At 50.4% G+C, this 71,805-nt stretch overlaps 2 protein-coding genes across 2 annotated transcripts; one reads left to right on the top strand and one right to left on the bottom strand.

Moving 5' to 3' along the window:
- Positions 1–10,671: 10,671 nt before the first annotated feature.
- CNPY3 (canopy FGF signaling regulator 3) lies at positions 10,672–55,483 on the bottom strand. Its single transcript, XM_069236438.1, has 5 exons — positions 55,363–55,483; positions 53,587–53,683; positions 29,076–29,198; positions 19,047–19,164; positions 10,672–11,726 (listed from the first exon to the last, which is right to left on the bottom strand). The coding sequence occupies exons 1-5, from the start codon at positions 55,398–55,400 to the stop codon at positions 11,485–11,487; spliced, it is 618 nt and encodes a 205-aa protein (XP_069092539.1). The 5' UTR covers positions 55,401–55,483; the 3' UTR covers positions 10,672–11,484.
- On the top strand, positions 38,954–40,228 carry LOC138295206 (S-antigen protein-like). Its single transcript, XM_069233389.1, has 2 exons — positions 38,954–38,982; positions 39,178–40,228. Exons 1-2 carry the CDS (start codon positions 38,954–38,956, stop codon positions 40,226–40,228), a joined length of 1,080 nt encoding a protein of 359 aa, XP_069089490.1.
- Positions 55,484–71,805: the final 16,322 nt, after the last annotated feature.

A 71,805-nucleotide genomic window follows, 5' to 3' on the forward strand; every position in this document is an offset into this window, starting at 1 on the left:
CAGCCAAAGTCACTGGCTTCTTCCAAACGTCTTTAATAGGGTCCAAAAGAGCCTCATTGAAAGGAAGAAGAGGTTCTGCCACAGCTGATGCTGGATGCAGCACTTCAGTCAGGAGGTTGGTCTTCACCTCCGCAGCAGGAACTGGAAGGTCCAAAAAGTCTGCTGCTTTCCTCACTACAGCATGAAAAGAAGCAGCCTCCTCCGTATACGGGGAAGTGTCTAGGCCGCTTGAGGTATCCAAGCCTTGCAGGTCCCCTGAAGGCTCCATGATTTCTCCTTCCATCCAAGTGCTGCCTCTCATATTCTTGTTCTTCCAGCAGCCTTGGCTCCTGGAGCGGAGCCTGGACTCGAGCCCCGGCGTCGATAAGCCATCGGCCGACGCTGAAGATCTCTGACGCCGCCGACCCTCGGAGCCATCAGACGCAGGATCCCCGGTGCCACAGGTAATTTCAAGGTCGACTGGATCCGTGGTGAATCCAACAGCGCCGGGATGGTGGATGTCGTCGGCGTCACCGGTCTTCTGGGCGGCGCCAAAGGCATTGGCGCTGAAGAGGTACTTCCAGAAAGAAGAAAGGGCGATGGCGCCGATGAGTGTTCGAGGATCTTGAAGAAGACTCTCTACGATGATGCTTCTCCTTCCCCTTCTTAGAATGAACAAGAAACAACTTAGCCTCCCATTCTTTTAGGGCCTTAGGATTCATGCATTGGCACGAACCGCATGACTCGACTTCATGGTCGGAACTAAGGCAAAACACACGCAATTCTCATGTGGATCCGTTACTGACATGCGACCTCCACACTGTTTACAGGGTTTAAACCCAACTTCCTCGGTTGTGACAGTTACACCGGAGTGAAACTGTAGCTCCCTGGTAGCCTAGAAGAAAAAAAGTTACTCGAAGGCACGGAAAAAAGGGAACTGACGTCTGCACGTCGACGAGGGCTTCTTATTGCGTGGATGATGTCATACGGCTTTGCGTGGAGTCGGGCATTCTGCCGTCACTGTCGACGTGCAGAGCTAAAAGAAAATTTCCATTGAGGGCTGGCGCGTGGGGAAAATTCTTTAGGTGAGGAATCCACAGGTAGTTGTACCCATCAGAACTTTGCCATCTTGAATGCAGAGGTGTGAGAGTACAATGGAGACCTCGGAGTGGCCTGTGCCAGCAGGTGACGTAAGAGACCCCTCCTGATAGGCTCTTACCTGGTTAGGTAAGTCCTTGCCTCCCCACGCCAGACAGTAATCCTGTGTACTGCGTGAACTGCAGCTGCTAGGGCTTCTGTGCCCTTATGCAAGAATTCCTTTGTGCACAGCACAACCCATGTCCCCAGCACTCCGTCCTGCATTGCCCAACTCGCTGAGTTGGACTCTGATGTCGTGGGACCCTCTTTTGTTGTGCTGAGACGACTGCTGTGCCCAGATCTACTGAACGCCTGTTCAGGTGCTTCTGCGGGTGCTCTGGGAGTCTTCCCCCTGCTTCAGCAGGCACCAAATGTCAGCGTCACTGGTACTCTGGGACCCCTCTCATCCGGACGAGCGTGGCCCCTGGAACACAGGTGGTGGACCCATGTGACACAGACTGTCCAGTGGTCCAACTGTCCAAATTTGGAGGAGGTAAGTCCTTGCCTCCTCTCTCCAGACAGTAATCCTGTGCACCGCGTGAACTGCAGCTGCAAGGGCTTCTGTGCACATTTCCACAAAATCCTGCATGCACAGCCAAGCCTAGGTCCCCAGCACTCTGCCCTGCGATGCTCAGCTCCCCGAGTTGATCTCCGGTGTCGTGGGACCATCTTCTGCAGTGTTGAGATGACTGCCATGTTGAGACTTCTTGAACCCATGTTCAAGGACTTCTGCAGGTGCTTCCTGCTTGTGCGTGGACTCTCCACATTGCTGAGGGCCCCCTCTGTCTCCTCTGCCAAGGGGCGACCTCCTGGTCCTTCCTGGGCCCTGGCAGCACCCAAAATCCTCAACCGCGACTCTTGCAGCTAGCAAGGCTTGTTTGCAGTCTTTCTGCGTGGAAACAACTTTGCATCATCCAGCACACCGTGGGCCAGCTTCTGACCAAAGGAGAAGTTCCTGCCAACTTCCGTTGTTGCAGAATCTTCGGCTTCTTCCACCGGAAGCAACCCTTTTGCACCTTCATCTGGGGTTTAGTGGGCTCCTGCCCCCCCCTGGACACTTGCGTGACTCTTGGACTTGGTCCCCTTCCTTTGCAGGTCCTCAGGTCCAGGAATCCATCTTCAGTGCTTTACAGTCAGTTGTTGTCCTTGCAGAATCCCCTATCTCGACTTTACTGTCTTTCTGGGGTAGTAGGGTAACTTTACTCCTACTTTTGAGGGTCTTGGGGTGGCGTATTTTGGACACCCTTAGTGTTTTCTTACACTCCCAGCGACCCTCTACACACTACATTAGGCCGGGGGTCCATTCGTGGTTCGCATTCCACTTTTGGAGTATATGGTTTGTGGTGCCCCTCGGCCTATTGTCTCCTATTGCATTCTATTGTGTCCTACAGTGTTTGCACTACTTTTCTAACAGTTTTACTTACCTGATTTTGGTTTGTCTGTATATTTTACTTACCTCATAAGGGAGTATATCCTCTGAGATACTTTTGGCATATTGCCACTAAAATAAAGTACCTTTATTTTTAGTAACTCTGAGTATTGTGTTTTCTTACGATATAGTGCTATATGATATAAGTGGTATAGTAGGAGCTTTGCAGGTCTCCTAGTTCAGCCTAAGCTGCTCTGCTATAGCTACCTCTATCAGCCTATGCTGCTAGAACACTTCTATTCTACTGTAAGAGGCTGGCCTGGCTTGTAGTGGGTACCAAGGGGTACTTACACCTTGCACCAGGTCCAGTTATCCCTTATTAGTGTATAGGGAGTCTAGCAGCTTAGGCTGATAGAAAAGGTAGTTTAGCAGAGCAGCTTAGGCTGAACTAGGAGACGAGTGAAGCTCCTACAGTACCACTAGTGTCATATGCACAATATCATAAGAAAACACAATACACAGATATACTAAAAATAAAGGTACTTTATTTTTATGACAATATGCCAAAGTATCTCAGAGTGTACCCTCAGTATGAGGATAGCAAATATACACAAGATATATGTACACAATACCAAAATATGCAGTAATAGCAATAGAAAACAGTGCAAACAATGTATAGTCACAATAGAATGCAATGGGGGTACATAGGGATGGGGGCAACACAAACCATATACTCTAGAAGTGGAATGCGAACCACGAATGGACCCCAAACCTATGTGACCTTGTAGAGGGTCGCTGGGACTGTAAGAAAACAGTGAGGGTTAGGAAAATAGCCCACCCCAAGACCCTGAAAAGTGGGTGCAAAGTGCACCTAAGTTCCCCAAAGAGCACAGAAGTCGTGATAGGGAAATTCTGCAAGGAAGACCAACACCAGCAATGCAACAACGATGGATTTCCTGACGAGAGTACCTGTGGAACAAGGGGACCAAGTCCAAAAGTCACGATCAAGTCGGGAGGGGGCAGATGCCCAGGAAATGCCAGCTGTGGGTGCAAAGAAGCTGCTACCGGATGGTAGAAGCTGTGGATTCTGCAAGAACGACAAGGGCTAGAAATTTCCCCTTTGGAGGATGGATGTCCCACGTCGTGAAGAGTCGTGCAGAGGTGTTTCCGTGCAGAAAGACCGCAAACAAGCCTTGCTAGCTGCAAGGGTCGCGGTTAGGGTTTTTGGATGCTGCTGTGGCCCAGGAGGGACCAGGATGTCGCCAATTGCGTGAGGGGACAGAGGGGGTGCCCAGCAAGACAAGGAGCCCTCTCAGAAGCAAGCAGCACCCGCAGAAGTGCCGGAACAGGCACTACGAAGTGGAGTGAACCGGAGCTCACCCGAAGTCACAAAAGAGGGTCCCAAGACGCCGGAGGACAACTCAGGAGGTCGTGCACTGCAGGTTAGAGTGCCGGGGACCCAGGCTTGGCTGTGCACAAAGGAAATCCTGGAAGAGTGAACAGGAGCCGGAGTAGCTGCAAAACACACGGTTCCCAGGAATGCAGTCTGGCGAGGTGAGGCAAGGACTTACCTCCACCAAACTGGGACTGAAGAGTCACTGGACTGTGGGAGTCACTTGAACAGAGTTGCTGAGTTCAAGGGACCTCGCTCGTCGTGCTGAGAGGAGACCCAGAGGACCGGTGATGCAGTTCTTTGGTGCCTGCGGTTGCAGGGGGAAGATTCCGTCGACCCACAGGAGATTTCTTCGGAGCTTCTAGTGCAGAGAGGAGGCAGACTACCCCCACAGCATGCACCACCAGGAAAACAGTTGAGAAGGCGGCAGGATCAGCGTTACAAGGTCGCAGTAGTCGTCTTTGCTACTTTGTTGCAGTTTTGCAGGCTTCCAGCGCGGTCAGCAGTCGATTCCTTAGCAGAAGGTGAAGAGAGAGATGCAGAGGAACTCTGATGAGCTCTTGCATTCGTTATCTGAAGAATTCCCCAAAGCAGAGACCCTAAATAGCCAGAAAAGGAGGTTTGGCTACTTAGGAGAGAGGATAGGCTACTAACACCTGAAGGAGCCTATCAGAGGGAGTCTCTGACGTCACCTGCTGGCACTGGCCACTCAGAGCAGTCCAGTGTGCCAGCAGCACCTCTGTTTCCAAGATGGCAGAGGTCTGGAGCACACTGGAGAAGCTCTGGGCACCTCCCAGGGGAGGTGCAGGTCAGGGTAGTGGTCACTCCCCTTTCCTTTGTCCAGTTTCACGCCAGAGCAGGGCTGGGGGATCCCTGAACCGGTGTAGACTGGCTTATGCAGAAATGGGCACCATCTGTGCCCATGAAAGAATTTCCAGAGGCTGGGGAGGCTACTCCTCCCCAGCCCTAACACCTTTTTCCAAAGGGAGAGGGTGTAACACCCTCTCTCTGAGGAAGTTCTTTGTTCTGCCTTCCTGGGCCAAGCCTGGCTGGACCCCAGGAGGGCAGAAACCTGTCCGAGGGGTTGGCAGCAGCTGGAGTGAAACCCCAGGAAAGGTAGTTTGGCAGTACCCGGGTCTGTGCTAGAGACTCGGGGGGGTCATGGAATTGTCTCCCCAATGCCAGAATGGCATTGGGGTGACAATTCCATGATCTTAGACATGTTACATGGCCATGTTCGGAGTTACCATTGTGACGCTACACATATGTCGTGACATATGTATAGTGCGCGCGTGTAATGGTGTCCCCGCACTCACACAGTTCGGGGAATTTGCCCTGAACAATGTGGGGGCACCTTGGCTAGTGCCAGGGTGCCCACACACTAAGTAACTTAGCACCCAACCTTTACCAGGTAAAGGTTAGACATATAGGTGACTTATAAGTTACTTAAGTGCAGTGGTAAATGGCTGTGAAATAACGTGGACGTTATTTCACTCAGGCTGCAATGGCAGGCCTGTGTAAGAATTGTCAGAGCTCCCTATGGGTGGCAAAAGAAATGCTGCAGCCCATAGGGATCTCCTGGAACCCCAATACCCTGGGTACCTCAGTACCATATACTAGGGAATTATAAGGGTGTTCCAGTATGCCAATATGAATTGGTGAAATTGGTCACTAGCCTGTTAGTGACAATTTGTACAGAGAGAGCATAACCACTGAGGTTCTGGTTAGCAGAGCCTCAGTGAGACAGTTAGGCATCACACAGGGAACACATACATATAGGTCACAGACTTATGAGCACTGGGTTCCTGACTAGCAGGGTCCCAGTGACACATAAACATACTGAAAACATAGGGTTTTCACTATGAACACTGGGCCCTGGCTAGCAGGATCCCAGTGAGACAGTGAAAACACCCTGACATACACTCACAAACAGGCCAAAAGTGGGGGTAACAAGGCTAGAAAGAGGCTACTTTCTCACATCTACTAATAAGGGATAACTGGAGCTGGCACAAGGTGTAAGTACCTCAAGGTACCCACTATAAGCCAGGCCAGCTTCCTACACACCCCTCCCAGAACTTACCTCCAAGAAAATGCCCAAGAAAAATAACTGGACCGTGGACTGTCAAAAGGCCTTTGCCACCCTGAAACAAGCAATGTGCACAGCGCCAGTTTGAAAGCTCCAGATTACTCTAAGCAGTTCATTGTGCAGACAGATGTCTCTGAACATGGGATAGGAGCAGTCCTGTCCCAAACAAATGATGATGGCCTTGACCAACCTGTAGCTTTCATTAGCAGGAGGTTACTCCCCAGGGAGCAGCGTTGGAGTGCCATTGAGAGGGAGGCCTTTGCTGTGGTCTGGTCCCTGAAGAAGTTGAGACCGTACCTTTTTGGTACTCACTTCATAGTTCAAATTGACCACAGACCTCTCAGTTGGCTCATGCAAATAAAAGGAGAAAACCCTAAACTGTTGAGGTGGTCCATATCCCTACAGGGAATGGACTTTATAGTGGAACACAGACCTGGGACTGCCTATGCCAATGCAGATGGCCTTTCCAGGTTCTTCCACTTAGAAAATGAAGACTCTCTTGGGAAAGGTTAGTCTCATCCTCTTTCGTTTGGGGGAGGGGGGGGGGGGGGGGGGGGGAGGGAAGGTTGTGTAAGGAAATGCCTTCTTGGCATGGTTACCCCCTAACTTTTTGGCATTCCTGATGCTACGTTTTGACTGAAAGTGTGCTGGGACCCTGCTAACCAGGCCCCAGCACCTTTGTCTCCACAATTGGCACAACCCTGGCACTCAGGTAAGTCCCTTGTAACTGGTACCCCTAGTACCAAAGGCCCTGATGCCAGAGAAGGTCTATAAGGGCTGCAGCATGTCTTATGCCACCCTAGACACCCCTCACTCAGCACATACACACTACTTGCCAGCTTGTGTGTGCTGGAGGGGAGAAAATGACTAAGTCGCATTGGCACTCCCCTCAGGGTGCCATGCCAACCTCACACTGCCTGTGGCATAGGTAAGTCATCCCTCTAGCAGGCCTTACAGCCCTAAGGTAGGGTGCACTATACCACAGGTGAGGGCATACGCGCATGAGCACTATGCCCCTACAGTGTCTAAGCAAAACCTTAGACATTGTAAGTGCAGGGTAGCCATAAGAGTATATGGTCTTGGAGTTTGTCAAACACGAACTCCACAGTTCCATAATGGCTACACTGAAATCTGGGAAGTTTGGTATCAAACTCCTCAGCACAATAAATGCACACTGATGCCAGTGTGCAATTTATTGTAACATACACCCAGAGGGCATCTTAGAGATGCCCCCTGAATACCAATCCGACTTCTAGTGTAGGCTGACCAGTTTCTGCCAGCCTGCCACACACCAGACATGTTGCTGGCCACATGGGGAGAGTGCCTTTGTCACTCTGTGGCCAGGAACAAAGCATGTACTGGGTGGAGGTGCTTTTCACCTCCCCCTGCAGGAACTGTAACACCTGGCGGTGAGCCTCAAAGGCTCACCCCCTTTGTTACAGCACCACAGGGCATCCCAGCTAGTGGAGATGTCCGCCCCTCCGGCCACTGCCCCCACTTTTGGCTTCAAGGCTTGAGGAGATAATGAGAAAAACAAGGAGGGGTCACCCACCAGTCAGGACAGCCCCTAAGGTGTCCTGAGCTGAGGTGACCCCTGTCTTTAGGAATCCTCCATCTTTAACTTTGGAGGATTCCCCCAATAGGATTAGGGATGTGCCCTCCTCCCCACAGAGAGAAGGCACAAAGAGGGTGTAGCCACCCTCAAGGACAGTAGCTATTGGCTAAACACACCAATTCAGTATTTAGGGGCACCCCAGAAATTCAGATTCCTGCAACCTAAAGAAACAAGGACTGCTGACCTACAAGCCTGCAGAGAAGGAGGAAGACGACAACTACATTGGCCCCAGCCCTACCGGCCTGTCTCCAACTTCTAAAACCTGCACCAGTGACGCATCCAACAGGGACCAGCGACCTCTGAAGCCTCAGAGGACTGCCCTGGACTAAAGGACCAAGAAACTCCCGTGAACAGCAGCCCTGTTCAAAACCAGCTACTTCTTTGCAACAAAGAAGCAACTTCCAAAGACTGCACGTTTCCCGCTGGAAGCATGAGACTTCACACTCTGCACCAGACACACCCGGCTCGAGATCCAGAGAACAAACACCTCAGGGAGGACTCCCCGGCGACTGGGAGCCCATGAGTAACCAGAGATGACTCCCCTGAGCCCCCACAGCGACGCCTGCAGAAAGAATCCAGAGGCTCCCCCTGACCGCGACTGCCTGTAACAAGGGACCCGACGCCTGGAACCAACACTGCACCCGCAGTCCCCAGGACCTGAAGGAACCGAACCTCTGTACAGGAGTGACCCCCAGGTGACCCTCTGCCTTGCCCAGGTGGTGGCTGTCCCGAGAAGCCCCCCCTGTGCCCGCCTGCATCGCTAGAGTGACCCCCGGGTCCCTCCATTGTTTCCTACATGAAACCCAATGCCTGCTTTGCACACTGCACCCGGCCGCCCCTGTGCCGCTGAGGGTGTGTTTTGTGTGCCTACTTGTGTGTCCCCCCCAGTGCTCTACAAAACCCCCCTGGTCTGCCCCCCAAGGACGCAGGTACTTACCTGCTGGCAGACTGGAACCGGAGCACCCGTGTTCTCCATAGGCGCCTATGTTTTGGGCACCTAATTGACCTCTGCACCTGACCGGGCCCTGAGCTGCTGGTGTGGTAACTTTGGGGTTGCCGTGAACCCCCAACGGTGGGCTGCCTATGCCCCAAAACTGAGACTTGTAAGTGTTTTACTTAGCTCCTAATCTAACCTTTACTTACCTCCCCCAGGAACTGTTGATTTTTGCACTGTGTCCACTTTGAAAATAGCTTATTGCCATTTTTACAAAGACTGTATATGACATTGCTTTTATTCAAAGTTCCTAAAGTATCTAAGTGAAGTAACTTGCATTTAAAGTGTTTAATGTAAATCTTGAACCGGTGGTTCTTAAACTAAGAAAACATTTTTCAATATAAAAACCCATTGGGCTGGAGTAAGTCTTTTGAGTGTGTGATCCTCATTTATTGCCTGTGTGTGTACAACAAATGCTTAACACTACCCTCTGATAAGCCTACTGCTCGACCACACTACCACAAAATAGAGCATTAGAATTATCTCTTTTTGCCACTATCTTACCTCTAAAGGGAACCATTGGGCTCTGTCCACACTATCTCTTACTTTGAGATAGTATATACAGAGCCAACTTCCTACACCAGGTGCTTAGAGGTAAGTTACACAGTTTTCCCATAGGCTAACCTAGGGACGTCGCGGTTGGAGAATGCAGAAGCAGGACCGGACCAGTGGAACCCAGGGGCAGATTCCGGGTGAGGAGGACCTGCAAAAGAAGGGGACAGAGTCCAGTCCACGCAGGAGTGTCCAGGTGGGGCAGGAGGCAATGCCCACCATTCGGCAGCTGAAGATCTGGGTCGATGGTGATGGATGAAGACCAGCTGCAAGGTCCAGGAGCTGCCGAGGATCCCCTGAAGTCACCTAGGAGCTGTTCGTCAGGTCAGTGGTCAGGAGGACCACCAACAAGCACAGGAAAATGCAAGAGGAGCTGCTGGGCATTTTGCAGAGCTATGGAGGACCAGCAAAGTCCTGGCGACTTGATGCTTAGAGAGGAGTCCGGGCTGACCCTCAGAAGACAGGAGACCTAGCAGTCAGAGCCCAAACAAGCAACCCACTGGCAGCAGGCACAGAAAGTCGCAGTGAGGCCCAGGCAGCACACCTGAAGAGGAGTCCCACATCACTGGAGCAGCAGAGAGGAGACTGTCCCTGCAGAGGTAGAGTGCTGGGGGCCGGGGCTACTTGGAGCCTTAAGATCCCTTGGAGCAGCAGTCAACAAGCCTTGGTTGCTGCAACAGTCGTGGTGCACAGGGATTCTGTCCCAGTGGCAGAGGCAAGGGCTTACCATCTCCCACTTTGGATAGAAGGCAGAGCGGGCCCAGGGGATCCCTCAGAACCACCACCTGTGTTGCAGGAACTTTGCAGGTCCGGAGGACTGAAGATCCCACCAGCCGGACGTTGCAGCCTTAGGTGCCTGCGGATGCATGGGAGTGACTCCTTCAGTTCAAGGGAGATTCCTTCTTGCTTCTTTGGTGCAGCTGAGGTCTTGGCTACCCCAGGGGAGGCACAGCCGTGAAAATGTTGCAGAATGCTGACAGGAGCCTTGGAAACAATGTCGCAAGGAGAAGTCTTCTCAAATGTCGCAGTCTTGTTCGGTTCCTGTGTTGCCCAGCAGCAGTTCCGGAGGCCAGGAGGAGAAGAGGTCTTTACAGAGTGGCCCTGGTGGAGTCTTGCACAACGAATCTGGGGATCCATCCTCCAGGGAGCCCCTAAATAACACAAAAAGGGGGTTTTGGTCACTCTCTGGCTGTAGGACAGTACCATCTTTCTTGGCATGTTACCCCCAATTTTACTTGTGTGTCGGTATGTTTTTGCCTGTGTCACTGGGATCCTGCTGGTCAGGACCCGAGTGCTCATAGTTTGTGGCCTAAATGTGTTCCCTTGTGTGGTGCCTAACTGTTTCACTGAGGCTCTGCTAACCAGAACCTCAGTGTTTATGCTTTCTCTGCCTTTAAATTAGTCACTGTAGGCTAGTGACACAATTTAATTGGCACACTGGACCCCCATATAAGTCCCTAGTATATGAAACTAGGCACTTGCCCTATTAGAAAAAGTAGTGAAAAATTGGCTGAAAATTGAAGGAAGAAAACAGCCACAACCCAGCTTTCCTGACAAGGGGTTTATTATAAATTGTTGCAATATGCAATCATCTTAAAAATCCATCCTAGCGATTTCACATTTTGAAAAGGTACAAAGAGCAGAGAGTGACAGCGGGTTTAAGTTAAGCTCTGTAGACTGGGAGGCAAGGGGACTCCAAGGAGCAGGAACAGGTCAAGAAACGCTGCTTAGCATGAGAAAATGGAATAAGACTGCAGGGTCCAAGGAGTGTTGATAGAAAAACATGTCCATGCTCCTAATGCCCACTCAGGTACTTCGCCTCAGACCCCAGCCTTGCAACAGGGCCAGAAGAGCGTAACATAAAACATCAAGAGGCTGTTCCAGGACCTTAAGCCAAGTATCTTTTGTCTACATGTAGAGCTGGGACGCCAAGGAGAGAGGAAGTGTTCAGTGTACGCTACAGCACCCCACATCACACATAGCTGCAAGCTTGATCAGGAAAGAGCTCAGAAAGGCTTTGCAAGCTCAGAGGAGGACACTGTGGTCCCAAGAAACCTTCATGCACCAGTACAAAGCTCTGGGTGGCGAAGTTACCTTATTTCAAGAACAGCCGAACGGCATGGTTTTCACAGTTTGCTTTCGAGTCAAATACAGAAACCGGAAAGGCTTGTGCACGAAGCAGACAGCAGGGCAAGGCTCACTTTGCTTAGCACTTGGTCATTTCAGCTTTTCCCAAGAACGAAGCGTGCAGGAGGGCCCTCTGCCAGCTCTGCTGGACCCGCAAGGTGGTGCCAGAAACCAGACAGAGGTCTGTGAGGGGCCAGTGAACGGCGATCCAGTGAGCTCTGGGGCTGACAACTCAGAGCTCATCGCTGGGGCTGCGGGATAGCGGCATCTTCTCTTGAACCCCTTCCTTCTCCTCATCAGAGGTCGCAGAACCATCTTCGTCAAGGCTGGTCATCGCCTTCCTCCGCTTGCTCGTCTTCTCCTTTTGCTCCACATCTTTCTCCTCCTTCTCACTTTTCTTTTTCTTCTTCTTCTTCTTTTTTCCCACCGCGGCCGTGTCTCCTTTCCTTTCACTCCATTTCTCGTCCAGACACTCTGATGGAGACAAAAATCAAATGTGAGGTGAATGAACAACACGGGACAGGAGTGATGGAGAGAGGGTCAGGCGAGGGAAGGCAACGAGGGAAACGTGAAAAATGAAAAAAGAACAGGGGAGAGGGAAGTGGAAGGGCAAGTAGAAGCCGCTACGAGACTGCACTCACAAACAGAAGGATGTGAACTGTGCATGTGCCAAACGCCAGTTCTAATAGTTTTAATAAAGGCGGATTCCATCTGCACCTCATGCCATCGTCAGGCAACGCATTCAATCCACCGACCAATCAGATTCAGATTTGGCTACAGATCCACCCTCTAGGAGTGAATGGGGTTCTGCACACCCCAGATGCAGGGCTGCCCTCGCCTGCGGGGCCTTCTTAGCCTCCCAGCTGAGGCCGATACAGATGTCGATGGAACCCAGCTCAGCGTACGGAGCGTGGATGGAACACAGGAATGCCCAGGATGGGTTCGCATCTTTGTCCTCTGGCAGAACCCCATTTATGAAGATAAAAAGGTTGAGTACTTCTATTCTAGTAGCATGCGGGTGTGGGGGCATGCATGGAGCCCATACCTGTTCCCACACTGTTCATCTAGTGCTTTTCTCCTTAAAAGAGGTGATGCCCCAAGATCTATAGATGTTCCCACACTGTTTACCCACACATTCAATCCTATGAACTTGTGGGTGTTCATATCCCCTCCACACTGTTCATGGACATTCTATCTTATTAACATACAGGATAATCAGAGATTCCATACATACCCCCACACTGTCCATTCAGAAATTCTACCCTAGTGACTTGTGGGGGACATAGGGATTCATACTCGTCCGAACTTGTTCCTTCTTTCGAGACTTTTCCCATTGACATGTGGTGATGAAGCAATGAAGTCTTGCCTCTCACTGTTCATCCAGATATTCACTCATCTTAACATCCCTGCACTGTCCATCAGAGCCTCTGCTCTCATGGAAACATGGGAGATACCCTGGAATCTATATGTGTCCCCCCACACTTTACAAATTCCACACACAGCCTATTGTTCCATTCCTAGCAGTTAAGAACTCAATTCAACCCTCTGGCAATGACACCCAGCTTTGCAGAGGCATAACTGACCTAAAAATCTATCCTGGTGTACCCAAGAACAGGCTTAACACTCTCTCCCTAAAACACCACTCCTTTAAAACAACAGTCCTCTTCCACTCAGGTGATTTAGACATCCCCCCTCAATAACTGCACAAAACCAAGCCACAGAGTCACTGACAGCTTTGGGAAACGGGCTTTCTGCAATGGAAGGGGAGAATGCTCCATTCTTCAGTCACTCCAAGTAACCCACAATCTCTCAATCTTCAGCCTCACATTTTTCTACCACAGCGTTTGTAGAAAACTGGCCCTTGCTGAAGTTATCCCCCCCACACTTTAGCCTGATATTGATGCTGACGACCGTGTATGCTGGGATCCTGCTAACCAGGCCCCAGCACCGGTGCTCTTTCCCTAAAAATGTTTAAATAAATTCCACAATTGGCACACCTCTGGCACACAGATACGTCCCTTGTAAAAGGTACAAGTGGTACCAAGGGCTCTGTGACCAGGGAGGGTCCCTAAGGGCTGGAGCATGTGTTATGCCACCCTAAGGGACCCCTCACCTAACACATGCACACTGCCATTACAGACTGTGCATGTAATGTGGGGAGAAAAGGCGAAGGGGGGGGGGGCAAAATCGACATGGCATCCCCCTCAGGATGTCATACACACAAACCACTTCCTGTGGCATAGGTAAGTCACCCCTCTAGCAGGCCTTATAGCCCTAAAGCAAGGTGCACTATACCACAGGTGAGGGCATAGCTGCATAAGCAATATGCCCCTATAGTGTCTAAGTCCATTCTTAGGCATTGAAGGTACAGTGTGGCCATATTGAGTATATGGTCTGGGAGTTTGTCATTACAAACTCCACAGCTTCATAATGGCTTCACTGGAGACTGGTGTAGTGAGTTGGCTCTGTATGTACTATTTCAAAGTAAGAAATAGCATGCACAGAGTCCAAGGGTTCCCCTTAGAGGTAGGAAAGTGGCAAAAAGAGATAATTTTAATGCTCTATTTTGTGGTAGTGTGGTCGAGCAGTAGGCTTATCAGAGGGTAGTGTTAAGCATTTGTTGTACACACACAGGCAATAAATGAGGAACACACACTCAGAGACAATTCCAGGCCAATAGGTTTTCATATAGAAAAATTTATTTTCTTAGTTTATTTTAAGAACCACAGGTTCAAGATTTACAATCAATACTTCAAAGGAAAGGTACTTCACTTAGGTATCACAGGAACTTTGAATCAGCAAAATAGCATGTACAGTTTTGGCAAAAATGGCAATAAACTATTTTAAAACTAGACAGTGCAAATTTCAACAGTTCCTGGGGGAGGTAAGTATGTTAGTTTTGCAGGTAAGTAAACCACCTACAGGGTTCAAAGTTGGGTCCAAGGCAGCCCACCATTGGGGGTTCAGGGGGGTGAGGGGTGCGGGGGGGGACACAAGTCAGCACAGAAAGTACACCCTCAGCGGCACGGGGCGGCTGGGTGCAGAGTGCAAAAAGGCGTCGGGTTTGCAATAGGTTTCAATGGGAGACCCAGGGGTCTCTTCAGCGAAGCAGGCAGGCAAGGGGGGGGGGGGGGAGCTCCTCGGGGTAGCTACCACCTGGGCAAGGGAGAGAACCACCTGGGGGTCACTCCTGCACTGGAGGTCGGATCCTTCAGGTCCTGGGGGCTGCGGGTGCAGTGTCTTTACCAGGCATCTGGTTCTTGGAAGCAGGCAGTCGTGGTCAGGGGGAGCCTCTGGATTCCCTCTGCAGGCGTCGCTGGTCGGGGGATCAGGGGGGTCAACTCTGGCTACTCACAGGGTCGCAGTCGAGTCCTCCCTGTAGTGTTGTTTCTCTGCAGGTCGAGCCGGGGGCGTCGGGTGCAGAGTGGAAAGCCTCACACTTCTGGCATTACGTTGTTTCTTTCTTGCAAGTTTTGGTTTCTTTGGAACAAGGCCGCTGTCCTCAGGAGTTCTTGGTCCTTTTAGATGCAGGGTAGTCCTCTGAGGCTTCAGAGGTCGCTGGACCCTGGGGAGCGCGTCACTGTTGCAGTTTCTCTTAAAGTGGGGAGACAGGCCAGTAGGGCTGGGGCCAAAGCAGTTGGTGTCTCCGTCTTCTCTGCAGGGCTTCAGGTCAGCAGTCCTTCTTCGTCTTAGGTTGCAGGAATCTGTTTTCCTAGGTTCTGGGGGCCCCTAAATATTCAATCTAGGAGTGTGTTTAGGTCTGGGGGGTTAGTAGCCAATGGCTACTAGCCCTGAGGGTGGCTACACCCTCTTTGTGCCTCCTCCCTGAGGGGAGGTGGCACATCCCTAATCCTATTGGGGGAATCCTCCATCTGCTCACCGCCAGGTGTTACAGCTCCTGCAGGGGGAGGTGAGAAGCACCTCCACCCAGTACAGGCTTTGTTACTAGCCACAGAGTGACAAAGGCACTCTCCCCATGTGGCCAGCAACATGTCTGGTGTGTGGCAGGCTGGCAAAACTAGTCAGCCCACACTGGAAGTCGGGTATTTTCAGGGGGCATCTCTAAGATGTCCTCTGGGGTGTATTTCACAATAAAATGTACACTGGCATCAGTGTGCATTTATTGTGCTGAGAAGTTTGATACCAAACTTCACAGTTTTCAGTGTAGCCATTATGGTGCTGTGGAGTTCGTGTATGACAGACTCCCAGACCATATACTCTTATGGCTACCCTGCACTTACAATGTCTAAGGTTTTGCTTAGACACTGTAGGGGCATAGTGCTCATGCACCTATGCCCTCACCTATGGTATAGTGCACCCTGCCTTAGGGCTGTAAGGCCTGCTAGAGGGGTGACTTACCTATGCCATGGGCAGTGTGAGGTTGGCATGGCACCCTGAGGGGATTGCCATGTCGACTTAGTCATTTTCTCCCCACCAGCACACACAAGCTGGCAAGCAGTGTGTCTGTGCTTTGTGAGGGATCCCCAGGGTGGCATAAGACATGCTGCAGTCCTTAGAGACCTTCCCTGGCATCAGAGCCCTTGGTACCAGGGGTACCAGTTACAAGGGACTTACCTGGATGCCAGGGTGTGCCAATTGTGGAGACAAAGGTACAGGTTTAGGGAAAGAACACTGGTGCTAGAGCCTGGTTAGCAGGCCTCAGCACACTTTCAAATCATAACTTGGCATCAGCAAAGGCAAAAAGTCAGGGGGTAACCATGCCAAGGAGGCATTTCCTTACAACTGGGAAGTTTGCTATCAAACTTCTCAGCACAATACACCCATACTGATGCCAGTGTTGGATTTATTCTAAAAAGCGCACAGAGGGCATCTTAGAGCCACTAGCAGGCAAGTTTCTGCCCCCAAGGGGGTGAGGGCCTTTGTGCTCTCTGAGGTCAGGAACAAAGCCTACACTGGGTGGAGGTACTTCACACCTCCTTCCTGCAGGAACTGTAACACCTGGCGGTGAGCCTCAAAGGCTCAGGCCTCGTGTTACAGTGCCCAAGGGCACTGCAGCTAGTGGAGATACCCCCACCCCGGACAAAGCCCCACTTTTGGCGGCAAGTTCGGCAGGAAACTTAAGAAAAACAAGGAGGATTGACCAATTCAGCTGGGACCACTTCGAAGGTGTCCAGAGCTGAATTGACCACCTCCCTGCAGAATCCTCCATCTTAGTTTGGAGGACAGGGACCAATAGGGTTAGGTCTGTGTCCCCCCTCCCCAAAAGGAGTGGACACAAGAAGGGTGTAGCCACCCTCCAGGACAGTAGCCATTGGCTACTGCCCTCTGACTCTGTAACACTCCTAAATCTTTTATTCAAGGGCTTCCCTGAACCCAGCTCACCAGATTCCTGGCAACCTCACAAGACGAAGGACTGCATAGCTGAAACCCCAGTAGAGAAGAAGGACAACACAAACTGACTGTGCCCCAGCCCTACCGGACGGTCTTCTGCTTCAGAGAACCTGCACAAAGAAAGCGGTGCATCCAGCGGGACCAGCGACCTCTGCCAAGTTACAGAGGACTGCCCTGCATCACAGAGGACCGAGAACTCCTGAGGACAGCAGCACGGTCCACAAAGAACTTTCCAACAAGGGACTCCAGGGCCTCCCCGGATCTGCGAGTCCTGACCACCCTGCACCAGACGCCTCCGGCCCATGTCCAGGTGGCCCAAACAGGTAGAAAGAGTCCCCAGGCGATTGCGAGCAAGTGACCACCCTGAGTGGACCTCTCCTGCCCTCCACGACGACACCTGCAGCGGGAATCCAGAGGACCCCCCCCCCCCTGACCGCGGCAGCTCCGAAGATATCCGATGCCTAAAAAGACCACTGCACCCGCAGCCCCCAGGCCTTAGAGAATCTGCCCTCCAGTGCAGCTCCATTCAGAAGACAGCCCTCCTCATCGTCCAGTCGGTGGCCAGTCCAAACTGACCCCCTGAACCTCGCCTGCAGCTTCTCAGTGACCCCTGGAGCCTCCTCATAGACCAGCATTGGGAGCCTGACATTCTGTTTGAACCCTGCACCTGGTCGCCCCTATGCCACTGAGGGTGTGTGTTTGGTGCCTACTTGTGCCCCTCCCCCTCGGTGCTCCTCTAATCCCCTCGGTCTGCCCTCCGAGCCCCGGGTACTTGATACGGCCTGATTCGGAGTACCCCCCCCCCCCCGTCTCCATAGGAGCCCACTTTAAGTTTTCTCATCTTCTGACCTCTGCACCCAACCAGCTCAGTGTTGCTGGTGGTGGGTGTTTGCCGTTAATTTGAACCCCAACTGGTGGGCTTCCTAAAACCGAATACTTACCTGCACATCAATCTAACTTTTCTCCCCCCCCCAAGGAACTGCCCATTTTTAAAATAGATTATTGCCAATATTTCAAAAACTGTATAGCTTATCGATTTCAAAGTACTATTGATACATGTGTGAAATAAGAATTTCTTGAAGTACTTACCTGCAACTTGAATCTTGTGGTTCTAAAAATAAATTAAGAAAATATATTTTTGATATAGAAAAACCATTGGTCATTGAGTGTGTGCTTCTTCTATTGTCTGTGTGTGTACAACAAATGCTTTGCACTACCCTCTGGTAAGCCTAACTGCTCGACCACACTACTAGAAAGGGGAGCACTAGTATTATCTAGTTTAGCCTCTGTCAAGCCTCTGGGGAACCCCTGGACTCCGTGCTCACCATATCTCACTTTGATACAGTACATACAGAGACGGCTTCCAACAGCGTTCACCAACCTTTTTTGTTCCACAGACTCATCAACAAGTCTCATTATTAACACTTCATCCTTTTACACGACAGAACTCTTGAGGATTGGAGCAGCAATATATTGTGAATCCAGTCTGTGCAACAAAATCCCGCAGGTGGGATTATTTGATGATAAATTAAATATTTCTTGTAACTAGCAACAGAATTGCAACCATAATGTCAAATTAAAAATAAAGCTGGATATGAGAAAGAAGAGACGTTTATGTAAAAAAAGGAAAAAGTAAAAACATTTGTTTAAAAAACTGATGGAGTCTTCAATGATCACATGGCGAGTTTAAAGGTTAGAAAACGCGTGTAAACAAACTGCAGGAGGAACAAAGGCCAAAAACTAGAAATCCTATTTATCAAATAGCAAAATACAGCAGCATGTCAGGGAACTTCCAGTGCCAAATACCCCAGTTGTTGACGTTTCGATCCCACGACAAGTCGGGGATCATCATCAGGACCCATGTGAACCCCAGGAGTAGGGGCACCCAAGGAACATCGGGTGCTGCCAGCCGGCCAAACACCACAAAAGGGATGAGTCTAGGGGTACAGCCGATCCTGGGTACAATGTGTTGCTTTGTTTGGCACCCCCTGTTGTCTTCCATCATACCCCCCCAGGGTCCCCCTGAAGCTCTCGCAGCGTCTCCTGTGTTTTTTCTCATGCACCCTCTTTTCTCACAAAGATGCTCTTACTGCACAAGGCTAGTTAATCTACATCTAAAGGTAAAAGAAACACAAAGCGGTCAGCAGAAAGTGGGTGAAAGCATAAAGAAGGTACAATGGCGCAAAACGGGCACCTTAGGGGAAGTAAGATGGGGAGAGACAGAAGATGCAGAAAGGGTTCCATGCGGCCCCCCCATCTGCAAGCTGGACGGGGTAACCACGTGGGCTGCCACGGAGGCCAGGAGGAGCGTTTACTGTTTCTAAAGTGTCCTTGCATTGGTTTAATTACTGCTTCCTTGCCTTGCGCGAGCACCAGCGCTTACTAGTCCAACGGGTGCCCTACAGCGTTCACCGCCTCGCCCATCACACGCAGAACTCTCACCTCGATCTTTCCCTTTAAGCACATGATTTGCGCACAGAAACTGGGTGAGATCCTTCTCCTGGTGGTTTTTGTACCAGTCTTCGATCACGTCTTCGTACTCCTCCACCATGACATCGCACTGTATGAGGGAAGGAAAGGGACAGCAGCTCAGGGAATGTCCGGCATCATCAGAAAACATCACAGACAGCCTCCCTCATTATCTACTCCACCCCTCCCAATCCTTCGACCATAGGAAGAGTCGACTACACCCCCTGAAGAGAGGCCACAGTGAGGTGGGGACATTTCAAGTGTAGGCCACCCTGTTACTGCTGTCTGCCCACCCAACACATTCGATACGTAAGAGATCATCACAATTACCATTCTGATTTGGGAGAACAGTGTGGTGGCATTGATCGCCCCAGACTATGAAAATAGATGGCTTGCATCGATCCTTCAAGACGAAAATCCTCCAGCCTCGCACCACCACCCGCAGCAGTCGCTGATCGACTAACTGTCTGTGCAATCTTTGTGGAGCTTCAGGGTTGGCTGCTACATGTTTGCAGCTTATACAGAGGGACCCCCCCAAAAGAACACAGTCAATTTGAATATATTGTCATGATAATATTATACGCAAGTCCCAAAATGCCACAGGTTTTACCAATCAGTACTAAAAGTGCATGCAGCAAACGTAAATAAACCCTCAGAGGAGATGGTTATTAGATATAAGTGCACAAAGATTCCTTACTTATAAACCTACACGGAAGTCCCAGGTCAACGCCCTGTCCTCTTAATGACCCTAACACAAGTGGTGAATACCTGTAACTAACTCTGAAGGGGGTGTCCGAGTCCACACCTGTCCATGCTGTCGGAGAGGGAACAGTTAGCCTGCTGGGAAAAACACTGTGCTGTCTTTCAGTTCTTAGTGGTAGCACCTTGTTGGTCTCTGCCCAGTATCCAACGTGTCCAGTGTGCCGCGGAGACAAGACATAAGTAGGAAGAGTTTGACTCATAATTCAGATAAATTTGCAGCTGTCTCAGTCAGAGAATACCAAGCATGAGAGAGCAAGTGGTGGGCCAGACCTCACCAGGCCTCTCCCTCACCGGGTGGACGAGCTCCGGAGTGCCGCGGCTCAGGAAAGGTGGGATCCCCACAGCAGAACCAGAGCCATGGGAGACAGTGACTGTACAAGTGGTGGTCCAGGACTCTCTCTCACCGGGTGGACGCGCTCCGGAGTGACTGGGCTCAGGAAAGGTGGGGTCCCCACAGCAGAACCAGAGCCATGGGAGACAGTGACTGTACAAGTGGTGGTCCAGGACTCTCTCTCACCGGGTGGACGAGCTCCGGAGTGACTGGGCTCAGGAAAGGTGGGATCCCCACAGCAGAACCAGAGCCATGGGAGACAGTGACTGTACAAGTGGTGGTCCAGGACTCTCCCTCACCGGGTGGACGAGCTCCGGAGTGCCGCGGCTCAGGAAAGGTGGGGTCCCCACAGCAGAACCAGAGCCATGGGAGACAGTGACTGTACAAGTGGTGGTCCAGGACTCTCCCTCACCGGGTGGACGAGCTCCGGAGTGACTGGGCTCAGGAAAGGTGGGGTCCCCACAGCAGAACCAGAGCCATGGGAGACAGTGACTGTACAAGTGGTGGTCCAGGACTCTCCCTCACCGGGTGGACGCGCTCCGGAGTGACTGGGCTCAGGAAAGGTGGGATCCCCACAGCAGAACCAGAGCCATGGGAGACAGTGACTGTACAAGTGGTGGTCCAGGACTCTCTCTCACCGGGTGGACGAGCTCCGGAGTGACTCGGCTCAGGAAAGGTGGGATCCCCACAGCAGAACCAGAGCCATGGGAGACAGTGACTGTACAAGTGGTGGTCCAGGACTCTCCCTCACCGGGTGGACGAGCTCCGGAGTGCCGCGGCTCAGGAAAGGTGGGGTCCCCACAGCAGAACCAGAGCCATGGTAGACTGGAGACAAAGCCTGGCTGCGGCTAGTACCCTGTGTGTCTCAAGGCACCTGGAGGGTGCAGTCACTGTGGTGAGTCGCTGCTCCCAATCTGTGCAGTGTCCGGTTGGAACAGTCTTCAGTGCCCAGGAAGGGCTCACGACAACCACTCCGGGAGCCCGGACGCTGTTACTGAGGAGGCTGAAGGTTGTTCTCTACACTCTTCGCGATACATATACACAGACACATTTACTGAAATACCAGCTAAAAACAGATGTAAATAGAGACTATAGCCAATATCTTCAAACATCAGGTCCACTTACAGACTACTCGCCCAAACATGCAACTTTATGACATTCACAGGGAGAGCAGGAATCAACAAAAAGGGAAGGGAGTCTAAATCTCAACAAGTCAAGGATCAGTAAGCGGACTGTAAAGGCTTCTGAGCCCATGGTGGAGGCCATGGTGGGCAGAACCACCAGGCTTAGGAAGGAGAGATGGGAGGCTTATTGTCTTAGAAGAATATGAGCCCATGGTGGAAGCCATGGTGAGAAAGACCACCAGGGACAGGAGGGAGGCTCCTAGTCTTGGAAGAGTTTGAACCCAAGATGGAGGCCATGGTGAGAAAGACCACCAGGCTTAGGAAGGACAGGTGCTAGGCTCATCGTCTTGGAAGAGTTTGAGCCCATGGTGGAGGCCATGGTGAGAAAGACCACCAGGGACAGGAGGGAGGCTCTTCATCTTGGAAGAGTTTGAGCCCATGGTGGAGGCCATGGTGGGCAGGACCACCAGGCTTAGGAAGGAGAGGAGTGAGGCTCATCGTCTTGGAAGACCTCAAATATGCAACCGAGACAGTTCCAATGGCATACAGAGGACAAGATCACACAAATATAAAACAGAATGGAGTCCTAAAGATGTCAGGCGGGGGTCACACATCAATTTTAAGAGTTGACCCAATCCAGATAAACTCTGAATTTGGGATGGCCTTGGCACAAAATGAAAATGTCACTTACCCAGTGTACATCTGTTCGTGGCATCAGTCGCAGTAGATTCGCATGTTCTGCAATAGCTCGCCATCTGGTGTTGGGCCGGAGTGTTACAAGTTGTTTTTCTTCGAAGAAGTCTTTCGAGTCACGGGACCGAGTGACTCCTCCTTTTGTCTCCATTGCGCATGGGCGTCGACTCCATCCTCGATTGTTTTTCCCCGCAGAGGGTGAGGTAGGAGTTGAATTGTAGTAATAGTGCCCATGCAATGGAGTGACTAAGTATGCACTTATTTAAGGTTGAGATGATACATATATAAATAATTGAAGGTAACTTCCAAACTGCTACAGGCTCCCGGGGAGGCGGGTGGGCACATGCGAATCTACTGCGACTGATGCCACGAACAGATGTACACTGGGTAAGTGACATTTTCAGTTCGATGGCATCTGTCGCTGTAGATACGCATGTTCTGCATAGACTAGTAAGCAGTTATTTCCCCAAAAGCGGTGGATCAGCCTGTAGGAGTGGAAGTAGTCTGAAATAATGTTCTTAATACAGCTTGACCTACTGTGGCTTGTTGTGCGGATAACACGTCTACACAGTAGTGCTTGGTGAATGTGTGAGGCGTAGACCATGTGGCTGCCTTACATATTTCTTGCATTGGGATGTTTCCTAGAAAGGCCATGGTAGCACCTTTCTTTCTGGTTGAGTGTGCCCTTGGTGTAATGGGCAGCTGTCGTTTAGCTTTAAGGTAGCAGATTTGGATGCATTTAACTATCCATCTGGCTATACCTTGTTTTGAAATTGGGTTTCCTGCATGAGGTTTTTGAAATGCAATAAAGAGTTGTTTAGTCTTTCTGATGTTCTTTGTTCTGTCAATGTAATACATTAATGCTCTTTTGACATCTAATGTATGTAGTGCCCTTTCAGCTACGGTATCTGGCTGTGGAAAGAACACCGGAAGTTCCACTGTTTGATTTAGATGGAACGGTGAAATAATTTTTGGCAAAAATTTAGGATTGGTCCTTAGGACGACTTTATTTTTGTGTAGTTGTATAAAAGGTTCCTGTATAGTAAACGCCTGAATCTCGCTTACTCTTCTCAGGGAAGTAATGGCGATGAGAAATGCCACCTTCCAGGTTAGGAACTGTATGTCGCAGGAGTGCATGGGTTCAAAAGGTGGACCCATAAGTCTAGTTAGGACAACATTTAGGTTCCATGAAGGAACAGGTAGTGTTCTTGGTGGTATAATTCTCCTAAGGCCCTCCATGAATGCTTTAATGACTGGTATTTTATATAGGGAAGTTGAATAGGTAGTCTGCAGGTATGCAGATATTGCTGCAAGGTGAATCTTAATGGAAGAGAAAGCTAGGTTAGATTTTTGTAAGTGAAGCAAGTAACCCACTACATGTTCTGGAGTTGTGTGTAATGGTTGTATTTGATTAATATGGCAGTAGCAAACAAACCTCTTCCATTTACTTGCATAGCAGTGCCTGGTGGATGGCCTTCTTGCTTGTTTTATGACTTCCATACATTCTTGGGTAAGTTGTAAGTGCCCGAATTCTAGGATTTCAGGAGCCAGATTGCTAGATTCAGCGATGCTGGATCTGGGTGTCTGATCTTTTGGTTGTGCTGTGTCAACAGATCTGGCCTGTTGGGCAATTTGATGCAGGGTACCACTGATAGGTCTAGCAGGGTTGTGTACCAGGGTTGCCTTGCCCAAGTTGGTGCTATCAATATGAGTTTGAGTTTGCTTTGACTGAGTTTGTTTACCAGGTAAGGAAGGAGAGGGAGAGGAGGAAAAGCGTAAGCAAATATCCCTGACCAGTTCATCCATAGGGCATTGCCTTGGGATTGTTTGTGTGGGTATCTGGATGCGAAGTTTTGGCATTTTGCGTTCTCCCTTGTCGCAAACAAGTCTATCTGAGGTGTTCCCCAGAGTTTGAAATAAGTGTTCAGTATTTGGGGGTGAATTTCCCATTCGTGGACCTGTTGGTGATCTCGAGAGAGATTGTCTGCGAGTTGATTTTGTATCCCTGGTATAAACTGTGCAATTAGGCGAATTTGGTTGTGAATTGCCCAATGCCAATTTTTTTGTGCTAACAGGCTTAACTGCGTGGAGTGCGTCCCTCCCTGCTTGTTTAGATAATACATTGTTGTCATGTTGTCTGTTTTGACGAGAATGTATTTGTGAACTATTATTGGTTGGAAAGCTTTTAGTGCTTGAAAAACTGCAAGAAGTTCTAGGTGATTGATATGCAGTTTTGTTTGATGTACGTTCCATTGTCCTTGTATGCTGTGTTGATCGAGGTGTGCTCCCCACCCTGTCATGGAAGCATCTGTTGTTATTACGTATTGTGGCACTGGGTCTTGGAAAGGCCGCCCCTTGTTTAAATTTATGTTGTTCCACCACAGAAGCGAGAGGTAAGTTTGGCGGTCTATTAACACCAGATCTAGAAGGTGACCCTGTGCTTGAGACCACTGTGATGCTAGGCATTGTTGTAAGGGCCTCATGTGCAGTCTTGCGTTTGGGACAATGGCTATGCATGATGACATCATGCCTAGGAGTTGTAATACCATCTTTGCTTGTATCTTTTGTGTTGGATACATGCGTTGTATGATGGTGTTGAAATTTTGAATTCTTTGTGGACTTGGAGTGGCTACTCCTTTTGATGTGTCTATTATGGCTCCCAGGTATTGTTGTACCTTGCGTGGCAGAATTTTGGATTTTGTGAAATTGACGGTGAACCCTAGTTTGAAGAGGGTTTGTATGATATGATTTGTGTGATTTGAGCACTCTATTAACGAATGGGCCTTGATTAGCCAGTCGTCTAGATATGGGAACACATGTATTTGCTGCCTTCTGATGTGTGCAGCGACTACCGCTAGACATTTGGTAAAGACTCTTGGTGCGGTTGTTAATCCGAAAGGCAGTACCTTGAATTGGTAATGTATTCCTTTGAATACAAACCTTAGGTATTTCCTGTGCGATGGGTGTATTGGTATATGGAAATAAGCATCCTTGAGGTCTAAAGTTGCCATGTAGTCGTGCAGCTTTAGCAATGGCAATACTTCTTGTAGTGTGACCATGTGGAAGTGGTCTGATTTGATGAAAGTGTTGACTACTCTGAGGTCTAGGATTGGTCTCAGTGTTTTGTCCTTCTTTGGTATCAGAAAGTACAGTGAGTAAACTCCTGTGTTTTTTTGTGTGTTTGGCACTAATTCGATTGCATTCTTTTGCAATAGTGCCTGCACTTCTATCTCTAGAAGATTGGAATGGTGTGTTGTTAAATTTTGTGGTTTTGGTGGTATGTTTGGAGGGAACTGTAGAAATTCTATGCAGTAACCATGTTGGATAATTGCTAGAACCCAAGTGTCTGTAGTGATTTCCTCCCATGCTTTGTAATAATGACCTATTCGTCCCCCCACTGGTGTTGTGTGGAGGGGGTGAGTGACCTGTGAGTCACTGTTTAGTAGTAGGGGTTTTGGGGCTTTGGAATCTTCCTCTATTTCTAGGGAATTGCCCTCCTCTATATTGTCCCCGAAAACCTCCTCTATACTGTCCTTGGTAACTGGACGGTGTGGCTTGTGAGGTGCTGGCTTGTGTGCTTTGACCCCGAAACCCCCCTCGAAAGGGCGTTTTACGGAATGAGCTGTAATTCCCTCTGCTCTGCGGGGAGTAGAGTGCGCCCATGGCTTTGGCAGTGTCCGTATCTTTTTTGAGTTTCTCAATCGTTGTGTCCACTTCTGGACCGAACAGTTCTTTTTCATTAAAAGGCATATTGAGAACTGCTTGTTGAATCTCTGGTTTAAATCCAGACGTTCGGAGCCATGCATGCCTTCTGATAGTTACAGATGTATTAATTGTCCGTGCAGCTGTATCTGCAGCGTCCATGGAGGAGCGGATCTGGTTGTTGGAGATGGCCTGTCCCTCCTCAACCACTTGTTTTGCCCTATTTTGGAAGTCCTTGGGCAGATGTTCAATGAGATGTTGCATCTCGTCCCAGTGGGCTCTGTCATAGCGCGCAAGTAGTGCCTGGGAGTTCGCGATGCGCCACTGGTTTGCAGCTTGTGCTGCGACTCTCTTACCAGCTGCATCAAACTTGCGGCTTTCTTTATCTGGGGGTGGTGCATCTCCAGATGTGTGAGAGTTGGCCCTTTTCCTAGCTGCTCCTACAACAACAGAGTCTGGTGGCAGCTGTGTTGTGATGAAAGCCGGGTCCGTAGGAGGCGGCTTATACTTTTTTTCCACCCTTGGTGTGATTGCCCTACTTTTGACCGGGTCCTTAAATATGTCTTTTGCGTGCCGGAGCATACCAGGGAGCATAGGCAGGCTTTGGTAGGAGCTGTGGGTGGAGGAGAGTGTGTTGAACAAGAAATCATCCTCGACCTGTTCTGAGTGGAGGCTTACGTTGTGAAATTGTGCTGCTCTAGCCACCACCTGAGAGTACGCGGTGCTGTCTTCTGGTGGAGATGGTTTTGTAGGGTATGCCTCTGGGCTGTATCTGACACTGGGGCGTCGTATAGGTCCCATGCGTCCTGGTCTTGGTCACCCTGGCTCATGGTGGTGTGAGCTGGGGAGTGTGATGGCGTTTGTGCTGGTGAAACGTTAATCACGGGCGGAGGAGAGGGTGGTGGTGTAACTCTTTTCACCACTTTTGGTTGTGGTGCTTGTTCCGTCTGGAACTCCAACCTTCTCTTTCTCCTAATGGGAGGAAGGGTGCTTATTTTTCCTGTCCCCTGCTGAATGAAGATACGCTTTTGCGTATGGTCCGCATCAGTTGCTTGTAGCTCTTCCTCAAACCTATGCTTCTGCATTTGGGAGGTTAGCGAGTGCTCTTCTGTATAAGAGCCTGAAGCTGGGTCGCTTGCAGTTTGTTTCGGCATCGAAACTTTGTCTGCGTGTTTTTTCGGCTCCGAGGTGACTTTTTTCCTTTTCGGGGCCGAAGCCTCTCGGCGTCGATCTGTTTCGGTGCCGCTGTCTCGGCGTCGAGCCGTGTCCGCACCGGCATCTCGGTGTCGAGGCTTGTCTCCAGCACTTTCTCGGTCCCGAGAAGGCTGCGTGCCGGTGTCTCGACCGGAGTCGGACGATCTCGGCACTGTTTGGGCCTTTTTCGGTGCCGACGGTCGGTCACCGATTTTATGGGTTGAGCCATGGCCTGGTGGCAGTGGCGTCCCCTGGGCCTTGTAAATGTTTCTTTGTGTGGTTTTCGACGTCTTACTCACGGTTTGTGTATCGTCGAATCCTTCGGAGTCTGAGTCTTGGATCGAGAAGGTACCTTCCTCTTCCTGTTCCTCGAACTCCCGTCGGGCTGTCGGTGCGGACGCCATTTGAAGTCTTCTGGCTCGACGGTCTCGGAGTGTTTTTCGGGACCGGAACGCACGACAGGCCTCGCAGGTGTCTTCGCTGTGCTCAGGTGACAGGCACAGGTTGCAGACCAAGTGTTGGTCTGTGTAGGGGTATTTATTGTGGCATTTGGGGCAGAAACGGAACGGGGTCCGTTCCATCGGCGTTCCTCAGCACGCGGTCGGGCCGACCAGGCCCCGACGGAGGATCGAAAAACTACCCCGAAGGGCACCGGAGCTCTTCGATCTTCGATGCGGTGTTGAATCTAAGTATGCCGATCCCGAACGCAACAATACCGACGAAAATCTTCCGAAATTAACTATTTTTTCTGTTCCGAAACTCGGAGCGACAGGAACACGTCCGAACCCGATGGCGGAAAAAAAACAATCGAGGATGGAGTCGACGCCCATGCGCAATGGAGACAAAAGGAGGAGTCACTCGGTCCCGTGACTCGAAAGACTTCTTCGAAGAAAAACAACTTGTAACACTCCGGCCCAACACCAGATGGCGAGCTATTGCAGAACATGCGTATCTACAGCGACAGATGCCATCGAACTATTGAATTTCTCTAGGAACAAGATATAGAACAGAACAAAGTAGGAGTGGAAAACGCCAATGAGACTCTCCCAGTAGCTGGAGCAGACAAATCAACTTACTTACAACTCAACACTGCCATCCGATCACCACCACATCTCAAGACAGCCTTCTTGGCCACCATATCTTGGAGGTGGCCACCATACAGGCTTCCGCATCAAGCAAAAGACCGTCTCCTGGCAAGCTGCACTCATGCCTTACGGGGAAGCAGAGGTGGTGGTTTTATGCCCTTAAATCTGCTCCTGGCTTGTGATATAAGAGAACATTTCAGAAGCACCTCCAGTGGCCGACATGTGTCTCTGTCACAAAAGGCTTTGCAGGCCGGTGAAAGGGTCCTGAAGGCTCCCCAAAGTCTCCACTATTTATAACTTTACGTAGACCGTGTGCTTTATTCAGCATCAAGGTGCGCCACGCTGCCATAGCAGTGCAACAAGGATGACCCGAGTATTATTATATGGTGGATCCAATCTGAAGGACGTGAACACCTTTACAGCTGATCGGAGCCCCTGCTGCTCGAGTCAAGATGTGTTACTTGGGTTGTTCCTGGCTTGTGCATCGAAGGAGATCTACCTGCTTCTGGCAATCAGGATTCATTGCATCCTCTTCAGCACAGCCCTTCGATGAGGTGAGCAAAACCCATTTAAAAAGCCTTGCAACTTTCAAATTCAAGTCTAAGAAACAAAATCTAAACTTCATTTCATGCTACCCTGTACCTACTGCTGTTCGCGCAGTTTGTTCATAGTACAGTGAACCTCCACACGCAGGGCTCCCCTCCAAGAGACAAAAATGGCAGTTAAGTGAACCCTATGCCAGAAGAGAGGAGGCTGCATGTCTGACTTCAGCCCAGTTAGGGAAGAAGCCTCCTCACAGGACCTCATCCACCCCGGATCATACATGATACAATACCCAGTCAACAAGAAGAGACTGCTGCTGGACCCCCCACCGGGGCTCTGAGTGAGGGTCACAGAAGCGGCTCCAGTGAGGGGGTGGCACGAGGGTTCGGGGGGGTCCATCACTTCCATCACTTCCATACATGCAGACCAACCATGGCCAGCGGAGGGACCCATAGCAGTGGTCAGTGAACTCTCCACGTTCTTCCACAGTAGGTCTGATGGGAAAGAAACTTCTTGTGCGGTGTTACTCAGAGCAGGCTGAGTCTTACAAACACAGGAAGGTCTGTACCTGCTTCTTAAGATCAGCCACCTCTGCAGACGTCTCGTTCCACAGCTCGTACGGGATGTCCATCACCACCTTCACCCCCTTGTGCACCAGGTGATGGAGGGTTTCAAAGGTTTCCGACATTCCCTGTGAGAAGAAAACAGGCTCCGTCAAATAACAGCAAGTCAAAAGCCCAGAGTCATGGAAAAGTGCATCTGTGGCCATAAAAGAGAACGTGATGCTGTGTGTGTCATTATTTCTTCTTGTGTATCTCCAAGACAGAGCAGGTGTCCCCTGGAAGTAGAGGCTACTTCCCAGGGGCCTGCGGTTGACTTAGAAGAACATGACTACATTTGTGGGACTACGCTTTGGAAATATGCTATGGAGTACTTGTAGAAGTATCGGATGGAGTACATGACTCAGCGCTCTCTACAGCAGGAAGGAGTGTAGGTATGTGTCTGGGCAACGTGAGATATACTCCGATGTGTAGGAGGGTGGACTACAATACGCGTGCGCTAGGGGAAAGTATGAGACATTGTAGGAGATGCTGCCCAAAGACGAAGGACTGTGTGAGTGAGTAATACAACAAGTGATGCACTGCAGAGGGGCGGAAGGAGAATAAGACAGTGAAGGAGAAAGGAGTAGATCAAGATGTCCGGTTCTGTTCAGACAACACTCAGTGCGCAGATGGTCTGCTTAGACCACAATGGCCTCTCTTGTTCATACACAACACTCAGTGCGCAGATGCTCTGCTTAGATCACGATGGCCGCTTGTAAGGAAATGCCTCCTTGGCATGGTTACCCTCTGACTTTTTGCCCTTGGGCACTGTAACACGAGGCCTGAGCCTTTGAGGCTCACCGCCAGGTGTTACAGTTCCTGCAGGAAGGAGGTGTGAAGCACCTCCACCCAGTGTAGGCTTTGTTCCTGACCTGAGAGAGCACAAAGGCCCTCACCCCCTCGGGGTCAGAAACTTGTCTGTTAGTGGCTCTAAGATGCCCTCTGTGCGCTTTTTAGAATACATCAAACACTGGCATCAGTATGGGTGTATTGTGCTGAGAAGTTTGATAGCAAACTTCCCAGTTGTAAGGAAATGCCTCCTTGGCATGGTTACCCCCTGACTTTTTGCCTTTGCTCATGCCAAGTTATGATTTGAAAGTGTGCTGAGGCCTGCTAACCAGGCCCCAGCACCAGTGTTCTTTCCCTAACCTGTACCTTTGTCTCCACAATTGGCACACCTTGGTATCCAGGTAAGTCCCTTGTAACTGGTACCCCTGGTACCAAAGGCCCTGAAGCCAGGGAAGGTCTCTAAGGGCTGCAGCATGTCTTATGCCACCCTGGGGACCCCTCACTCAGCAGAGACCCACTGCTTGCCCGCTTGTGTGTGCTGGTGCCATGCCAACCTCACACTGCCTCTGGCATATATAAGTCGCCCCTCTAGCAGGCCTTACAGCCCTAAGGCAGGGTGCACTATACCATAGGTGAGGGCATAAGTGCATGAGCACTATGCCCCTACAGTATCTAAGCCAAACCTTAGACATTGTAAGTGCAGGGTACCCATAAGAGTATATGGTCTGGGAATCTGTCATACACGAACTCCACAGCACCATAATGGCTACACTGAAAACTGGGAAGTTTGGTATCAAACTTCTCAGCACAATAAATGCACACTGATGCCAGTGTACATTTTATTGTGAAATACACCCAGAGGGCATCTTGGAGATGCCCCTTGAAAACATACCCGACTTCCAGTGTGGGCTGACTAGTTTTACCAGCCTGCCACACACCAGACATGTTGCTGGCCACATGGGGAGAGTGCCTTTGTCACTCTGTGGCCAGGAACAAAGCCTGTACTGGGTGGAGGTGCTGCTCACCTCCCCCTGCAGGAACTGTAACATCTGGCGGTTGTTACAGCGCCACAGGGCATCCCAGCTAGTGGAGATGCCCGCCCCCTCCGGCCCCACTTTTGGCGGCAAGGCCGGTGGAGATAATGAGAAAAACAAGGAGTCACTGCCCAGTCAGGACAGCCCCTAAGGTGTCCTGAGCTGAGGTGACTGCCTTTTAGAAATCCTCCATCTTGCAGATGGAGGATTCCCCCGAACAGGATTAGGGATGTCTCCCCTCCCCCCCCCCCACCCACCCACCGGGAGGAGGCACAAAGAGGGTGTAGCCACCCTCAGGGCTAGTAGCCATTGGCTACTAACGTCCCCGACCTAAACACACCCCTAAATTGAGTATTTAGGGGCCCCTAGAACCAAGCAAGATAGATTCCTGCAACCTGGAGACAAAGAAGGACTGCTGACCTGAAGCCCTGCAGAGAAGACGGAGACACCAACTGCTTTGGCCCCAGCCCTACCGGCCTGTCTTCCCACTTCAAGAAAAACTGCAACAGCGACGCGTCCCCCAGGGTCCAGCGACCTCTGAAGCCTCAGAGGACTACCCTGCATCTAAAAGGACCAAGAACTCCTGAGGACAGCGGCCCTGTTCCAAAAGAAACTGCAACTTTGCAACAAAGAAGCAACTTTTAAAGACCACATGTTTCCCGCCAGAAGCGTGAGACTTTCCACTCTGCACCCAACGCCCCCGGCTCGACCTGCGGAAAACTAACTCTACAGGGAGGACTCCCCGGCGCCTGCAAGCACGTGCGTAGCCAGAGTTGACCCCCCTGATCCCCCACAGCGACGCCTGCAGAGGGAATCTGAACGTGACTGCCTGCTTCAAAGAACCCGACTCCTGGGAAACCCACTGCACCCGCAGACCCCAGGACCTGAAGGATCCGACCTCCAGTGCAGGAGCGACCCTCAGGTGGCCCTCTCCCTTGCCCAGGTGGTGGCTACCCCGAGGAGCCCCCCCCACCCCCTGCATCGCTAAAGAGACCCCTGGGTCTCCAATTGAAACCTATTGCAAACCTGACGCCTGTTTGCACTCTGCACTCGGCCGCCCCTGTGCCGCTTCAGGTGTACTTTCTGTGCTGACTTGTGCCCCCCCCGGTGCCCTACAAAACCCCCCTGGTCTGCCCTCCGAAGTCGCGGGTACCTACCTGCTGGCAGACTAGAACCAGGGCACCCCTATCTCCATTGGAGCCTATGGGTATTGGGCATCACTTTGACCTCTGCGCACCTGACCAGCCCTGAGCTGCTGGTGTGGTAACTTTGGGGTTGCCCTGAACCCCCAACGTTGGGCTACCTTGGTCCATGTAAGTGCTTTACTTACCTGAAAAACGAACAAATACTTAACTCCCCCAGGAACTGCTGAATTTTGCACGGTGTCCAATTTTAAAGTAGCTTATTGCCATTTTTGCCAAAACTGGACATGCTATTGTGTTGATTCAAAGTTCCTAAGATACCTGAGTGAAATACCTTTCATTTAGAGTATTGTTTGTAAATCTTGAACCTGCGTTTCTTAAAATAAATTAAGAAAATATATTTTTCTATATAAAAACCTATTGGCCTCGAAATGTCTGAGTGTGTGTTCCTCATTTATTGCCTGTGTGTGTACAACAAATGCTTAACACTACCCTCTGATAAGCCTACTGCTCGACCACACTACCACAAAATAGAGCATTAGAATTATCTCTTTTTGCCACTATCAACCTCTAAGGGGAACCCTTGGACTCTGTGCATGCTATCTCTTACTTTGAAATAGTGCATACAGAGCCAACTTCCTACACCGCTCTTGTCCATACACAACACTCAGTGCGCAGATGGTCTGCTTAGATCACGGTGGCCGCTCTTGTCCATACCCAACACTCAGTGCGCAGATGGTCTGCTTAGATCACGATGGACGCTCTTGTACATACACAACACTCAGTGCGCAGATGGTCTGCTTAGATCACGGTGGCCGCTCTTGTCCATACACAACACTCAGTGCGCAGATGGTCTGCTGAGATCACGGTGGCCGCTCTTGTTCATACCAAACACTCAGGGTTCAGATGGTCTGCTGAGATCACGGTGGCCGCTCTTGTCCATACACAACACTCAGTGCGTAGATGGTCTGCTTAGATCACAATGGCCGCTCTTGTCCATACACAACACTCAGTGCGCAGATGGTCTGCTGAGATCACGATGGACGCTCTTGTTCATACCCAACACTCAGTGCGCAGATGGTCTGCTTAGATCACAATGGCCGCTCTTGTCCATACACAACACTCAGTGCGCAGATGGTCTGCTGAGATCACAATGGCCGCTCTTGTCCATACACAACACTCAGTGCGCAGATGGTCTGCTTAGATCACGGTGGCCGCTCTTGTCCATACACAACACTCAGTGCGCAGATGGTCTGCTGAGATCACAATGGCCGCTCTTGTCCATACACAACACTCAGTGCGCAGATGGTCTGCTGAGATCACAATGGCCGCTCTTGTCCATACAGAACACTCAGTGCGCAGATGGTCTGCTTAGATCACGGTGGCCGCTCTTGTCCATACACAACACTCAGTGCGCAGATGGTCTGCTTAGATCACGATGGCCGCTCTTGTACATACACAACACTCAGTGCGCAGATGGTCTGCTTAGATCACGGTGGCCGCTCTTGTTCATACACAACACTCAGTGCGCAGATGGTCTGCTTAGATCACGGTAGCCGCTCTTGTTCATACAGAACACTCAGGGTTCAGATGGTCTGCTGAGATCACGGTGGCCGCTCTTGTCCATACACAACACTCAGTGCGCAGATGGTCTGCTGAGATCACGGTGGCCGCTCTTGTTCATACCAAACACTCAGGGTTCAGATGGTCTGCTGAGATCACGGTGGCCGCTCTTGCTCATACACAACACTCAGTGCGCAGATGGTCTGCTTAGATCACGGTAGCCGCTCTTGTTCATACACAACACTCAGGGTTCAGATGGTCTGCTGAGATCACGGTGGCCGCTCTTGTTCATACACAACACTCAGTGTGCAGGTGGTCTGCTGAGATCACGATGGCCGCTCTTGTCCATACACAACACTCAGTGCGCAGATGGTCTGCTGAGATCACAATGGCCGCTCTTGTCCATACACAACACTCAGTGCGCAGATGGTCTGCTTAGATCACGGTGGCCGCTCTTGTCCATACACAACACTCAGTGCGCAGATGGTCTGCTTAGATCACGATGGACGCTCTTGTACATACACAACACTCAGTGCGCAGATGGTCTGCTTAGATCACGGTGGCCGCTCTTGTTCATACACAACACTCAGTGCGCAGATGGTCTGCTTAGATCACGGTAGCCGCTCTTGTTCATACAGAACACTCAGGGTTCAGATGGTCTGCTGAGATCACGGTGGCCGCTCTTGTCCATACACAACACTCAGTGCGCAGATGGTCTGCTTAGATCACGGTGGCCGCTCTTGTCCATACACAAAACTCAGTGCGCAGATGGTCTGCTGAGATCACGGTGGCCGCTCTTGTTCATACCAAACACTCAGGGTTCAGATGGTCTGCTGAGATCACGGTGGCCGCTCTTGTCCATACACAACACTCAGTGCGCAGATGGTCTGCTGAGATCACAATGGCCGCTCTTGTTCATACCAAACACTCAGGGTTCAGATGGTCTGCTTAGATCACGGTGGCCGCTCTTGTTCATACACAACACTCAGTGCGCAGATGGTCTGCTTAGATCACGGTAGCCGCTCTTGTTCATACACAACACTCAGTGCGCAGATGGTCTGCTTAGATCACGGTGGCCGCTCTTGTCCATACACAACACTCAGTGCGCAGATGGTCTGCTGAGATCACGATGGACGCTCTTGTTCATACCCAACACTCAGTGCGTAGATGGTCTGCTTAGATCACAATGGCCGCTCTTGTCCATACACAACACTCAGTGCGCAGATGGTCTGCTGAGATCACGATGGACGCTCTTGTTCATACCCAACACTCAGTGCGCAGATGGTCTGCTTAGATCACAATGGCCGCTCTTGTCCATACACAACACTCAGTGCGCAGATGGTCTGCTGAGATCACAATGGCCGCTCTTGTCCATACACAACACTCAGTGCGCAGATGGTCTGCTGAGATCACAATGGCCGCTCTTGTCCATACACAACACTCAGTGCGCAGATGGTCTGCTTAGATCACGGTGGCCGCTCTTGTCCATACACAACACTCAGTGCGCAGATGGTCTGCTTAGATCACGATGGACGCTCTTGTACATACACAACACTCAGTGCGCAGATGGTCTGCTTAGATCACGGTGGCCGCTCTTGTTCATACACAACACTCAGTGCGCAGATGGTCTGCTTAGATCACGGTAGCCGCTCTTGTTCATACAGAACACTCAGGGTTCAGATGGTCTGCTGAGATCACGGTGGCCGCTCTTGTCCATACACAACACTCAGTGCGCAGATGGTCTGCTGAGATCACGGTGGCCGCTCTTGTTCATACCAAACACTCAGGGTTCAGATGGTCTGCTGAGATCACGGTGGCCGCTCTTGCTCATACACAACACTCAGTGCGCAGATGGTCTGCTTAGATCACGGTAGCCGCTCTTGTTCATACACAACACTCAGGGTTCAGATGGTCTGCTGAGATCACGGTGGCCGCTCTTGTTCATACACAACACTCAGTGCGCAGATGGTCTGCTGAGATCACGATGGCCGCTCTTGTCCATACACAACACTCAGTGCGCAGATGGTCTGCTTAGATCACGGTAGCCGCTCTTGTTCATACACAACACTCAGTGCGCAGATGGTCTGCTTAGATCACGGTGGCCGCTCTTGTCCATACACAACACTCAGTGCGCAGATGGTCTGCTGAGATCACGATGGACGCTCTTGTTCATACCCAACACTCAGTGCGTAGATGGTCTGCTTAGATCACAATGGCCGCTCTTGTCCATACACAACACTCAGTGCGCAGATGGTCTGCTGAGATCACGATGGACGCTCTTGTTCATACCCAACACTCAGTGCGCAGATGGTCTGCTTAGATCACAATGGCCGCTCTTGTCCATACACAACACTCAGTGCGCAGATGGTCTGCTGAGATCACAATGGCCGCTCTTGTCCATACACAACACTCAGTGCGCAGATGGTCTGCTGAGATCACAATGGCCGCTCTTGTCCATACACAACACTCAGTGCGCAGATGGTCTGCTTAGATCACGGTGGCCGCTCTTGTCCATACACAACACTCAGTGCGCAGATGGTCTGCTTAGATCACGATGGACGCTCTTGTACATACACAACACTCAGTGCGCAGATGGTCTGCTTAGATCACGGTGGCCGCTCTTGTTCATACACAACACTCAGTGCGCAGATGGTCTGCTTAGATCACGGTAGCCGCTCTTGTTCATACAGAACACTCAGGGTTCAGATGGTCTGCTGAGATCACGGTGGCCGCTCTTGTCCATACACAACACTCAGTGCGCAGATGGTCTGCTTAGATCACGGTGGCCGCTCTTGTCCATACACAACACTCAGTGCGCAGATGGTCTGCTGAGATCACGGTGGCCGCTCTTGTTCATACCAAACACTCAGGGTTCAGATGGTCTGCTGAGATCACGGTGGCCGCTCTTGCTCATACACAACACTCAGTGCGCAGATGGTCTGCTTAGATCACGGTAGCCGCTCTTGTTCATACACAACACTCAGGGTTCAGATGGTCTGCTGAGATCACGGTGGCCGCTCTTGTTCATACACAACACTCAGTGTGCAGGTGGTCTGCTGAGATCACGATGGCCGCTCTTGTCCATACACAACACTCAGTGCGCAGATGGTCTGCTGAGATCACAATGGCCGCTCTTGTCCATACACAACACTCAGTGCGCAGATGGTCTGCTTAGATCACGGTGGCCGCTCTTGTCCATACACAACACTCAGTGCGCAGATGGTCTGCTTAGATCACGGTGGCCGCTCTTGTCCATACACAACACTCAGTGCGCAGATGGTCTGCTGAGATCACAATGGCCGCTCTTGTTCATACCAAACACTCAGTGCGCAGATGGTCTGCTTAGATCACGATGGACGCTCTTGTACATACACAACACTCAGTGCGCAGATGGTCTGCTTAGATCACGGTGGCCGCTCTTGTCCATACACAACACTCAGTGCGCAGATGGTCTGCTGAGATCACGGTGGCCGCTCTTGTTCATACCAAACACTCAGGGTTCAGATGGTCTGCTGAGATCACGGTGGCCGCTCTTGTCCATACACAACACTCAGTGCGCAGATGGTCTGCTGAGATCACAATGGCCGCTCTTGTTCATACCAAACACTCAGGGTTCAGATGGTCTGCTTAGATCACGGTGGCCGCTCTTGTTCATACACAACACTCAGTGCGCAGATGGTCTGCTTAGATCACGGTAGCCGCTCTTGTTCATACACAACACTCAGTGCGCAGATGGTCTGCTTAGATCACGGTGGCCGCTCTTGCTCATACAGAACACTCAGGGTTCAGATGGTCTGCTGAGATCACGGTGGCCGCTCTTGTCCATACACAACACTCAGTGCGCAGATGGTCTGCTTAGATCACGGTGGCCGCTCTTGTCCATACACAACACTCAGTGCGCACATGGTCTGCTTAGATCACGGTGGCCGCTCTTGTTCATACACAACACTCAGGGTGCAGATGGTCTGCTTAGATCACGGTGGCCGCTCTTGTCCATACACAACACTCAGTGCGCAGATGGTCTGCTTAGATCACGGTGGCCGCTCTTGTCCATACACAACACTCAGTGCGCAGATGGTCTGCTGAGATCACAATGGCCGCTCTTGCTCATACACAACACTCAGTGCGCAGATGGTCTGCTTAGATCACGGTGGCCGCTCTTGTCCATACACAACACTCAGTGCGCAGATGGTCTGCTGAGATCACGGTGGCCGCTCTTGTCCATACACAACACTCAGTGCGCAGATGGTCTGCTTAGATCACGATGGCCACTCTTGTCCATACACAACACTCAGTGTGCAGGTGGTCTGCTTAGATCACGATGGCCGCTCTTGTTCATACGCAAGATTCATTGTCTGCACTCCTGCAGACATTGCTTCTGCCAAAGGGGGCATGCATACAATGAATGACGAGGAAGGAGTGATCTACAGTCCTGCTCATAGAGGGTCTGTGGGATCCACAGTTGTGCCAGGTTTCCCTTGCTCGCCACCTTTCTAAGTTGAAGGAGGCCATGTTCTGTGATGCTGTACAGCCACGAGGACAAGCAGCTGTGCGTCTGTGGTTATTCTAGCTGCACAGACACCGCGCACTAGCAGCCAGTATGGCGGTTTCAAGCAAGGGCGCATTGAAGCCCTAGTCTTGTCCAAGAGCGGTGAATGCACAATGTGCATTAAGGGCTGGTCTAGCACCTAGAGTCCTCTATACAAAACCACACACAATGAAAGTGGCACTAAGGTTTTCATTTCAACGGGTTTCACTATGAACATCTATATGATAGCACGGGAGCGCTCTCAGGCAGTGGCAGAAAGAACAGCGCTTCCCTACAGAAGTAAACAGTCTAATAATAAATTTGTCTTCATGTTGTTTTCCCTTCGAGGTTTCCAGTTCTCCTTAACCACATACAACCAACAGCTGCAGCTTTCCAGTTTTCAACAAGTTTCATACAATGACCAGCCGACACGTGTTTCGCCTGAAGCAGACTTCAAGAAGGAGTCTCATCGTTAGTAATGTCTAGAAAACTCTTTTTTTATAGATATTGAGTAACAGACATCAAAACCCAGTATCAAGGTATAGCGGGTCAGTGCGCATGTTGGCCAAGAGTTACTGCACACAGGTACAGGCCCATCCTGTGGTGATCAGTGAAGTATCACCAATGCTTCTTTAGGTACGGATCACGAGAGCTCTGAAGTGTAAAACCGATCCAGGTGGCAGAGCGGTCGAACAACACGGTGGTTAATTTGGAATCATCAAATAACAAATCTGTCACATCCACGGTTACGCCAGGCGAGTGCACACAAGTCTGATATCCAATGTGGCATGGAGAAGGCTTGCACCCGCCACACGTGGTATTCAGAAACATGGCAGCCATCTGACACTGCAGACAACGCTACCTCTTAACACAACAAGATAAACTGTTCCGACTGCTGACACTGAATAAGTTAAGTGTAAAATGTGCTTTTAAACCAGCCAGGTCCAGCTGCATGATGTTCAGAATTGAAACATTTACAGGACTGCCACTGCTAGGACCTACTGGCCTAAAGGCTGGAGGGGGACCAGGGCGACAGGGGGCCCGAGGGGGACCAGGGCGACAGGGGGCCCGAGGGGGACCAGGGCTCAGGAGACAGGGGGCCCGAGGGGGAGCAGGGCTCAGGAGACAGGGGGCCCGAGGGGGAGCAGGGCTCAGGAGACAGGGGGCCCGAGGGGGAGCAGGGCTCAGGAGACAGGGGGCCCGAGGGGGAGCAGGGCTCAGGAGACAGGGGGCCCGAGGGGGAGCAGGGCTCAGGAGACAGGGGGCCCGAGGGGGAGCAGGGCTCAGGAGACAGGGGGCCCGAGGGGGAGCAGGGCTCAGGAGACAGGGGGCCCGAGGGGGAGCAGGGCTCAGGAGACAGGGGGCCCGAGGGGGAGCAGGGCTCAGGAGACAGGGGGCCCGAGGGGGAGCAGGGCTCAGGAGACAGGGGGCCCGAGGGGGAGCAGGGCTCAGGAGACAGGGGGCCCGAGGGGGAGCAGGGCTCAGGAGACAGGGGGCCCGAGGGGGAGCAGGGCTCAGGAGACAGGGGGCCCGAGGGGGAGCAGGGCTCAGGAGACAGGGGGCCCGAGGGGGAGCAGGGCTCAGGAGACAGGGGGCCCGAGGGGGAGCAGGGCTCAGGAGACAGGGGGCCCGAGGGGGAGCAGGGCTCAGGAGACAGGGGGCCCGAGGGGGAGCAGGGCTCAGGAGACAGGGGGCCCGAGGGGGAGAAGGGCTCAGGAGACAGGGGGCCCGAGGGGGAGAAGGGCTCAGGAGACAGGGGGCCCGAGGGGGAGAAGGGCTCAGGAGACAGGGGGCCCGAGGGGGAGAAGGGCTCAGGAGACAGGGGGCCCGAGGGGGAGAAGGGCTCAGGAGACAGGGGGCCCGAGGGGGAGAAGGGCTCAGGAGACAGGGGGCCCGAGGGGGAGAAGGGCTCAGGAGACAGGGGGCCCGAGGGGGAGAAGGGCTCAGGAGACAGGACTGGAGGGGGAGGCTGGATGGCGGAGGGGAGGGATCAGAAGACTGTGACTGGCTGGAGGTGGAGAAGGGATCAGGAGGCGGAGACTGGAGGGGGAGGTGGTGCCTAGAGTCAGTGAGTGGACTGGGCCCCTGGCTCTGGTCCTCACTGGTTGATAAGCCTGCCTCCTACTGGGAACTGTGGCTTTTTACCCCATTGGGGGTCCCTGACCACCTGAAGCACCAGGACTGAAGTGTAGGTCCTTCTTGCTGCAAGTTGTGAAAGTATGGGCACCGCTGCTGCCTGAACTAAGACGAGTGATGCTGTTGTGTAGCCATTTTAGTTATAGCTCCAGGCACGTTATTTTAACATACTAGGCCGCTGTGCACTTTAACCTAGATATATTTTATTCGGCTTCGCATTGTTATTTTTATAATAACCATTTTTACGGTCTTGTTTTATTTTCATCTATCTAACTGTTTTTGCTTAGCCCAGCACTCTGTTCTCAAACAAGACATTCTTGATCACTTTGTGCTTCCTTCAAGGCTACAGCACGGTACATTGCCGGTGAACGTGGTAGAAGTTTAGTCTCCGACATTCGTAGAAAATACACATCCATACGTAGGGAAATTTTCTCAGAACATCAGCTGTTTTATTATAAAACACTTCCTAGTCCCATTACACGTTAGAGGGAGATTCCAGCCAGGGAACCACGACTGTATGCTGATTGCTTTGCTACAGATGCTAGCGCAGACCACAGGCCTTTTCTCGGGTATGAGGGTCGATGTCTTCCCGGGGGAACCTGAAAGGCAGAATTAGAGCTTAACATGCTGTGCTCAGATTAGGACTTAGATAGGAAATAATCCATCGATTATAGTGACAATATGATAGCGTTGTTTTTATTCTTCACTCTTCTCGTCACAATTCTAATACTGTCATGTTGTGTCGTCCTGGTTATTGCAGCTCACGCTTTGCTATCTAAGACGCAGTTGTTTTTTTAAACTCATTATTAAAACGTATACTGCCTCTGTTTGTCATTTATATATGAGACTGAATTATAAATGAGAGAACCGGAAGCGATCTGAGTGACCACAACTTATGTGAGAAGCCTAGAATGTCATGCGTTTGGCTGCCCAATCATCACTATCGCCTGGTAGAGATGAGGCACTGCTAGTTGGCCAGAGCAAAACCCAGATTTAGAGCGACAGGTGTCACCCGCAGTGAGCTAGACTCAGTCTCCCACACCATGGACGATCCTGCTGCTCAAAATCCAGTAGTCTCATTAGAATAATGAGAGCTTACGTGACAAGGCACCGCCAACGTTTGGTCAGGCTCTAATTTTCAGGTACTCCAGAATATCTCTGTCTCATTATATAAAAGGACACCTCAATACCGTATGCGGAGATGTCCGTGGTACTGAGGATTTCCACCCCAGACCCATAGGCTATCCTATCTGAAGCTGGAGGTTGTTCAAGCTTGAACTTTAAAAGGAAAGCTCTATTTGGTGTGCCTTCTCTGAACTCATAGTGTTACTATCATGGCGAATCCACAGCATATACAAATAGCGGTTAATATGAGACAACCTTTAATTGCACATTTATTAGCGAATGGCCTAACGGCCCAGGGGGGTCCAGTCACATTTGTGGTGGACGCCCATGCAGCTTATAGAACAGAACTTTTCTATTCTTGGGTCACATTTCCAGCAGTTGATGGGAACACGAATACATTTCACCAATATACACCTGCAAACACACCTGCACAATACAGAGCGTACGCATATCTAGAAATACCTTGATCTTATCAAGAACAGAACAATTGGCTTGATGGCGCCCTACCCCACACGATATTACCAGTACGGTTAGGTCCTCTAAGTAATGATGGTCCTACCTGGCCTTTATTGGCCACTTATACACCACATCCGGCGGTTGCAAATTTTGCAGTAGCTGAGGCTCGTTTATATATTGAATTAACAGCGATATATAGACGATTAGTACAATATGTGATGCAAACACTAAATACAAACTCAGCTCGTGCTGCTCCAGCACATCCACAGGCAGGAACACCAGGTATAAATCCTGCAACTGTACATTCGATTATGGGTAAAGTACCCACCAAACGAGAGGAAACTCAGTTTTGGTTAGCACAAAAGATCAATGCGCTGGAGGCAGTATTTTCCCACACGGGACCTCAGGATAAACACAGAATACTAACAATGTACTTGCCCTATGGGATGGTCCCTACAGTAGATAACTGTAATAATACCTGGGGCATGGTGTTTGCCACGCTCTATACAACCTCACACGGAACACCGACACTTGCCAATTTAGCGGAGGTGTTGAAACAAATTCAAGATGAACACGGGGCTGCCCCGGCCCTAGATTTAGGGATGCAATTGATGGGCAATTTTGCCACAGTATCCTCAATCATTTTAAGTAATCTTAAAGGGGAAGTGGTGGTGCTTGCAATGCGCATGCGGCTCTGTGACGTTCCACAACAGGATCAGGAACAAGAGCTGCCTAAAATCATCGCAGAGACCCATTTGAGTATCTGTCGAGATAGTTTAGGGGCCAGACCACAAAAGCCTCAATTTTAGGGTAAATCAAACAAAGATGCCCCCAAGCAAGCACCTGAGGGTAATAAACGCTGGGATAAAAAGCAACAATCTCCTAAAAAAAGAGAGGGGAGAATCTCCGCGTATGGAGACCCCGCAGAATAGATCTAATCTCAGAAATAGAGACAATATAAAAACGCCTAATAGATATCAATATACTGATACAAGCCAATTTCGTTCCTTTCAGGACTCATCGGAAAAACGAAATGAGAGAGGTGGGCGATCAGAGCGAAGGACAGAGTACATGAAACCGAGACAGGAATCACAACGCTCTTCGGAGGTTTCTGTTAAAAAGGAAGAGAAACCTGCTCAACAAAAACCACAATTTAAAAAGAAAAAAGTGGCAGCAGTCGCAGTCCGACATGCCACTCAGGAAGAGGGTCCTCTTGAACAAGAATTGGGCTCTAGCACTGCTCGAGTTCCAAACCGGACGCAGACATTTGGGCTGCCGTGATAGCTATGGCTGATGGCAAGCCCTATCTTAAAGGATTTCCTAATAAATATTCCTACCGAATGGGAGGCTGCCTAAATGCTGAGGTTCAGATACCCGGCGTAGGGGTTTGAGATATTCCCAACAAAGATATAAGCTCAGAGTTGATTAAAGCAGCGCATGAGGAGATAGCATCTGCCCATGCCGGCGTGGCGGCTACAATATCATTGTTACAAGCCCGGTATTGGTGGCCAGGTCTATAGAAAGAGGCCAAAAAGTATGTCCTTTGTTGTGACATCTGCCAACAAATAAAAGTTTCCACTGCAAAACGCATGCCGCAGACACCCCTCCTAATTTCTAACAAACCATTACAATGTGTGTATTTGGACCACTGTGGTCCCCTAACACCTGATAGTGCATACAAGTACATTCTAGTCGCTGTTCATGCTCCAGATGTTTAAAACTGGATATTGTTCCTGGGGTGTAGGACAGTGGAGGGAGCTTATTTCCTTTGTTCATTTTCTTTGTTAAGTGTTAAGAACAAATGCACTGCTGCCCCCATCTGCCAATTTCGAGAACCACAACGATATGACTGTTTAAAGAAAATCCATGCATCAGAAAGTGATTTTTTTCAATAAAATAAAAAATAATTTAAAAATGGGTTTGAACCATACCGTGTGCTTTCACTAACTTTGGTGCATGTCTTTGGGACTTTTACCTGCCATCTTCACTTCAGTCCGTTTCATCCGCCCTCCTTACCGCACACACAGCAGTTTGCGCCAAACTACACGGTAAGCCCAGGAATCCTCACAGAAGCCGTTCATCAGGTTTCAGGCGCTGGTTGTTTGTCATCTCAGCACCTGCTCATACTGACAGTGAGGCAGTACAGGTCTAGATCAGTGGTTCCCAACCTGTGGTCCCAGGCCCCCGGGGGGGGTCCACGAAGCCTCCCCAGGGGTCCGTGGCGGTTTAGAAAATTAACTGATATTAAGAGATTAATAAACTATATATAAATAAAGTGGCTAAATGTACAATTGAAAATGTTAAGACGTACAGTAAATGTAAATTTTAAATTGGAGGCTAAAAATTAAATAAGTATCCTCAGTGATTTGTGGGAGCATAGCAGGTGCATCAAACAGAATATAGTATGGGCGATGGGTACAGTGCTTAATTTGAGCGTTGGCTTCCGGTGCTTGGCACTGGTACTTAATTGTGAACACTGGCACTTATGACAGTCTGCCACATGGTGGCAGTGTCTGACTAATTTAAACTACAGTTGTTTATTAATTCAATATGCATTAAAAATTACTAATTCCTAAACCCAAGTCTTTCTTATAGCTTTGGGGCCTGGAATAGTCTGAACTGTCACTTGTAGGGTGTGATGGTTAGTAGTTGCGTTGGTGCTGTCACTGGTGGGGTGTGATGGTTAGTAGTTGTGTTGGTGCTGTCACTGGTAAGGTTTGATGGTTAGTAGTTGTGTGTCACTGGTAAGGTTTGATGGTTAGTAGTTGTGTTGGTGCTGTCACTGGTAAGGTTTGATGGTTAGTAGTTGTGTTGGTGCTGTCACTTGTAGGGTGTGGTGGTTAGTAGTTGTGTTGGTGCTGTCACTGGTAAGGTTTGATGGTTAGTAGTTGCGGTGGTGCGGTCACTGGTAGGGTTTGATGGTTAGTAGTTGTGTTGGTGCTGTCACTGGTGGGGTGTGATGGTTAGTAGTTGTGTTAGTGCTGTCACTGGTAAGGTTTGATGGTTAGTAGTTGTGTTGGTGCTGTCACTGGTAGGGTTTGATGGTTAGTAGTTGCGTTGGTGCTGTCACTGGTAGGGTTTGATGGTTAGTAGTTGCGTTGGTGCTGTCACTGGTGGGGTTTGATGGTTAGTAGTTGCGTTGGTGCCGTCACTGGTGGGGTGTGATGGTTACTAGTTGCGTTGGTGTGGTCACTGGTGGGGTTTGATGGTTAGTAGTTGCGTTGGTGCTGTCACTGGTGGGGTGTGGTGGTTAGTAGTTGCGTTGGTGCTGTCACTGGTAGGGTTTGATGGTTAGTAGTTGCGTTGGTGCTGTCACTGGTGGGGTGTGATGGTTACTAGTTGCGTTGGTGCTGTCACTTGTAGGGTTTGATGGTTAGTAGTTGCGCTGGTGCTGTCACTTGTAGGGTTTGATGGTTAGTAGTTGCGCTGGTGCTGTCACTGGTGGGGTGTGATGGTTAGTAGTTGCGTTGGTGCTGTCACTGGTGGGGTTTGATGGTTAGTAGTTGCGCTGGTGCTGTCACTGGTAGGGTTTGATGGTTAGTAGTTGCATTGGTGCGGTCACTGGTGGGGTGTGATGGTTAGTAGTTGTGTTGGTGCTGTCACTGGTGGGGTTTGATGGTTAGTAGTTGCGTTGGTGCTGTCACTGGTAAGGTTTGATGGTTAGTAGTTGCGGTGGTGCTGTCACTGGTAAGGTCTGATGGTTAGTAGTTGTGTTGGTGCGGTCACTGGTAGGGCTTGATGGTTAGTAGTTGCGTTGGTGCTGTCACTGGTAAGGTTTGATGGTTAGTAGTTGTGTTGGTGCTGTCACTGGTAGGGTTTGATGGTTAGTAGTTGCGTTGGTGCTGTCACTTGTAGGGTTTGATGGTTAGTAGATGCGCTGGTGCTGTCACTGGTAGGGTTTGATGGTTAGTAGTTGTGTTGGTGCTATCACTGGTAGGGTTTGATGGTTAGTAGTTGTGTTGGTGCTGTCACTGGTAGGTTTGATGGTTAGTAGTTGCGTTGGTGCTGTCACTTGTAGGGTTTGATGGTTAGTAGTTGCGCTGGTGCTGTCACTTGTAGGGTTTGATGGTTAGTAGTTGCGCTGGTGCTGTCACTTGTAGGGTTTGATGGTTAGTAGTTGCGCTGGTGCGGTCACTTGTAGGGTTTGATGGTTAGTAGTTGTGTTGGTGCTGTCACTGGTAAGGTTTGATGGTTAGTAGTTGCGCTGGTGCTGTCACTTGTAGGGTTTGATGGTTAGTAGTTGCGTTGGTGCTGTCACTGGTAGGGTTTGATGGTTAGTAGTTGTCTTGGTGCTGTGACTGGTAGGGTGTGATGGTTAGTAGTTGCGCTGGTGCTGTCACTGGTAGGGTTTGATGGTTAGTAGTTGCGCTGGTGCTGTCACTTGTAGGATGTGATGGTTAGTAGTTGTGTTGGTGCTGTCACTGGTAGGGTTTGATGGTTAGTAGTTGCGTCGGTGCCGTCACTGGTAGGGTTTGATGGTTAGTAGTTGCGTTGGTGCTGTCACTGGTAGGGTTTGATGGTTAGTAGTTGCGCTGGTGCTGTCACTGGTAGGGTTTGATGGTTAGTAGTTGCAGTGGTGCTGTCACTGGTAAGGTTTGATGGTTAGTAGTTGCGGTGGTGCTGCCACTGGTAGGGTTTGATGGTTAGTAGTTGCGTTGGTGCTGTCACTGGTAGGGTTTGATTGTTAGTAGTTGCGTTGGTGCTGTCACTTGTAGGGTGTGATGGTTAGTAGTTGCGTTGGTGCTGTCACTGGTAGGCTTTGATGGTTAGTAGTTGTCTTGGTGCTGTCACTGGTAGGGTTTGATGGTTAGTAGTTGTCTTGGTGCTGTCACTGGTAGGGTTTGATGGTTAGTAGTTGCGTTGGTGCTGTCACTGGTAGGGTTTGATGGTTAGTAGTTGTCTTGGTGCTGTCACTGGTAGGGTTTGATGGTTAGTAGTTGCGTTGGTGCTGTCACTGGTAGGGTTTGATGGTTAGTAGTTGCGTTGGTGCCGTCACTGGTAGGGTTTGATGGTTAGTAGTTGTCTTGGTGCTGTCACTTGTAGGGTTTGATGGTTAGTAGTTGCGTTGGTGCTGTCACTGGTAGGGTTTGATGGTTAGTAGTTGCGTTGGTGCTGTCACTGGTAGGGTTTGATGGTTAGTAGTTGCGGTGGTGCTGTCACTGGTAGGGTTTGATGGTCATTAGTTGCACTGGTGCCGTCACTGGTAGGGTTTGATGGTTAGTAGTTGCGTTGGTGCTGTCACTGGTAGGGTTTGATGGTTAGTAGTTGTCTTGGTGCCGTCACTGGTAGGGTGTGATGGTTAGTAGTTGTCTTGGTGCTGTCACTGGTAGGGTTTGATGGTTAGTAGTTGTGTTGGTGCTGTCACTGGTAGGGTTTGATGGTTAGTAGTTGCGTTGGTGCTGTCACTGGTAGGGTTTGATGGTTAGTAGTTGCGTTGGTGCCGTCACTGGTAGGGTTTGATGGTTAGTAGTTGTCTTGGTGCTGTCACTTGTAGGGTTTGATGGTTAGTAGTTGCGTTGGTGCTGTCACTGGTAGGGTTTGATGGTTAGTAGTTGCGTTGGTGCTGTCACTGGTAGGGTTTGATGGTTAGTAGTTGTGGTGGTGCTGTCACTGGTAGGGTTTGATGGTCATTAGTTGCGCTGGTGCCGTCACTGGTAGGGTTTGATGGTTAGTAGTTGCGTTGGTGCTGTCACTTGTAGGGTTTGATGGTTAGTAGTTGCGCTGGTGCTGTCACTTGTAGGGTTTGATGGTTAGTAGTTGCGCTGGTGCTGTCACTTGTAGGGTTTGATGGTTAGTAGTTGCGCTGGTGCGGTCACTTGTAGGGTTTGATGGTTAGTAGTTGTGTTGGTGCTGTCACTGGTAAGGTTTGATGGTTAGTAGTTGCGCTGGTGCTGTCACTTGTAGGGTTTGATGGTTAGTAGTTGCGTTGGTGCTGTCACTGGTAGGGTTTGATGGTTAGTAGTTGTCTTGGTGCTGTGACTGGTAGGGTGTGATGGTTAGTAGTTGCGCTGGTGCTGTCACTGGTAGGGTTTGATGGTTAGTAGTTGCGCTGGTGCTGTCACTTGTAGGATGTGATGGTTAGTAGTTGTGTTGGTGCTGTCACTGGTAGGGTTTGATGGTTAGTAGTTGCGTCGGTGCCGTCACTGGTAGGGTTTGATGGTTAGTAGTTGCGTTGGTGCTGTCACTGGTAGGGTTTGATGGTTAGTAGTTGCGCTGGTGCTGTCACTGGTAGGGTTTGATGGTTAGTAGTTGCAGTGGTGCTGTCACTGGTAAGGTTTGATGGTTAGTAGTTGCGGTGGTGCTGCCACTGGTAGGGTTTGATGGTTAGTAGTTGCGTTGGTGCTGTCACTGGTAGGGTTTGATTGTTAGTAGTTGCGTTGGTGCTGTCACTTGTAGGGTGTGATGGTTAGTAGTTGCGTTGGTGCTGTCACTGGTAGGCTTTGATGGTTAGTAGTTGTCTTGGTGCTGTCACTGGTAGGGTTTGATGGTTAGTAGTTGTCTTGGTGCTGTCACTGGTAGGGTTTGATGTTTAGTAGTTGCGTTGGTGCTGTCACTGGTAGGGTTTGATGGTTAGTAGTTGTCTTGGTGCTGTCACTGGTAGGGTTTGATGGTTAGTAGTTGCGTTGGTGCTGTCACTGGTAGGGTTTGATGGTTAGTAGTTGCGTTGGTGCCGTCACTGGTAGGGTTTGATGGTTAGTAGTTGTCTTGGTGCTGTCACTTGTAGGGTTTGATGGTTAGTAGTTGCGTTGGTGCTGTCACTGGTAGGGTTTGATGGTTAGTAGTTGCGTTGGTGCTGTCACTGGTAGGGTTTGATGGTTAGTAGTTGCGGTGGTGCTGTCACTGGTAGGGTTTGATGGTCATTAGTTGCACTGGTGCCGTCACTGGTAGGGTTTGATGGTTAGTAGTTGCGTTGGTGCTGTCACTGGTAGGGTTTGATGGTTAGTAGTTGTCTTGGTGCCGTCACTGGTAGGGTGTGATGGTTAGTAGTTGTCTTGGTGCTGTCACTGGTAGGGTTTGATGGTTAGTAGTTGTGTTGGTGCTGTCACTGGTAGGGTTTGATGGTTAGTAGTTGCGTTGGTGCTGTCACTGGTAGGGTTTGATGGTTAGTAGTTGCGTTGGTGCCGTCACTGGTAGGGTTTGATGGTTAGTAGTTGTCTTGGTGCTGTCACTTGTAGGGTTTGATGGTTAGTAGTTGCGTTGGTGCTGTCACTGGTAGGGTTTGATGGTTAGTAGTTGCGTTGGTGCTGTCACTGGTAGGGTTTGATGGTTAGTAGTTGTGGTGGTGCTGTCACTGGTAGGGTTTGATGGTCATTAGTTGCGCTGGTGCCGTCACTGGTAGGGTTTGATGGTTAGTAGTTGCGTTGGTGCTGTCACTGGTAGGGTTTGATGGTTAGTAGTTGTCTTGGTGCCGTCACTGGTAGGGTGTGATGGTTAGTAGTTGTCTTGGTGCTGTCACTGGTAGGGTTTGATGGTTAGTAGTTGTGTTGGTGCTGTCACTGGTAGGGTTTGATGGTTAGTAGTTGTGTTGGTGCTGTCACTGGTAGGGTTTGTTGGTGCTGTCACTGGTAGGGTTTGATGGTTAGTAGTTGCGTTAGTGCTGTCACTGGTAGGGTTTGATGGTTAGTAGTTGTGTTGGTGCTGTCACTTGTAGGGTTTGATGGTTAGTAGTTGTCTTGGTGCCGTCACTGGTAGGGTGTGATGGTTAGTAGTTGTGTTGGTGCTGTCACTGGTAGGGTGTGATGGTTAGTAGTTGTGTTAGTGCTGTCACTTGTAGGGTTTGATGGTTAGTAGTTGTGTTGGTGCTGTCACTGGTAGGGTGTGATGGTTAGTAGTTGCATTGGTGCCGTCACTGGTAGGCTTTGATGGTTAGTAGTTGCGTTGGTGCTGTCACTGGTAGGGTTTGATGGTTAGTAGTTGCGTTGGTGCTGTCACTTGTAGGGTTTGATGGTTAGTAGTTGTGTTGGTGCTGTCACTGGTGGGGTTTGATGGTTAGTAGTTGCGCTGGTGCGGTCACTTGTAGGGTGTGATGGTTAGTAGTTGCGCTGGTGCTGTCACTTGTAGGGTGTGATGGTTAGTAGTTGTGTTGGTGCTGTCACTGGTAGGGTTTGATGGTTAGTAGTTGTCTTGGTGCTGTCACTGGTGGGGTGTGATGGTTAGTAGTTGTGTTGGTGCTGTCACTGGTAGGGTTTGATGGTTAGTAGTTGTCTTGGTGCTGTCACTGGTGGGGTGTGATGGTTAGTAGTTGCGTTGGTGCTGTCACTGGCAGGGTTTGATGGTTAGTAGTTGTCTTGGTGCTGTCACTGGTAGGGTTTGATGGTTAGTAGTTGTCTTGGTGCTGTCACTGGTAGGGTTTGATGGTTAGTAGTTGTCTTGGTGCTGTCACTGGCAGGGTTTGATGGTTAGTAGTTGCGTTGGTGCTGTCACTGGCAGGGTTTGATGGTTAGTAGTTGCGTTGGTGCTGTCACTGGTAGGGTTTGATGGTTAGTAGTTGTGTCGGTGCTGTCACTGGTAGGGTTTGATGGTTAGTAGTTGCGTTCGTGCTGTCACTGGTAGGGTGGTTAGTAGTTGTGTTGGTGCTATCACTGGTAGGGTTTGATGGTTAGTAGTTGTGTTGGTGCGGTCACTGGTAGGGTTTGATGGTTAGTAGTTGTGTTGGTGCTGTCACTTGTAGGGTTTGATGGTTAGTAGTTGTGTTGGTGCTGTCACTGGTAGGGTTTGATGGTTAGTAGTTGTGTTGGTGCGGTCACTGGTAGGGTTTGATGGTTAGTAGTTGTGTTGGTGCGGTCACTGGTAGGGTTTGATGGTTAGTAGTTGCGTTGGTGCTGTCACTGGTAGGGTTTGATGGTTAGTAGTTGTGTTGGTGCCGTCACTGGTAGGGTTTGATGGTTAGTAGTTGTGTTGGTGCTGTCACCGGTAACACAAACAGGGGCAACGGGTGATGCAAGCTGCAGTGGCTCCTGACAATGGCCTATGCACTTATGTCTTATTACAAATTAAGCACTGGATGTGTGGCTTCAATTTAATTTAGAAATGCACCAACTTTCCTATTAAAAAATGTATTTCTTTATTTTGTTTGCAAATTAAACGTGTTATAATTTTTGCATGTTACATACAATGCTTATTTCTGTATTTTTGTGTTGCAGTTCAAACCATTGTTTAGGTGGGGTCTCCCACTTCCAGTAAATGACTTAGTGAGTGGTCCCCGGATTCCAATAATGATTCACTGGGGGTCCCCAGTTTCGAATAATGATAAAGTGGGGGTCCAATGTAGTCAAAAGGTTGGGAACCACCAGTCTTGCCGGTCCGATGTGGGGGTAGAGACCGGATCTAACCAACGGATCCCTCACCCCACACCAGGAGCAGACAAGGGGCTGAACGGCCTCCATCCTTCGTAGTGTGAAAGATGGAGACAGAGGACTGGAACAAGTTACGCTTTAGAGCAGCTGACTCCATCAGATTACTTCTCAGACAAGTACAAACTCTCTCCTTAGAAGCAGATCTCAGACCAGTGCTGAGCAAGAGAACCCTCTTTACAGGTACTTATTCTGCATCAGTAAATACTGGTGTTGGACCTGTTTTGGAAAGCCTGGAGTACTGCAATGTTCTGCCTTCCTCTAGGGGAGCACGACTCAGAAGCATTTATACTGGGTTAAACCAGCTGTCTTCAAGCCGCTATCTTCTGGTGGCTGGACACTGTGTAGCCCAAAGTATAGGGAACTTACAATTTGATCAAAGCCTGCTATGCTCTGCCGTCTGTATGTGTGGCCACATACTAGTGCGGACTCGCAGTCCTGGGGCAGTGTCCAACCAGCTGTAAACCTGAGCAGGCGTGACTTTTGTGACTCGACTGCTGCCACGTCGACTGATGCCGCCACGTCTTTCGTGACTCGACTGATGCCGCCACGTCTTTCGTGACTCGACTGATGCCGCCACGTCTTTCGTGACTCGACTGATGCCGCCACGTCTTTCGTGACTCGACTGATGCCGCCACGTCTTTCGTCACTCGACTGCTGCCGCCACGTCTTTCGTCACTCGACTGCTGCCGCCACGTCTTTCGTCACTCGACTGCTGCCGCCACGTCTTTCGTCACTCGACTGCTGCCGCCACGTCTTTCGTCACTCGACTGCTGCCGCCACGTCTTTCGTCACTCGACTGCTGCCGCCACGTCTTTCGTCACTCGACTGATGCCGCCACGACTTTCGTCACTCGACTGATGCCGCCACGACTTTCGTCACTCGACTGATGCCGCCACGTCTTTCGTGACTCGACTGATGCCGCCACGTCTTTCGTGACTCGACTGATGCCGCCACGTCTTTCGTGACTCGACTGATGCCGCCACGTCTTTCGTGACTCGACTGATGCCGCCACGTCTTTCGTGACTCGACTGCTGCCGCCACGTCTTTCGTGACTCGACTGCTGCCGCCACGTCTTTCGTGACTCGACTGATGCCGCCACGTCTTTTGTGACTCGACTGATGCCGCCACGTCTTTCGTGACTCGACTGATGCCGCCACGTCTTTCGTGACTCGACTGATGCCGCCACGTCTTTCGTGACTCGACTGATGCCGCCACGTCTTTCGTGACTCGACTGATGCCGCCACGTCTTTCGTGACATTCAGTTTTGAGGCATAGGGAGATGAAGTGATTTGCCCAGAATCACAGGATGTTGAGCTGACGCAGACACTTGGACCTGGTTCCCCCAGCTCCAAAGTTGGCAGCTCTGACTGTGACGTCACAGCCTCTCTCCTGTTGGTGACAGGCGTGGAGTGTATGGAAGCTGCCTTGACTCTGGTTTATCGTAGTAGGCGAGCATGTTCACAATTGAAGATATGTTGTGAGGTGGCCAGCAGTGAACGCCAATCATCCGAATAATCGCTGAGGGGGCCTCAGAGTTTGCAGATTCAGGAAGAATCCACCAGCTGAATTTCTTTCCCACTAACATCCCTGGTGGAAGCAGTTCGGCTGGTCCATTCTGCTGAGTAATAACCGTTTACTCCAGAATTTTGCGCAGTCTCTGTTTCCCCTAATCTCTCAAGGAGGTCCTAAATTCTGATGCAACCACGGAGTCTGCGGATTCCAGATGAGTTATGTCGGACAGTGCCTGGAAGAAGTGCCTCAGACTGGCATCAGGACACCTGTATGATATAATATGTATAAAACGCATGGCTACCCCAACGCCTCACAGGGCTAGGGGAGGAATGAAGCCAACTATAATGCACCCCAGCCTGGCCCTGTATTGAATGTTGCTTAATTAGAGGGTTGTGGAAGGAGCCGTGTTTTTATACACTTCCTAAATCTTGATTCCTCACTTATTGATCCACGTAGCACCCAGAAGTTGATGTAGCACCCCGACAGAAGATGGCCTCGCCAGCAGACACTAGTTACATCAGATAGTGCCTGGAAGGAAGTGCCTCAGACTGGCATATGGACACCATTGGGCACAGGTGTGTGCATCCGAGGGATAGGGATGGGTGACACAGGGGTGCATAGAAGAGTGTGTCTGGAAGGACAGAGAGGAACCACCAAAGAGATAGAGACAGGTAGTACAGGAGTGCACATAAGTATGCGTCTGAGGGGCTGAGACAGGTGAACCAGGGGTGCACAGACAAGTATGCCTTAGAGACTGAGGCAGGTGACACAGGGGTGCTCAGGAGTGGGCGCAAAAGGGATAGAGAAGGCGGCACAGAGGGGGCACTGCTTCCTACCTTTGCGAATCTGTTGCTCCCGGTTCGCTCCTTATGCAAGTTGTACTCCAGCAGGCGTTTGCAGATATTCTCAGTCACCTCAATCAGACGGATATCTCTGCGGGGTGAAATGGGGGGGGAAGATGTTAGGCCTCAGCATGTGGGAGGATGCTATTCCCAAACCAGAGGGCCCAGCCAATCCGCAGAATGCACAAAACCAAAAACATGCATGGGGGCAGTAAAGTAGGGTGCGGGTTCACATCAGGGGTGTAGTGAGCTAAACATGAGCTGTCAGTAAATCAACCAATCAGAACATGAAAAGTCCCAGGACATCCAGGAATTCAACAGGATCTAAGGATCATCCAATGACAGGAAGTGGGCAGACAGGAAGGATCTGGAGTTCTTTCTACTGTACATGAATCCATAGCAGACTCTCTCGGGGTCCTGTCATCACAACGGCTAAAAAAGCTTCATTCCGTCTCACTGGCTGAGTGGCAGGCTAGACACGCTCTCTCCCCACACAGCAGCAATAATGGCCTTCTCTGGCAAGTCTCCTGTGTAACACCAGCTGAGCATTTCCATTTCTGCCACCTACTGTGTCACTCTAGACACAGAGCCAGTGTCTTGTGTCAGAGCCAGCAAATTTGACAACTGGGGGTAGACTCCAGGGACTTCTGGGTTTTGCTCATCACAGAGTCCTACGCCTCCATGTCATAGTGTTGCGGGCCGCTGAGCCCATCTCCTGCGTCATTAGCTGAGCATGTCTCCCCTGAGTAGTAGTGGCCAAACAGCCCAGCACCTCTCCCATGCTGGTTTCCAGAGTTGCAGTGGCTGTAGAGCCCAGATCCTCCAGTGGGCACAGAACAAGCCCTCGCCTACGTCTCACTGGCTGAGTGGCAGGCTAGACACGCTCTCTCTCCACACAGCGGCAATACTAGGCCTCTCTAACAGGTCTCCTGTGTAACACCAGCTGAGCATTTCTGACACCTATGGTCACTCTAGATACAGAGTCAGTGTCTGGTGTCAGAGCCAGCTTCCCATGATGGTTTCCAGCAGGCCCCAAGTTACAGTGGCTGCAGAGCAGAGAGCCTCCAGTGGGCACAGAACAAGCCCTCTCCTACGTCACACTGGCCAAAGATCCCACTGACTCCAATGTCACGCTCTCTGCAATGCCTGACCTCTTTAATGTCTTCTGTGCCACACAAGCTCCTGAGCTCTGCCTCCAGTGCCACCTAGGCTACAGAGCCATCTCCACCTGACGCACAGTTTAACCCTCTGCCCACTCTTCTCAGATGCAAAGACACCAGGTCTCACCACTTACAGTCACTGTAAAGGGCGCCATCTTGGTTGTTCTGGTTATACCGGGAGATACCCAACTAAACAGGGAAGTTTGGTCCCCCCCTTGTGTGCGGGATCTATGCCAAGGGATCGGTTACCCTTCTTCACACCATGACATTCCCTACAAAGTGATGAGCGATGGAACGAGAGCGGTAGGATCACAAGGAACCAATGCAGCAGGTAAGGGCAGTCTCCACAAGGAAGCGAGGAGGGGCTGCTTGGGGGACTGAAACCCCGAAGAAGGTCAATTGACTCAATTTACATCCATTCCGATCAGACAACAGCTCCACCCGCACATCAGGACACACAGGGGAGGAACAGGGGTAGGAGAGCTGTTTAGGTCTCACATTCCACACTCGTTACTTTGGTTAAATTGAGCCCATGCAGATCACACTACAGAGGTGTACACAGAAGGTGGAAGTAACTGGGGCAAGGGACTCCCCTGAGTAAACCACTCACGATTTGGTGTACTTGATGCCACTGCTCTTGCCATCCATGAAGCCATATTTTGTGTCGATGACTTCCTTTGTCTTCCCGGTCTCATCAAATGCAGATTTCAGCTCCACAGCCACATACTTGCAGACTAAAAGAAAGAGGAAAGAGCCAGTCATGGCTACGGGTCACCAAGGCTTCGCGGGGAAGCTCAGTGATGCAGAGTCACTGTAACACCAGGACATCGGGAGCAGGAGCTAAGAGCAGGACAACCAATGGAACCAGACCCTGGACTAGGGGCGAGAAGCACATCATGGCCCACCCTGGGCAGTTTGATAAAACATCCCATTAAAACTTTATAATATTTGCATTTTGTTCCTTCTGAGAAGAAACATTAAAATTATTTTCGAAACATACATAATGTGTACATTTGACTCAAAATGCAGCCTGCAGTTTGGCCTTCAAAAGACGAGTTGGTTGAGATATAAGAATCTAGTGCATGAAACGGAACTGGTAGCTTTGTGATTAGTTGAGCTCTCAGCATCACCATTTAAAAACAGAGTTCAGCTTCAGCATCATAATTACTCACACAGCATTTACCATACTCACTTGTGGGGCACTCGTTCTATCACTGCATTCGCATGACTCTTGTAACAACTAATGTGTTCCATAGATTGGCCCAACCCTTTCACCCTGCTATAAAGAGTTACCACATAAAGGAACTCTGGTCAAGGCTAGAGTGAAGCACAGCCAGAACTGTCAAATGTAAATTTACAAATGGTTTGCATCCGTTCACTGGATTCATTAGACCTATATATCCCAACTGCAGTCACATCTGCTAGGACTGTTCTGATGGCGTGCATGAAAGAATACACAGGTACTCTGGCCACTCTCCGGGGGAGCAGGAGATGCGTGAAAGAATACACCGGTACCCTGGCCACTCTCCTGGGGAGCAGGAGATGCGTGAAAGAATACACAGGTACTCTGGCCACTCTCCTGGGGAGCATGAGATGCATAAAATAATAGACAGGTACTCCAGCCACTCTCCAGGGGAGCAGGAGATGCATGAAATAATACAGAGGTACTCTGGCCGCTCCCCTGGGGAGCATGAGATGCATAAACCATACACAGGTACTCCGGCCACTCTCCTGGGGAGCAGGAGATGCATGAAATAATACACAGCTACTCCAGCCACTCTCCAGGGGAGCAGGAGATGCATGAAATAATACAGAGGTACTCCGCCACTCTCCTGGTGAGCACGAGATGCAGGAAATAATACAGAGGTACTCCGGCCGCTCTCCTAAGGAGCATGAGTTACACGAAATAATACACAGATACTCCGGCCACTCTCCAGGGGAGCAGGAGATGCATGAAACAGTTCACAGATACTCGGGCCACTCTCCTGGGGAGCATGAGATGCATGAAACAATACACAGGTACTCCGGGCGCACTCCTGGGGAGCATGAGATGCATGAAATAATACAGAGGTACTCAAGAAATGATAGAGAGGTACTTGGGCCACTCTCCTGGGGAGCATGAGATGTGCGAAATAATACGCAGGTACTCCGGCCACTCTCCTGGGGGGCATGAGATGCATGAAATAATACCCAAATGCTCAGGCCACTCTCCTGGGGAGCACGAGATGCATGAAACAATACACAAGTACTCAGGCCACACTCCTGGGGAGCATGAGATGCATGAAATAATACAGAGGTAGTCATTAAATTATACAGAGGTACTTGGGCCACTCTCCTGGGGAGCATGAGATGCATGAAACAATACACAGGTACTCCGGCCGCTCTCCTGTGGAGCATGAGATGCATGAAATAATACAGAGGTACTCATGAAATTATAAGGAGGTACTCCGGCCACTCTCCTGGGGAGTAAGAGATGCATGAAACAATACAGAGCTACTCCGGCCACTCTCCTGGGGAGCATGAGATGCATTAAATAATAACTAAATAATACAGAGGTACTCTGGCCGCTCTCCTGGGGAGCATGAGATGCATAAACCATACACAGGTACTCCGGCCACTCTCCTGGGGAGCATGAGATGCATGAAATAATACAGAAGTACTCCGGCCACTCTACTGGGGAGCACAAGATGCATGAAATGATGCAGAGGTACTCCGCCCACTGTCCTGGGGAGCATGAGATGCATGAACAATACACAGGTACTCCTGGGGAGCATGAGATGCATAAGCAATACACAGGTACTCTGGCCACTCTCCTGGGGAGCATGAGATGCATGAAATAATACAGCGGTTCCCCGGCCACTGTCCTGGGGAGCATGAGATGCATAAACCATACACAGGTACTCGGGCCACTCTCCTGTGGAGCATGAGATGCATGAACAATACACAGGTATGCGGGCCACTCTCCCGAGGAGCACGAGATGCATGAAATAATACAGAGGTACTCCAGCTACTCTGCTGGGGAGCATGAGATGCATGAAGAATACACAGGTACCCGGGGCCACTCTCCTGGGAAGTACAAGATGCATGAACAATACACAGGTACTCCTGGGGAGCATGAGATGCACGAACAATACACAGGTACTCTGGCCACTCTCCTGGGGAGCATGAGATGCATGAAATAATACAGAGGTACTCCGGCCGCTCTCTTGGGGAACATGAGATGCATGAAACAATGCACATATACTCTGGCCACTCTCCTTGGAAGCATGAGAAGCATTAAAAACAATCCACAGGTACCCAGGCCACTCTCCTGGGGAGCATGAGATGAATGAACAATACACAGGTACCTGGGCCACTCTCCTGGGGAGCACAAGATGAATCAACAATACACAGGTACTCCGGCCACTCTCCTGGGGAGCATGAGATGCATGAAACAATACACAAGTAGTCAGGCCGCACTCCTGGGGAGCATGAGATGTGCAAAATAATACGCAGGTCCTCTGGCCACTCTCCTAGGGAGCATGAGATGAATGAACAATACACAGGTGCCCGGGCCACTCTCCTCGGGAGCACAAGATGCACGAACAATACACAGGTACTCAGGCCTCTCTCCTGGGGAGCATGAGATGCATGAAATAACACAGAGGTACTCATGAAATTATACACTCTCCTGGTGAGCACAAGAAGCATGCAACAATACACAGGCACTCAGGCTACTCCCCTGGAGAGCATGAGATACATGAAACAATACGGAGGTACCCCGGCCACTCTCCTGGGGAGCACGAGATGAGTGAAATAATACATAGGTACTCCACCCACTCTTCTGGGGAGCATGACATTCATGAAATAGTACAGGAGTACTCCGGCCGCTCTCCCGGGGGGCATGAGATGCATGAAACAATAAAGAAGTACTCCGGCCACTCTCCTGGGGAGCATGAGATGCATGAAACAATACACAAGTACTCAGGCCACTATCCTGGGGAGCATGAGATGCACAAAATAATACAGAGGTACTCCGGCCACTCTCCTGGGGAGCATGAAATGCATGAGATAATACAGAGGTACTCCGGCCACTCTCCCGGGCAGCATGAGATGCATGAAACAATTCACAGATACTCTGGCCACTCTCCTGGGGAGCATGAGATGCATGAAACATTTCACAGACACTCAGGCCACTCTCCTGGGGAGCATGAGATGCATTAAAAACAATACACAGGTACCCAGGTCACTCTCCTGGGGAGCATGAGATGCATGAACAATACACAGGTACCTGGGTCACTCTCCTGGGGAGCACAAGATGCATCAACAATACACAGGTACTCCGGCCACTCTCCTGGGGAGCATGAGATGCATGAAACAATACACAAGTAGTCAGGCCACACTCCTGGGGAGCATGAGATGTGCAAAATAATACGCAGGCACTCCAGCCACTCTCCTAGGGAGCATGAGATGAATGAACAATACACAGGTACTCAGGCCACTCTCCTGGGGAGCATGAGATGCATGAAATTATACAGAGGTATATTGTTTCATGCATCTCATGCTCTCCTGGGAGCATGAGATGCATGAAACAATACACAGGTACTCCGGCCGCTCTCCTGGGGAGCATGAGATGCATGAAATAATACAGAGGTACTCAGGCTACTCTCCTGGAGAGCATGAGATGCATGAAACAATACTCAAGTACTCAGGCCACTATCCTGGGGAGCATGAGATGCATGAAACATTTCACAGATACTCGGGCCACTCTCCTGGGGAGCATGAGATGCATTGAACAATACTCAAGTACTCAGGCCACTCTCCTGGGGAGCATGAGATGCATTAAAAACAATACACAGGTACCCAGGCCACTCTCTTGGGGAGCAGGAGATGCATGAAACAATACACAAGTACTCAGGCCACTATCCTGGGGAGCATGGGATGCATGAAATAATACAGAGCTACTCATAAAATGATACAGAGGTACTTGGGCCACTCTCCTGGTGAGCACAAGAAGCATGCAACAATACACAGGTACTCAGGCTACTCCCCTGGAGAGCATGAGATACATGAAACAATACAGAGATACTCCGGCCACTCTCCTGGGGAGCATGAGATGCATGAAACAATACTCAAGTACTCAGGCCACTATCCTGGGGAGCATGAGATGCATGAAACATTTCACAGATACTCTGGCCACTCTCCTGGGGAGCATGAGATGCATTAAAAACAATACACAGGTACTCAGGCCACTCTCCTGGGGAGCAGGAGATGCATGAAACAATACACAAGTACTCAGGCCACTATCCTGGGGAGCATGAGGTGCATGAAATAGTACAGAGGTACTCCGGCCGCTCTCCTGGGAGCAAAAGATGCATTAAATAATACAGAGGTACTCCGGCCGCTCTCCTGGGGAGCATGAGATGCATAAACAATACAGAGGTACTCCAGCCACTCTCCTGGGGAGCATGAGATGCATGAAATAATACAGAGGTACTCCGGCCACTCTGCTGGGGAGCACAAGATGAATGAAATAATGCAGAGGTACTCCGGCCACTGTCCTGGGGAGCAGGAGATGCATGAACAATACACAGGTACTCAGGCCACTATCCTGGGGAGCATGAGATGCATGAAATAATACAGAGGTACTCCGGCCGCTCTCCTGGGGAGCATGAGATGCATGAACAATACACAAGTACTCAGGCCACTATCCTGGGGAGCATGAGATGCATTAAAAACAATACACAGATACTCGGCCACTCTCCTAGGGAGCACGAGATGCATGAACAATACACAGGTACTCCAGAGGAGCATGAGATGCATGAACAATACACACGTACTCTGGCCACTCTCCTGGAGAGCATGAGATGCATGAAATAATACAGAGGTACTCCGCCCGTTCTCCTGAGGAGCATGAAATGCTGTCAACAGTTCATGGAGATTGGCTGACATTAGGTGAACTGGGACCAGGACACACCCCTATGCACAATGGATAAAATGACCTGATTCGTGCCCAAACCTATGTCACTGTCTAGCACTGGACTCAAACTCAGCTGAGAATGACCCATGCCAAGCTGGCACAGCTGAGGCCTGCACCAGCCAAGACTCAGTTTACCAACAGCCAAGACTCAGTTTACCAATCACTGCGCTGCACTGAACAGCATACACATGCAGGATTTTGTAAACGTATGAGGTAAGGCATGACATCCTGGACCGTAACCTGTAAAGGGTGAAGGTGATTTGAAGAATAGTAGTAGATGAGGCGCTTCCATTCAACAGCACGTGGTGGGTCTACGTGCTTCATGTACATAGCCATGCACTCCTCTGTAACATGCAAGAATCTACATTCTAACTCCTCCAGTTCCGAATGGCAAGATTTACCTTCTTGGGGTTGGGATGTCAGCTTGGACCCATTTGTTGTTGATTGAGAAGGTCCAATCTGATGGGAGGCTTCTCATGATGAGAGGAGATGGAAATAGCATAAGCCCAGAGATTTAACGCATCTTTCTGACTATATATGGGATGAGTGGGAGAAGCACATAGGTGTAGACAATTATCCCGGACCAGCTCACCCACGATGCGCTGCCTACAGACTGTGGGGGCCAAGCGTTGCCTTTTTACGTTTTCGTGTGTGGTGAGGAGGTTGTCGGTTAAATTTCTCTACTTGTGAAAGTATTTCTGTGTGACTTGAGAGTGGCGTTCCTACTCGTGTACATGTTCTGCTTATGAGGTCCTCAAAGTCGTGGTCCTCTGCTAGGAGGTATATGTTGGGATTAACTTTACTGGACTTCTGCATGTAGCACATTACAGTCATGTTGTCGATTTTTATAAAACCTACCTTGCCCTGTACCAGTGGACAGAAGGCTTTGAAAATATGGGAGTTCGAGATTGTTTATGTACTTGATCTGTTGGAGAGAGTTTGATGTACCTTGGACAGTTATGTTGCAAAGATGTTCACCCCATCCTATGAGCGATGTGTCGGTGAGCATGGTCACCTGCCAACAGGCTCAAGAAAGCCCTAGCTATTAGGTTGTTTGTATTCCACCAATGTAGAGATCTCATAGTACAGGCCTTTATCAATACTAGATGCTCGAGCTCACCCGCTGCTGACCCAAGGAATGGTTGATGTGTTGAAGATGTAGAAGAGATTTTTTTTTTTTTACATTGACTGGAAACCACAGAAGGTGCTGATTGAGTGCTGTCTGAGTGGATGCTAAGTATTTTTGTCCATTGCTGCTACTGATCGTCTAGTCGTTTAGATGAGGTAATACTTAGACGTCCCTCCCACCCGAGGCGAGTGCCCACGACAACAAGACATTTAGTAAAGACACTTGCGGCTGCAGTGACCCCAAAGCGAAGTACTGTAAACTGTAGTGTTGATCACTTTCTGCACACTGCAGGACCTGGTGATGTGCTGGATGGGAAAGGATATGAAAATACTTGTCCTTGAGATCAAACGCGGTTAGAGAGAGGTGGAGCATCGGGATGGTGTCTTGTAAGGTGGTGGAATGGAAACGCTTTGGCAGGATGAACTGGCTGAGCAGACTGAGGCCTAGTATGGGCTGCAGTGCTCCATTCTTTCTAGGGACGAGGAAGTACATTGAGTGTATGTCCTGCACCTGTTGGAGTAAGGGATACTGGTTGTTTGGCCCCTTCTTGGAGAAGGGTTTGATTTTCCTCTTCTAGAAGGGTGAGGTGTGGTTGACAGTAAACCTTGTGCCCTGTGTTTTATCCACTGGTGCTCTGGGGATCTTCAAAGGCCCAATGTTAATGCCTTTGATGTGTTAGCTTCTGAACTGAGGCCTGATTCGGTGAGCCTCTTGGGTATGGCTACGTAAAGTCTCCCTTGAGGTGGGTGTTTGTTGGGCTCACATGGACCTTCCAATGTCTGCCTTTTTTTAAATTTCTCTAACATTTTGTCCACCTGGAGACCAAAAAGAGGCACCCTATTGAACTGAATGTTGAGAAGGTGTTGTTGCACCTTTGGTTTGAAACCTGGAGCCAGGCAATTTTTATGGAGTATTATGCTTGCGTTTATGCCGAGTGAGGCCGTGTCTGACGGGTATCTTGTGCAACATATTTGGCATCTGAAAGTATCTTCCCTTCAGCCACGAGTTCCTAACCACGCATCTGTTTTATGACTCAGGAAGATACTCTACAAGTTCCTCTGTTACTTCCTAATGCAAGATGTTGTATCTTGACAACAAAAATGCCACAAGTAGGTAAAACAACACAGGGTTGTGGAACCTAGAGCAACTCATTTGCCTGTCGCATCTGTGCATTTCCTTATCCAGGGCGGTGCATTCCCGGTGGTTTGCGCAGATGCCGTTTTCTGACTGCCTGTAGCAGCAGTGATCTGGTGGGTCCAGTGCCATGATATAAATAGGGTCTTCTGGGGAAGAATTGAATTATTTTTTTCAATTCGGAACGTAACTACCATGGCCATGACTGCGTCTGTAGTGGCGGACTTCATCATGGGTAAAAGTGATCACTGGGGGGAGGGTCTCCGTGAGGAAGCAGGCTTCCTCTTCTACAGTGCGCACTGTGATGGATGCTGCTGTATCGTCTGGGAGAGATGGTTCTGCTGGATAAGGCTAAAGGACATAATCCACCACGGGATCAACATTGTACTCCTCGCATGGATCATCACCTGTGGATTGTTCGTGTGGGTCCCGCTCACCATAGGGGCTACCCGAGTCTGAGAAGGAGCTACCAGACCCCTCTGGAGACTGTGGTGGTGGCGACATAGGAGGCAGAGCCGAGGATGGCCTACGTGGTGGTGAAGGCGGTGGAGTACGAGGCAATGGTGAGATTGGTCTATGTGGTGGTTGATAAAGCAGCAGTGAGATATTCCTACGTGCTGATGAAGGTGGTGGAGTACGAGGCAGTGGTAAGATTGGCCTACATGGTGGTGAAGATGGTGTATGAGGAAGTGGTGAGATTGGTCTACGTGGTAGTGAAGGTGGTGGAGTACGAGGCAGTGGTGAGACTTGCATACATGACGGTGAAGATAGTATGAGTAAGTGGTGAGATGGGCCTACGTGGTGGTGTAGCAGGCAGTGGTGACACTGTTCTACATGATGGTGAAGATGGTGTATGAGTCAGTGGTGAGATTGGCCTACGTGGTGCTGAAGACAGTGGAGTACGAGGCAGTGGTGAGATTGGCCTATGTGGTGCTGAAGACAGTGGAGTACGAGGCAGTGGTGAGATTGGCCTATGTGGTGGTGAAGATGGTATGAGTAAGTGGTGAGATGGGCCTACGTGGTGGTGTAGCAGGCAGTGATGAGACTGTTCTACATGGTGGTGAAGACGGTGTATGAGGCAGTGGTGAGACTCCTACGTGGTGGTGAACACGGTGTATGAGGCAGTGGTGTGACTGTCCTACGTGGTGGTGAAGATGGTATGAGTAAGTGGTGAGATGGGCCTGCGTGGTGGTGTAGCAGGCAGTGGTGAGACTGTCCTCCGTGGTGGTGAAGATGGTGTACGAGGCAGTGGTGAGATGGGCCTACGTGGTGGTGAAGATGGTGCACGAGGCAGTGGTGAGCTTGGCCTACGTGGTGGTGAAGATGGTGCACGAGGCAGTGGTGAGCTTGGCCTACGTGGTGGTGAAGATGGTGCACGAGGGCAGTGGTGAGCTTGGCCTACGTGGTGGAGAAGATGGTGCACGAGGCAGTGGTGAGCTTGGCCTACGTGGTGGTGAAGATGGTGTACGAGGCAGTGGTGAGATTGGCCTACATGGTGGTGAAGATGGTGTACGAGGCAGTGGTGAGATTGGCCTATATGGTGGTGAAGATGGTGTACGAGGCAGTGGTGATACCCTACGAGGTAGGCAAGGTGGTGTTGTAAGAAGCGGTGGTAAAGAAGGTGGCACAGCTGCAGGTTGTGATGCCTGTTTTGGAGTGGGAGGTGGAGCCTGAGACGACGTCCTGCTTCTTTCTCTGTGTCTCCTGGGTGCCAAGAAGCTTTGTATTAGAGTTTTCATCTCAAGAGTAAGCTTCCTTTTCTTTGTAATAGTAGAAAGCGTGCAGACCAGTGTTCTCTGTGGAAGCTTTGTTGAATTTCTGTCCATGTCCGGGTGACTAAAGACAACCTTCTGTTGATTATCAAAATCCCCAACTAGCCTTTCTAGGAAGGGGACCTCCAAGGTCACCAAGCTGTTGGTCGAAAGTCCTTTTGACTTTGTGTTTTCTGTGGCATTTTTACTGTCGTGCGCCACAGCTAGGGGTCCATGGGCGACGCTGGGCCAAGAAGTTTATTTTTTGCTGGTTCATGGCTCGATGCCCTACTTCCTCTGGAGCAGTGCTCTTCCCACCATAAGATCTTTTCTGCCAGTGGATATGTTGCCTTTGTAGGCGGCCCTGCCTGCCTTGACTTTGAAGGGTCGAGTTATTCATCCGAGGCTTGTGAGAATGTTTTGGGACTGGATGTTCTCTTGTTGATCTATGGCTCACATGGTCCTGGCAATTCGAGAGGATCTTGTTCCACAAAATATCTGTGTTCTCCGACACAGGCTGACGCTGCATCCTCAAGTGTGCTTAGCGCCTCTTTCTGATACAGAAGAGTCTTCTTGCCCATGAAAACTTGGCAGAAGCTCCAGTCCGACTCAAGGTGTTTTGGGGGAAAGATAAAGATTACAGACCATCTGCTTGTCTAACCACAAATACTTGAGTTAAAATGTGGGCAGAATCGAAAGGGAATCCACGCCACCTGCCTACATTTTCCAAATCAGATTCCCCAGTGTTACAAATACAGGTAATGGATCGATTATAGTCCTCAGAGCAGATCCAATGCAAGTGAAAGTAGGTTTCCTCCATAATCGGCCAAATAAAGAAGGGTCCAAAGTTACTATGCACAACTATGATTTTTTTTAAGTCAACTTGTAACATCTGGACCCAACAGTAGATAGCAGAAGTATGCAAAGCATGAGTATCTACAGCCACACTTGCTATGAAGATTATGTTCCTCAACTAGAGATGTTGAAGCTTCCAACATGAACGTTGCCACTGCTTAACCTTTGACTCCAGTAATGCTTGAGGCCTGTAAGTGGCAGAAAGGCACAGCTACCCTTTATGACTGGGTTATAATAAACAACCTTCAATTGATCAATATATATTAATAATTAATGATCAAGGAGCAGCAGTCTAATAATTGGGATCTAATTTAACAACACTGATGGCGACTGACCGAAAGCAATGCGAAGACGTACTCTATTTAACAAACTTTATATCTGCTGTAGCGGGCTATACCGACCATTAAAGGCCTGCTCCATTGCTAAAGGCCCGAGCCGAAGGCAAGGGCCTTTAACATGGAAGCAGGACTTTAATGCAAGTACAGCCAGCTAAGGAGGGCTATAGGGCTATTCAAACATTCTGCCATTAGAGGGCAGAGGGCGATGAAACACTCTGGCTCCGTGAGACCTTTGTTCACAGAAACAGCAGTGAACGAAAACACTGGAATGTTGGAACTCTGGGCTTTTACCGAACATTAGATGCCCAGAGCACTCCAGTGCCTTCAATGGAGCTCCCAAGCGTTCCAATGTTCTAATATGTAGTAATGCTGTGCAAACACCCCCCAACAGAGTTCCCCTTGTGGTCTGACGCTTTACATGTAATCCGCAGGAGTCATCTCTTGAGTGGTGTTTCTGTGTAGTGACTGAACAGCCTATGGCACCGCGGTCTGTCCTGCCAAGGTGGTTAAGCTTCCTGCCACCATGAAAGAGGAAGTATTCCACCTGCCATGCACCCCCTTCCGCACAGACTCATGAAGGCGGAGAATGCCCAGGCCACACACTGCTGCTGCCTCCAACCACAGGACGTCAGAAGATAACTACTGAACTTCCCCTTTCTGAAAAGAGGAAGCCTGCTCTGGCTTTGGGCAGATGCCACCCGCGAGAAGATGGGGGCCCGCCTCACAAGCACCGGCTCCCTACACAAGCGTCACTGTCCACTGTGAGACCGGTGCAGGCTGTGGGTAAATATCCACAGCATGCTTCCTTTTCACTCCTCCTACCAGCACTTCCACACACAAAAAAAACATAATTCACATTTTAAAGATGCTGACACTGAAAGTACTTTTACTCCTCTATATGTGGTTCTAAACCTTGCACTTCCCGATCGACATTTCTAGTCTCCATTCAAGAAGTAACTACAACTCGAGGCGACGCGCCCTCCTGTGTCATTCATTAGTATGTTCTAGGAGCTGGCATGGTCTTCAAGCAGCACAAAGCATAGCCAAGAAGACAGGCCATGGCAATCCTGCTGCAGAGATCTCTAAGCACCACATCCCCAGCAGGCCCATTTCAAAGCACATCAGTTGGTTAATATTTCCTAAGCAGCAAGGTGACACCTATGGGGGCTGAGAAAGAGCTTGCAAAAGTCATGCAGATGGACCCAATGACCGGTAAAGGCCAGAGCTCCTCACCTGTGGCCAGAGCTCCTACCCTCTCACTCAGGGGAGAGCGCAACTGTGGCCCCAGACTGGTAGTGTCACCACCAGTGTTACTTGTGGGCTCACGAGGCGTGGGTGAAGAGAGAGTCTTCCTCGGTGACCTACTGGTCTGTAGAGCTCCTCACCCGTGTCCAGGGCGCCTCACACGTGTCCAGGGCTCGGTTCTTCTCACTGAGGGGAGAGCACAACTTTGGCACAGGACTAGTAGATTCACCACTAGTATTACTTGTGGGCTCACGTGGCATGGGTGAAGAGGCTCTTCTCGAGTGACCTACAGAGCTGCACGGGCTGCCCAACCCATCCTCAGTCCAGAAGGGAGGACCACTGACAGTCTAGGGTTTAGGGAGCGTCCAATGTACAGCTATGCAAGAAGACTCGGTGGAAGTTCTGCTCTTGCAGGGAAGCCTTCTACACAGGAGCAACACACTTGCACCATTGGCGGACCCAGAGCAGGTGCAGGAATGTGATCAGGGCATTCAGAATCAGGTTTACTGACTATAAAAGGAATATACACGACCCTCAGGAACTTGTGCTGCCCCCTTAAGATCTGGAGGGAAGGACAGGTCACCCTAGGAACCCTGGGGTGAGGAGGGGTCGGAGTTCACTTACAGTAGGATTTCAAGCGCGGGCAGGGTGTCCATGGCTGGGGTGACCTCCACAACACGGGTTCAGAGCAGGTGCAGAGATTCCCTAACGAAGCCATGTGCCTAGAGCTCTGCTTCCATAGCACCGAGTCAAGGGTCCAAGACAGGCCCTTTGCAAGAGCCTCGTAGGGGAGCAGAACTCAATCACCTCCTTGTCACATACACCCAAGACCACTGGAAGCATACAATTCTGCTGCGCTTTCTAAAGAATTCAGGATTCACTGTATCTACAAATCAAAAAAATGGCACTCTAGCTAAAATGGATTGAGTGGCGAAGAAATGTTTTCAGTTGGTGACCAAGTGCCTCTGAAAGTGAAAGGATGCCAAACACGACCCATCTCATTGTAGAGTCAGAGACCTTGAGTCAACAGTGTCATCAGAACCATGTGTCATATATGCTGGTCTGTGGGGATGAGCCTTCTCATAAAGGGTACTTTCATACACCAAATAAAGCCGACCGTGAGCTGCAGAGAGCGCTTTTAGATTACAGCGGAGTAATGAGGGACATCCTTCCTTCCCAGAAACAGCTGCACGTACATTGTAGTTAACCTGACTGCAGCGCAGTGATTTAAACAAACTTATTTCCACAGAGAATGGTGGTGGTAACAGCAGTGGACTGTACTCAACGCAAGTGGGGCAGTGTTGACACCAGAACCGGCTTTCTGAGGACACCAGGAAAAGGACAAGACAGGCCCTGACCACCAGCAGACTCGATTATGGCAACCTCCACACCAGCAGCAAAACTCATTCTCAACCTAGCTCATCACACCCACACCTCAGAGAGCTGCACTGGCTCCCAAGTCACAAACATATCGAACGCAAACTGCTCCCACAGAGAGCTACACAACACCGGCTTCATACACCCCTCCAGGCACCTTCGCTCAGACTCCCACTGACACACGTACAAACAACAACACAACACCGGCTGTGCACACCTCAACAGCTGCATACACTCCTACACCCCTCCAGGCACCTTCGCTCAGACTCCCACTGACACACAAACAACAACACCGGCTGTGCGCACCTCAGCAGCTGCATACACGCCTACACCCCTCCAGCACCTCCGCTCAGACTCTCACTGACACACGTACAAACAACAACACAACACCGGCTGTGCACACCTCAACAGCTGCATACACTCCTACACCCCTCCAGCACCTCCGCTCAGACTCCCACTGACACACAAACAACAACAGAACACCGGCTGTGCACACCTCAGCAGCTGCATACACGCCTACACCCCTCCAGCACCTCCGCTCAGACCCTCACTGACACACGTACAAACAACAACACAACACCGGCTGTGCACACCTCAACAGCTGCATACACTCCTACACCCCTCCAGCACCTCCGCTCAGACTCTCACTGACACACGTACAATCAACAACACAACACGGGCTGTGCACAACTCAGCAGCTCCATACACTCCTACACCCCTCCAGCACCTCCGCTCAGACTCTCACTGACACACGTACAAACAACAACACAACACCGGCTGTGCACACCTCAACAGCTGCATACACTCCTACACCCCTCCAGCACCTCCGCTCAGACTCTCACTGACACACGTACAAACACCACAACACCGGCTGTGCGCACCTCAGCAGCTGCATACACTCCTACACCCCTCCAGCACCTCTGCTCAGCTGGACTCTCACTGACACACGTACAAACAACAACACAACACCGGCTGTGCACACCTCAACAGCTGCATACACTCCTACACCCCTCCAGCACCTCCGCTCAGACTCTCACTGACACACGTACAAACACCACAACACCGGCTGTGCGCACCTCAGCAGCTGCATACACTCCTACACCCCTCCAGCACCTCCGCTCAGACTCTCACTGACACACGTACAAACAACAACACAACACCGGCTGTGCACACCTCAGCAGCTGCATACACGCCTAAACCCCTCCAGCACCTCTGCTCAGCTGGACTCTCACTGACACACGTACAAACAACAACACAACACCGGCTGTGCACACCTCAACAACTGCATACACTCCAACACCCCTCCAGCACCTCCACTCAGACTCCCACTGACACACAAACAACAACACCGGCTGTGCGCACCTCAGCAGCTGCATACACTCCTACACCCCTCCAGCACCTCCACTCAGACTCTCACTGACACACGTACAAACAACAACACAACACCGGCTGTGCACACCTCAACAGCTGCATACACGCCTACACCCCTCCAGCACCTCCGCTCAGACCCTCACTGACACACGTACAAACAACAACACAACACCGGCTGTGCACACCTCAACAACTGCATACACTCCTACACCCCTCCAGCACCTCCGCTCAGACTCTCACTGACACACGTACAAACAACAACACAACACCGGCTGTGCACACCTCAACAACTGCATACACTCCTACACCCCTCCAGGCACCTTCGCTCAGACTCCCACTGACACACAAACAACAACACCGGCTGTGCGCACCTCAGCAGCTGCATACACTCCTACACCCCTCCAGCACCTCCGCTCAGACTCTCACTGACACACGTACAAACAACAACACAACACCGGCTGTGCACACCTCAACAGCTGCATACACTCCTACACCCCTCCAGGCACCTTCGCTCAGACTCCCACTGACACACAAACAACAACACCGGCTGTGCGCACCTCAGCAGCTGCATACACGCCTACACCCCTCCAGCACCTCCGCTCAGACCCTCACTGACACACGTACAAACAACAACACAACACCGGCTGTGCACACCTCAACAGCTGCATACACTCCTACACCCCTCCAGGCACCTTCGCTCAGACTCCCACTGACACACAAACAACAACATCGGCTGTGCGCACCTCAGCAGCTGCATACACGCCTACACCCCTCCAGCACCTCCGCTCAGACCCTCACTGACACACGTACAAACAACAACACAACACCGGCTGTGCACACCTCGGTAGCTCCATACACTCCTACACCCCTCCAGCACCTCCGCTCAGACTCTCACTGACACACGTACAATCAACAACACAACACGGGCTGTGCACAACTCAGCAGCTCCATACACTCCTACACCCCTCCAGCACCTCACTCAGACTCTCACTGACACACAAACAACAACACAGGCTGTGCACACCTCAGCAGCTGCATACACTCCTACACCCCTCCAGCACCTCACTCAGACTCACTGACACACAAACAACACAACACAGGCTGTGCACACCTCAGCAGCTGCATACACTCCTACACCCCTCCAGCACCTCCGCTCAGACTCTCACTGACGCACGTACAAACAACAACACAACACCGGCTGTGCACACCTCAACAGCTGCATACACTCCTACACCCCTCGAGCACCTCCGCTCAGACCCTCACTGACACACGTACAAACAACAACACAACACCGGCTGTGCACACCTCGGTAGCTCCATACACTCCTACACCCCTCCAGCACCTCCGCTCAGACTCTCACTGACACACGTACAATCAACAACACAACACGGGCTGTGCACAACTCAGCAGCTCCATACACTCCTACACCCCTCCAGCACCTCACTCAGACTCTCACTGACACACAAACAACAACACAGGCTGTGCACACCTCAGCAGCTGCATACACTCCTACACCCCTCCAGCACCTCCGCTCAGACTCTCACTGACACACGTACAAACAACACAACACCAGCTGTGCACACCTCAACAGCTGCATACACTCCTACACCCCTCCAGCACCTCTGCTCAGACTCTCACTAACACACAAACAACAACACAACACCGGCTGTGCGCACCTCAGCAGCTGCATACACTCCTACACCCTTCCAGCACCTCCGCTTAGACTCTCACTGACACACGTACAAACAACAACACAACACCGGCTGTGCACACCTCAGCAGCTGCATACACGCCTACACCCCTCCAGCACCTCTGCTCAGCTGGACTCTCACTGACACAAACACCCTGCATGTGTTATGCCACAGCCGGAGGCTGGGCCTTCTCATATGTTTAC

This window comes from Pleurodeles waltl, chromosome 5 (assembly GCF_031143425.1).
Source record: "Pleurodeles waltl isolate 20211129_DDA chromosome 5, aPleWal1.hap1.20221129, whole genome shotgun sequence".
NCBI classification, from domain to species: Eukaryota; Metazoa; Chordata; class Amphibia; order Caudata; family Salamandridae; genus Pleurodeles; species Pleurodeles waltl.

Coding starts and splice junctions, on each gene's coding strand:
- LOC138295206 (XM_069233389.1), top strand. CDS start 38,954: ATGGAGAAGGCTTGCACCCGCCACACGTG. Junction 38,983..39,177: donor GCTTGCACCCGCCACACGTG/GTATTCAGAAAC, acceptor ACTGGCCTAAAG/GCTGGAGGGGGACCAGGGCG.
- CNPY3 (XM_069236438.1), bottom strand. CDS start 55,400: ATGGATGGCAAGAGCAGTGGCATCAAGTACACCAAATC. Junction 53,684..55,362: donor GGCATCAAGTACACCAAATC/GTGAGTGGTTTA, acceptor TTCACCCCGCAG/AGATATCCGTCTGATTGAGG. Junction 29,199..53,586: donor GGAGCAACAGATTCGCAAAG/GTAGGAAGCAGT, acceptor TTCTTCTCACAG/GGAATGTCGGAAACCTTTGA.